The 72,089-nt window shown below is 43.7% G+C and overlaps 1 protein-coding gene across 1 annotated transcript; it reads right to left on the reverse strand.

The window, feature by feature from the left end:
- Window positions 1-23,150: 23,150 nt before the first annotated feature.
- Window positions 23,151-40,403, reverse strand: tacr3a (tachykinin receptor 3a; the record flags this gene model as incomplete). Its single annotated transcript, XM_080836501.1, has 5 exons — window positions 23,151-23,445; window positions 24,399-24,595; window positions 35,097-35,247; window positions 35,494-35,679; window positions 40,036-40,403. 5 exons carry the CDS (start codon window positions 40,401-40,403, stop codon window positions 23,151-23,153), a joined length of 1,197 nt encoding a protein of 398 aa, XP_080692627.1.
- Window positions 40,404-72,089: the final 31,686 nt, after the last annotated feature.

The following is a 72,089-nucleotide window of genomic DNA, read 5'->3' on the forward strand; positions in this document are numbered from 1 at the left end:
ATGCGCACTGTTGAGGAAGTGGCTGCCCAGATGGCAGGTGCAACTGTGTTTTCAGTGCTTGATGCTAAGAGTTCATTTTGGCAAATCAAACTGGACAAAGATTCCTCTTTTCTCACAACTTTTGCCAGCCCTTTTGGGCGTTTTCGCTACCTTAGGATGCCATATGGTATCAATGCTGCCTCTGAAGTGTTTCAGAGATCAATGGAGCAGATATTTGCAGGTCTCCCATGCGCCATCATCGTCGATGACATCATTGTTGGTGGAAGAGACCTCAATGAGCATGATGAAAATCTGCGAAAAGTGCTAGACAGGGCGCGCAAAGTCCGGCTGAGGCTGAACCAGCAAAAATGCAAGTTCCAGTTGAAGGAGGTCAGCTATGTTGGACACATCTTCACTGAACATGGCCTTAGGCCTGACCCTGCAAAGATCCAAGCGATCGTGGATATCCCGCCACCAGAGGATAAAGTGGCACTGCAACGTTTCCTTGGGATGATAAACTACCTGGGGAAATTCATTCCCAACCACAGCAACACTGCAGCACCTCTCCATCAGCTCCTACACAAGGACACAGCATGGACATGGTCAGAGCAACAAAAGAATGCATTTGCCACACTAAAGCAATGTGTGACATCACCACCGGTACTGACGTACTATGATGTGCACAAGCCAGTCACTCTCACATGTGATGCTTCACAATACGGCCTCGGCAGTGCGTGCCTCCAGGATGGTAGTCCTGTGGCCTATGCCTCTCGCACCCTCACAGAAACAGAACAAAGGTATGCCCAAATTGAAAAAGAACTGCTGGCTGTGGTGTTTGCCTGTTTCAAATTCTATGATTACATATATGGCAAGCCCGTGATCATTGAGACAGATCATCAACCCCTGGTCTCAATCCTGAAGAAGCCCCTTCTCTCAGCACCGGCACGCCTACAACGAATGATGCTTAAACTCCACAAATTCAATCTGACATTGGTCTACAAAAAAGGAAAAGAACTGTACCTGGCAGACACGCTGTCACGTGCACCAAGGGAGTCCACAGCACAACACCTCACAGAGCAGGAAGACTTTGAGGTGATGTCAGTACAACATGTCTCATCCTCGCGCCAAGAGGAGCTACGCGTCCACACGATGGAGGACACAACTTTACAAACCTTGACTAACATCATCAGACATGGGTGGCCAGAACGACTGAGCAGTGTCCCAACTCAAGTGAAACAGTTCTTTCCCTTCCGAGACGAGCTCTCTGTGGAGAATGGGATAATAATGAAAGGCACAAGAATGGTCATTCCACAAAATCTTCACAAAGAATACCTGATGCTGCTTCACAAGGGCCATCCAGGCGCAGAGGCCACCAAGCGACGAGCGCGCAATGTGGTTTTTTGGACGACAATGACAAGAGACATAGATGGCTGTGTACAATCATGCAGCATCTGCAACGCATTGAGACCACATCAGCAAAAGGAGCCGTTGCAACTACATGCAGTCCCAGAACTTCCCTGGTCGACAGTGGCAACAGATCTGTTTGAATGGAATGGCCAACAATACCTAGTTCTTGTCGACTCCTATTCAGGATGGTATGAGATAGATAAACTCAAGAAAACCTCATCACAGTGTGTCATTAACAAGCTGAAACGGCATTTCTCTGTCTATGGAATTCCCCACAAGCTGATCTCTGATAGTGGCACACAGTTCACAAGTCTAACTTTTCGTGACTTTGCCAAAGATTGGGACTTCATCCACATCACCAGCAGTCCAGAATACCATCAAGCAAATGGACTGGCAGAGCGAGCAGTGCGAAGCGCAAAGCGCCTTCTAGAAACATCTAAAAGAGATGGAACAGACTTCTTCCTCAATTTGCTGAGTGTCAGGAATGTGCCACGAGATGCCACGCTAGGCTCCCCTGCACAAAGATTGATGTCCAGAGAAACACGCACAAACATGCCTGTCAGCAAACACCAGCTAACACCAAAGCCAATGAACTCTGGGACAGTTCACAATCACCTGACAAAGAAAAGAGATGGACAGAAAAGATTCTACAATCATGGCAGCCAGCCTCTCGCTCCACTCCACAACTCCCAGGTAGTTCGGCTGCAAACAAAAAAAGGACATGACAAAGTCGGTGTCGTCAAAAGGGCTGCTGATGAACCGAGATCTTACCTGGTCGAGTCAGGCGGCAGAGAGTACCGCAGGAATAGGCGACATCTGTTGCCTGTGGCAGAACCACATCCTCTGGACGTAGAGAATGATCCATTGTTGGCAGATTCAGCAATCAACAATGAAGTCATCCAGAGTCTTCCCAGTGTTCCAGTGTCTCCAGAGAGGCAGCACCCCCCACACAATGAACACTCACCTGGCCATCCCAGTGAGAACCCTGTCCAAACACCTACTGAATCTTCAACCCCCCGTTCCAGATACGGCAGGCCTTTGAAGCCTAACCCCAAATACAACATCTAATCTAATCTTACAGCGGTAGAACCGCTACTTTTGTCTGTTAAAAAAAAAAAAAAAGCAAAAAGCATGTTGTCATATATGTTGTGAATTGTAAAAGGTCAATGCCGTTTTTTTCTAACACATATTCAGAATGGTTATCTCTGATGTATTACTGGAGGTCATGTTAATCCTAAAGATGGTTTTAAATAGCTGTTATCCTGCAGACAGTATTGCAGGACATGTTCTTGTTATTAGTAGTGTTAAACTAAAGAAGGGGGATGTAGAATGTTACATGTTATGTTAATGAGCTGGTACTACGTGAACGTGATGCCCCCCGGTGGATTGTGGGATTACGGAATAGCATGGTAGATGGTTTAACTGAGTAGCACATGCTGGTTAATAAAAGTACATAAATAGAGCCTCTGTTTGATACTTGCTACAAAGAGTGTCTGTAGTATTATGCTGTTATTAAAAGAGAGAGCTTCTAAAGACGAAACCCCCTTAGGTCCCTGAATTAGTCTTCAAAGATTACATTCAGTGGATCAGCAGCATATGCTCTACACTACGGAATAAAATAGTACACATGGAGCTAAATTCACATTTCCCAGGGCCAGTTGATGATTTCAGTGCAGAGAAAACCTATTCCTGGAATACACACCTTGCCCAATAGGCCTACTGAGGGTTGCATGAGTACCTATTCTACCACAAACTGGCACTGGAAGACATGATCTTGGAGAATAATCACTCCAAGTCACACACCTCTCCAACTCTGCACACACAAAGTGCTCTGCTGTTACTTCATTTTCCCAGCTGAGAACAGCTGAGGCTTGGCAGAGCTGGCAATGAACTGGCTGGACAGAGAGAGGGAGAGACAAAAACAATTTAAACCGGCCCATTACATTCATCATTAATATGTTACTGAGACTGGAAATAAGTGTTTTATGCACAAGGCAGATAAATAGAACACTCCTGCTAGGCCTCCTCGCCTCATTAATAAACATGACAGTTTTGTCAGACGCATTTGTAATACAGCTGTGGCTAATGGTGAGTGTTTAATGAGAAACGTCATCAATGCACTGAGAGCCCTGTGGTTCTGACACGTCAGGGGGGCACAATGAGATTTTTTATGGTGATGGTGGTTTGAGTTCAATCAGACTGCATCCACCACATGCATTTTACAATCGATTCCCCTTAAGGGGTCATTCGGGGTCATAAAAGGTTCCTCCCTGGGGCTTAGAAAATACAAGTAAGTGTACTGTGTCAAATTCGCAGCAAAAACAAATACCCATCAGTGCATAATGACATTGCCATTATACCACCCTGGTAGCACATGCAGGTTTTGAATTTGTATTCTGTAGAGTAATTATAACAGGGAAACACACACGCAGACACACACGCACTCACAGGCGTCCGTCACACATCCCCCTACCATAGTTCTCCCATCCCAGAGTGCCCCATACGCTACCGTTTCATTAATCTCTGAGGTCACACAGAGATCAGCCTAGTCTTGGGGTCGCTCGTCAGTTCATACTGCGCATGCCTCCACGCCCCACAGCAAGCCATCCAACTTCTGACAAAATAAGTAGCAAAGTGAGACAGCAGTCTCCCCACCCGGCCTCGAACTCAGGCCTCCAAGGTAATCAAGGGGCAGCCAAAGATCCAGGCCGAGGGACTGCTTTCTCCCTTACCCACACGCGTCAATGTCATTCTCCTCATCACTGCACTGAAGCTCATCCTAACTTTCCTATGGTGGAAGAGCTAACACGCCCCATTTTCCATGCTCAAATTATATTTGCAAACTGGTAAACATTTACAATATCTTTTGAGTGTCCAACATTTCTGAAATTACTAATACAAGTATAAAGAATTTACTTCAAAATGTTATTAAAATTTGTAAATATATTCTTAGAATGTTCTAGTGCTGTGTAAGTCTAATACATTCCAAACAGCAGAATGGACACAAATCAATTACATATGGCCTATGGCAACACTTAATACTTTGTTTTAATTTTTTTTTTTACAAAAGACATCTAAACTTATTTTAATGGTGAACATGAAACTTGTTCTTAACACAAATGGTGTTTCATTTCTTTTCTTAAATACATTTTGCTTAAATAGTGAATAACACTTTAACAGCCATCAGGTGGTGGCCTGTACAGCGTCAATCCAAAGCCCAAGGAGGGGGTGAGGTTTAGCAAACTCAAGATGGGGGGGGGGGGGGGGGGGGGTGGAAGGTCCACTCCAAGACAAATGTTATTACATTACACAGACTTTACTTAAACACTCTAGTGACAGTAACAACACATTCAGCATGCAGAGCTTTGATTTCTACAAGAAATGTTTGTTTAATACAATGAATAAATGACATGATATAGTAATGTCTGACTAATGTGATATCTTAATATTGATATGTGTATCAGACAAAAATACGGGAACTAAATAATAGACTGGCCAAACAAACATCATGAATATAGTCTCTGAAAAGATGACTAATGGCAGCAGTCAAGGATATGAGAGTATAAGAGGTAACCCCTGAGGTACTGAAGAAGACTCAAAAGATCTAAGATTGACACAGTGAATGTTCATAATACCAACCATTATTCAAATGTGTATGTAGAAAACACAAACCTCAGAATACACTCCCCGGCATCTCACTTACACAAGAAATCAGTGGTATTTCATCCTGCAGTGCATGACCCCAGAAAGAGAAATGGCATGCATGTGTAGTACTGCGACCGTGAAACCCTGGCATTTCTCATTTCAACCTCTCCCCCACAGCGGCTTTCTGCCAGACAGTGTGGGAGTCTCAGAGCACGAGTGTGTCAGAAACACTGACCCGTCAGACAGAGACAGACACAGCCACTCGTCAGGGGCAGACTGCCAGTTAAATGGATTCCAGGTAATTTCTTTTAGGATTACCACACAAACCAAAACTAGGAACAAATCAATGGGCCTCAATCTCGATCATTTCCTGAAATTCTTCTGAAATGTTTCTTATAAGACTTCGTAAAAACAATATAAGGGAAACACTTCCGCCGCATTCCTGCACGCTTGAAAATGCGTTCATAAACAGCCGAAGTCTTCTCAGCTGTGTTCCTCCGGATAAGTTTCTTAAATTGATGCGAGTTCTAGTGAAAGTGGATTTGCATACATACACGCCCCGCCAGCTCCTTATTAGGGCACGCAACTGTAGAAATGTTTGCTGTCAGAATCTCCCGAATCCTAACGAAAGCACCTCGTAAGGCGAGTCATGTCTAAGCAGAAAGCGAGCAAAAAAACGCAGATTTAACTTAATTTCATTAATTCATGGAGGTACTGCAGGATGTGTCCATTCTAATCCACTATGGCTATTTTAACGGTATTGGGTTAAGTGTGTATTTATTTATTCACTTACATGTGCAGTGTTCGTGTACATTTACATTCACATTCAGTCATTTAGCAGGCGCCTTTGTCCAAAGCGACGTACAAGGGAGAGAACAGTCAAGCTACGAGCAATAGAGACCTAGTGTAACAATAAATACTACTTTACATAACAAAATAGAAAAACGAGGCAGTTCATTCCACCAACGTGGATCTACAATTAAGAATAGTCTGGATTAGCATTCTGGTGTAGTCCTTTTATTTATTTAATGACATCACGATGCCTCCTAGAATCATGACTATTAATGTGAAAAGTAATTGTTAATGATTTACAAATATTCTCGTATTTATTATTATTATAATTATTTTAATCCGAGGATGTCTGTAGAGTTGACGTGAACGCAATCACCAACGGTTTCTCACAAATTCAGCCATTAACCCAGTTTTTAAAAATGCGATTCTTCAAATAACCATAAGATGGCCACGTCGGCCATATTGTGGTTATTTGAGGAATCGCATTTGAGAAGATTCCGGCAGAGTTACGACTGCTATTTCGCGTTCTGAAAGTCTTCTGAAGTTCAGAAGAAATCCCAGATGAGAAAACTATGGAGAATGGCAAATGTTTTCCTAAATCCACCGAAGTGGAGATCAGAAGAAAGTCCTTCTCAAAGTCTTCTCAACTGCTGTCGAGAATGAGGCCCAATATCTTTATCTTTATCAAGATCTTTATCGTTAACCAACGCTCTGGTCTGAGCTCTGTAAATGTGACTCAGGTGTCATCTCATCATATACTTGAATCAACCAATTATTAGACAAACATAGCCATTTTTTACCATGTAATGGCAGATGCAGATTACTTTTAATAGTAGAACATGGTCATTTCATCATTATTATAAAATAGGGGATGATGTTGAATCCCCAGAAAGGACTGTATGCTGGTTACTGAAATGATGAGTGACAATCGCCACAGGTCTGTCCGGTCAGAACAAGAATGGATGATGCCAAAGTCCAATGATGATGAAGGTTTATTGCACACACACATGAAGTGAAGAGATAATGAAGTGAACAGTGAACTGAATGAGACAATGAATATAATTATCGTTGTAAGCGACTTATATCCAATGAAGTTGACCCGTGTACTGAGTGGGACAATGATCCGTGAACTGAACCGTGGTTTCTATGAAATGATAAATAACAAGACATACAGATATTTACAATTATGCACAACAAGAATGAATATATATACACGATGAAACCGACCAAGTAAATAACACCCATATACACAAACACTCACGTTCTCAATGACGCACGGCAAGTGAATGTCTCTGAATGATGAATGCTCCTTTCTCCAGCTCCTAAATGCTCCTCTCTCCAGCTCTGCTCCCACACAATGGCCAGAGAGGGGGTTGGGCTTATATAGGGGCGAGAGGGGCTGAGATGCATGTCCAGGCATGCCTCAGGGGGAGACTTGAAACAGTCCACAGAGGAATGTAGGTTTCATGAAACAGTCTCTGTGGTGGCCAATAGACAGTGGCATTCCACGGTTTACGACCCCCCACAGAACCTAGGGATCAGCTGATAGGCTGACCTCTGCCTGGACCCCAGGTACTGTGAGTGGCCTACACCGCAGGGTGCACTGCTGGATGCAGCTGGGTGAGAAGCCTTTTTCACAGCCGCCCCAACTTTGTGAAGCAAAGTTCCTTCCAGTGACTCCAGCCAGTTGCATCCTGTGGGGATGATGGGAGTCTGGCTGCAACGGGCCGCATGTAGGTTCGGTCCATGACCTGGATCTGCGCTGTCTGTATGCTGAGGGGGTATGGTTCGATTCAACCACACCTGATGAAGAAGAATGCGGCCGAGAAAGCTGCCGCCTGAAGTGTGAACAGTCAGCCATTCTGGGGATGACTGGGCTGCTGCGCCGTCTTCGGCACTCAGCACAGCCGTGCTGGTGTTTTCTGATGGCCTTTCTTCCCCCCAAGATCCAGAACCGTCGCCTTAGCTCAGCAAACACCCTCTCCGGGCCCAGATGCCTGAGCCGGCTGTCACCGTCCTGGATGATGAGTTTGGTGATGGGGTGATGAGGATCCAGCACTATGGGGTGCACTGCGTCTTCCTCCAGAGACTCACACCTGCGGAGCCGCCCCCCCACATGGATCAGCTGGGCCTTTGTGTCGAACTCTGGAGCCAACGTGTGCAGTCTGCTGGCTGCAGAGACAGGTTTCCCTGTGGACAGAAGAATGAATTCCTCCGGGAAGCAGTCTCTCTGGACTGTCCGGAGGAGAGCAAGCTCAGCTTGCCTGAAGTCCCCTGCTGTGGGGTCTGTGGGTGTGGCCGCCCCATGACATGCTCTGATAGAGGCCTCTAGCAGCTCTTGGTAGCTGCTGAAACCCCCTGCCCCTGGATGAGACTGAGCAGAGGTCACTGAGACGTTACCACAGAAGAATGACTTCTGCAGGTCAGCAGGCTTGTAGAGGAATGACTCGTCTCTACCTGCTGGCTTCTTCCTCCTCTTGCTGTGTGCCTTCGCACGGATGGACTCCTGACACAGCCGTGTCCTAGTGCCACCCCGGTGGACAAGGAAGGACTGCTGGAGTGCTTGATGTGGCAGGCAATCCACCTCCACTCTGACGGTTTCCTCCTCCTGTGACCTGACAGTGGCTGCGTCCTGCTTCAACCGTGTGATGTGCTTCACATTCGGGGGAGGCAGGACATCCATCTGCCAGGGCTGAGCCATGTGATGAAGCAGCTGAGCAGTTGGAGGATGAGTCCCAGTGAGTAGACACTGAGGGGTGGAGGACTGATGCAAAGGTACCTTGGCCGGGCCTTGCAGTGTCCAACCGAGGCGTGTCTTCAGTGCAGCCGGTCCACCTGGTGGGCCGAGTAGCACCCGCTCAACTGGGGTGATGAGATGAGGGTAGTCAGACCCAATGAGGAGCAGCGGTTGGGCCTGATGAAATGACTGCAGAGGCAGACCTCTGAGGTGGTGATAGGCCTTCTGCAGGGCTTTGAGCGGGTATGAATGGGTGGATAAGCCTAGCTCTGTTGAGGTGAAAGCTTGCTCTATCCTGAACCGCTTCTGAGGGTGACTGGCTGATGCCACGGAGAATGAGACTGACCTCCCTGGCACAGACTTGACGTCCTGACGGATTCTTCTTCATCAGGTGTGGTTGAATCGAACCATACCCCCTCAGCATACAGACAGCGCAGATCCAGGTCATGGACCGAACCTACATGCGGCCCGTTGCAGCCAGACTCCCATCATCCCCACAGGATGCAACTGGCTGGAGTCACTGGAAGGAACTTTGCTTCACAAAGTTGGGGCGGCTGTGAAAAAGGCTTCTCACCCAGCTGCATCCAGCAGTGCACCCTGTATGCTGGTTACTGAAATGATGAGTGACAATCGCCACAGGTCTGTCCGGTCAGAACAAGAATGGATGATGCCAAAGTCCAATGATGATGAAGGTTTATTGCACACACACATGAAGTGAAGAGATAATGAAGTGAACAGTGAACTGAATGAGACAATGAATATAATTATCGTTGTAAGCGACTTATATCCAATGAAGTTGACCCGTGTACTGAGTGGGACAATGATCCGTGAACTGAACCGTGGTTTCTATGAAATGATAAATAACAAGACATACAGATATTTACAATTATGCACAACAAGAATGAATATATATACACGATGAAACCGACCAAGTAAATAACACCCATATACACAAACACTCACGTTCTCAATGACGCACGGCAAGTGAATGTCTCTGAATGATGAATGCTCCTTTCTCCAGCTCCTAAATGCTCCTCTCTCCAGCTCTGCTCCCACACAATGGCCAGAGAGGGGGTCGGGCTTATATAGGGGCGAGAGGGGCTGAGATGCATGTCCAGGCATGCCTCAGGGGGAGACTTGAAACAGTCCACAGAGGAATGTAGGTTTCATGAAACAGTCTCTGTGGTGGCCAATAGACAGTGGCATTCCACGGTTTACGACCCCCCACAGAACCTAGGGATCAGCTGATAGGCTGACCTCTGCCTGGACCCCAGGTACTGTGAGTGGCCTACACCGCAGGGTGCACTGCTGGATGCAGCTGGGTGAGAAGCCTTTTTCACAGCCGCCCCAACTTTGTGAAGCAAAGTTCCTTCCAGTGACTCCAGCCAGTTGCATCCTGTGGGGATGATGGGAGTCTGGCTGCAACGGGCCGCATGTAGGTTCGGTCCATGACCTGGATCTGCGCTGTCTGTATGCTGAGGGGGTATGGTTCGATTCAACCACACCTGATGAAGAAGAATGCGGCCGAGAAAGCTGCCGCCTGAAGTGTGAACAGTCAGCCATTCTGGGGATGACTGGGCTGCTGCGCCGTCTTCGGCACTCAGCACAGCCGTGCTGGTGTTTTCTGATGGCCTTTCTTCCCCCCAAGATCCAGAACCGTCGCCTTAGCTCAGCAAACACCCTCTCCGGGCCCAGATGCCTGAGCCAGCTGTCACCGTCCTGGATGATGAGTTTGGTGATGGGGTGATGAGGATCCAGCACTATGGGGTGCACTGCGTCTTCCTCCAGAGACTCACACCTGCGGAGCCGCCCCCCCACATGGATCAGCTGGGCCTTTGTGTCGAACTCTGGAGCCAACGTGTGCAGTCTGCTGGCTGCAGAGACAGGTTTCCCTGTGGACAGAAGAATGAATTCCTCCGGGAAGCAGTCTCTCTGGACTGTCCGGAGGAGAGCAAGCTCAGCTTGCCTGAAGTCCCCTGCTGTGGGGTCTGTGGGTGTGGCCGCCCCATGACATGCTCTGATAGAGGCCTCTAGCAGCTCTTGGTAGCTGCTGAAACCCCCTGCCCCTGGATGAGACTGAGCAGAGGTCACTGAGACGTTACCACAGAAGAATGACTTCTGCAGGTCAGCAGGCTTGTAGAGGAATGACTCGTCTCTACCTGCTGGCTTCTTCCTCCTCTTGCTGTGTGCCTTCGCACGGATGGACTCCTGACACAGCCGTGTCCTAGTGCCACCCCGGTGGACAAGGAAGGACTGCTGGAGTGCTTGATGTGGCAGGCAATCCACCTCCACTCTGACGGTTTCCTCCTCCTGTGACCTGACAGTGGCTGCGTCCTGCTTCAACCGTGTGATGTGCTTCACATTCGGGGGAGGCAGGACATCCATCTGCCAGGGCTGAGCCATGTGATGAAGCAGCTGAGCAGTTGGAGGATGAGTCCCAGTGAGTAGACACTGAGGGGTGGAGGACTGATGCAAAGGTACCTTGGCCGGGCCTTGCAGTGTCCAACCGAGGCGTGTCTTCAGTGCAGCCGGTCCACCTGGTGGGCCGAGTAGCACCCGCTCAACTGGGGTGATGAGATGAGGGTAGTCAGACCCAATGAGGAGCAGCGGTTGGGCCTGATGAAATGACTGCAGAGGCAGACCTCTGAGGTGGTGATAGGCCTTCTGCAGGGCTTTGAGCGGGTATGAATGGGTGGATAAGCCTAGCTCTGTTGAGGTGAAAGCTTGCTCTATCCTGAACCGCTTCTGAGGGTGACTGGCTGATGCCACGGAGAATGAGACTGACCTCCCTGGCACAGACTTGACGTCCTGACGGATTCTTCTTCATCAGGTGTGGTTGAATCGAACCATACCCCCTCAGCATACAGACAGCGCAGATCCAGGTCATGGACCGAACCTACATGCGGCCCGTTGCAGCCAGACTCCCATCATCCCCACAGGATGCAACTGGCTGGAGTCACTGGAAGGAACTTTGCTTCACAAAGTTGGGGCGGCTGTGAAAAAGGCTTCTCACCCAGCTGCATCCAGCAGTGCACCCTGTATGCTGGTTACTGAAATGATGAGTGACAATCGCCACAGGTCTGTCCGGTCAGAACAAGAATGGATGATGCCAAAGTCCAATGATGATGAAGGTTTATTGCACACACACATGAAGTGAAGAGATAATGAAGTGAACAGTGAACTGAATGAGACAATGAATATAATTATCGTTGTAAGCGACTTATATCCAATGAAGTTGACCCGTGTACTGAGTGGGACAATGATCCGTGAACTGAACCGTGGTTTCTATGAAATGATAAATAACAAGACATACAGATATTTACAATTATGCACAACAAGAATGAATATATATACACGATGAAACCGACCAAGTAAATAACACCCATATACACAAACACTCACGTTCTCAATGACGCACGGCAAGTGAATGTCTCTGAATGATGAATGCTCCTTTCTCCAGCTCCTAAATGCTCCTCTCTCCAGCTCTGCTCCCACACAATGGCCAGAGAGGGGGTCGGGCTTATATAGGGGCGAGAGGGGCTGAGATGCATGTCCAGGCATGCCTCAGGGGGAGACTTGAAACAGTCCACAGAGGAATGTAGGTTTCATGAAACAGTCTCTGTGGTGGCCAATAGACAGTGGCATTCCACGGTTTACGACCCCCCACAGAACCTAGGGATCAGCTGATAGGCTGACCTCTGCCTGGACCCCAGGTACTGTGAGTGGCCTACACCGCAGGGTGCACTGCTGGATGCAGCTGGGTGAGAAGCCTTTTTCACAATTATCAGTAATCGTCATGGCGGCTCACCTAATGTTTGATGGTATAGCAGCAGGGACGTGCACAGGAGTGTGCTAAGGTTGCTTGGGCAACTGCCCGTTTGCCCTCCTCGAGTAAAAGTGCCCCTCCGAGGGGGAAAAAATCAAATAATAATAATACATACAGTACTGTGCAAAAGTTTTAGGCAGGTGTGAAAAAATGCTGTAAACTAAGAATGCTTTCAAAAATGGAAGTGTTAACAGTTTATTTTCATCAATTCTTCATAAATTAACAAAATGCAGTGAAGGAACAGAAGAAAATTCTTAATTAAATCAATATTTGGTGTGACCATGCTTTGCCTTCAAAATAGCATCAATTCTTCCAGATACACTTGCGCAGTTTTTGAAGGAACTCGGCTGGTAAATTGTTCCAAACATCTTGGAGAACTAACCACAGATCTTCTGTGGATGTAGGCTTCCTAAAATTCTTCTGTTTTTTCATGTAAACCCAGACAGACTCGATGATGTAGAGATTAGGGGTCTGTGGGGGTCATACCATCACTTGCAGGACTTTCTGTTCTTCTTTAAGCTGAAGATAGTTGTTAATGACATTGGCTGTATGTTTGGGGTTATGTTCCTGCAGCAGAATACATTTGGTGCCAATCATACGCCTCCCTGATGGTATTGCATGATGGATTAGTATCTGCCTGTATTTCTCAGCATTGAGGACACCATTCATCCTGACCAAATCTCCAACTCCACTTGCAGAAATGCAGCCCCAAACTGGAAAGGAACCTCTACCATGCTTCACTGTTGCCTGCAGACTCTCATTATTGTACCTCTCTCCAGCCTCCAGCGAACAAACTGCCTTCTTCTACAGCCAAATATTTTTAATTTTGACTCATCAGTCCAGAGCACCTTCTGCCATGTTTCTGCACCCTAGTTTCTATGTTTACGTGCTTAGTTCAGTCACTTGGCCTTGTTTCCTTGTCGGGGTAGAGCTTTTTGGCTGCAACTCTTCCATGAAGACCACTTCTGGCCAGACTTCCCCGGACAGTAAATGTCTGTACCTGGGTACCACTGGTTTCTGCCAGTTCTGAGCTGATGCCACTGCTTGAAATCTTCCGATTTCGAAGGTAAATAAGCTTGATGTTTTTTTCATCAGCTGCATTAAGTTTCCTTGGCTGACCACTGCGTCTACGATCCTCAACGTCTTCTTCAAAAGAGCTGGAACTGCACATTTTGAAACCCCTGTCTGCTTTGAAATCTTTGTCTGGGAGAGACCCTGCTGATGCAGTATAACTACGTTGTGTCTTGTTGCTGTGCTCAGTCTTACCATGTAAATGGATAAAAAATAAACATTTATTGTTTACATTTTTCAAAGCATTCTTAGTTCACTTTTGCACAGTACTGTATATATTTTTTTTTTCCCTCGGAGGGGCACTTTTACTCAAGGAGGGCAAACGAGCAGTTGCCCAATAATTTCATGTAGACCTAGTTTTAAAAATCGCCACCCAAAACATGTCATAAAGTAGCCTTCTTCACTTCCAATCGATAAGCCTATGGGCAATGAGAGTAAGAGTCAGTAGGGGGAGGGGGGCATGCGCATTTTGTTACTGCACGCGACCGGCACCTGAGCCTGCATTTTCGCCCTTCACGGTTGTTTTCTTCTGTGTCGAAGAAAACACTGCTTTAACGTTGTCAGAAAATGTGAGTTTTAAGTTGTAGAAATGTATAACAAACAAACAATCATCATCATGTTTTATGAAATTAATTAAAACCTTCATAAATCGAGGCTGAGTTTGCCATGTTTAGCCTAAATAATCAGATGGCTAGTTTGCCTACCAGACAACCAGCCTGTGTAACAGGTTAGAAAAGCTGTGTTAATAATTGCTCAAGATCTGTTAACTGTATTTCAGTTTCTTTTATTATTACTTTTATTTTGGTATCACACTGGTATTGGGGTCTCTGGTAGCCCCCCCTGTCTCCCCTTGTATTGTCCCTCTCTCCCCCCTTCCTCTTTCCTGTTTGTTTTATGCATGAATGAGGTAGGTGGTGAAGGATTAATGGGATGGATGAATCTGATAGATATTGCCTTTAAAACTAAGCATCTATCTTATTAAATAGCCTTTTAAAACATATTATTATTATATGTATTATATATATAAACTAGTTATAGGAAATATCATTCTTACATATGTTTAATGTGGTTTTCCTTTTGTTACATGTGGGGGGGCTAGCCTTTACAGTATAGGTGAAGCAAGCAGGCTGGAAACTATTTCTGTTGGTGTGTTTACAGGTGTGATACTGTTTTTAATTATCTTTCTTTACGTGTATATTTTTGATGTATATATTACATGTTTGTTTTTATTTTCCCTGTTTGTTTTATGCATGAATGAGCCTTTACAGTATAGGTGAAGCAAGCAGGCTGGAAACTATTTCTGTTGGTGTGTTTACAGGAATAAATGACCATCTTACAACAGTTGTCCACGAGACATTTTTTTATAACACAACGCAGAGATTTACACCGGTTACACCTGTTATCACATGCTAATGTTTTGGTAGAAAAACTAAGCTACATGTCTGCTGATGGTCAGTTTACAATATAACATTTAATTTTAACAATAAGAATAAATGATGGAAATTGACAAAGAAGAGGTCCTCAAGATTTGTATTGATATGGCCCCCAATAGGAGGCTTCTCAAAAATATACATATCAGTGACTTGGTAGGATATTGTTTTCAATTATGTTTGTGTTCACAACGTATTGTTCCTCTTTGTTATCATTAGTAGGCAGGCTAATCTCTTGTTTGTATCCAAGTCTATAGCATAGACATTAACAAAGTTCTTGTATTAGGGTATTGATAGCTGGATTTTTAATGTTTGATTTATTTATATTAATAAAGTTCCTGTTGTTTTCAGTTCTCCAAACAGTCTGTGTGCTTTTTCAGGCCAGAGCAACTGCCCCTCAAAATTCCAGCAGCATATTACCATTTGACTTGGCTGTTAAGTCATTTAATATAATGAAAGCTGTAATCATAAATACTGATATTGCTGACACGATGACTGAGGCCTTGTCATTATGAAGGTTTATATTTTCCACAGGAAGATGGTTGATTGAAGATCTGACACTACTGATAGCGTGAAAAAGCTGAGTACTGACTGCTACAAGTGGTTGATGTCTAGCGGTGAGCATGAAAAAGGAATGCCTTGGGTGAATGTGAAATAAGCAATGGCCTGACATGTCATATTTGTTTCATACTCTTACCAACCTTTACTTAATGCCAAAAATAGGACAAAATCATGGGAAGTTCAGCATGAGCAATTCAGTTTGGAAGTCACTTCATACCCTAGGGACACGCCATGGTTTAAAAAAAGTGTTTGTTAAAGAGTGTTTGTCTGAAGAGGAAGTGTTCTTCAAGCGGTGCTTTCAAGCTTCCGGATTAGTCACAACTGAGTTACACTGAATGAAATGTAAAACGTATGCTCATATTTAATGCTCAATTAATGATAACATTCACAATAGACTCTTTCAAAAGTGTGAGTTTGAAATGAACTGGTTGAGAGAACTGCATGAGAAAAAAAGATAACCCTTTCAAAAGGGGAAGTGAGTCTCTATGGTGGAAAAGGGTAGTGAGTCTCTATGGTGGTGGGCCTCTTGGGTCTCATACATGCTCTGCCTTAGGCTTTAAATAAATGAGATGGTGAATAACACAGAATGACACAGAATAACATAGATGATATTTATTAAATTGGATCAAAAGAATACACTTAAGGATAAACATAAATATACATTTTAATTAGTATATACATTATGGAATATATACTGGTAAGATGGATGCTAAACAAAACAGTTTTTGCCTGACTGATTTGGTCTGTATAACATATCTTAATTGCATTCATTGTCATGGATGAACATGAACATAATGAATAACGAATGAAAAAAACATTACCTATATGGTTATTAACAGAAATCTAATAACTGAGCACTCAGTTTAATAAATTAACTATTAAAGGAAAAACAAAAACCACAAAAAAATCATCATAACTAGTATTTTCCGGTATTGGTCTTCATCACAGAGTTAAAACAAAAGCAGGTTGTTGACATGAAGCTATGAAGCTATGAAACTGCACTGCGACTACACTATGATATCCATCACTGACTCATATATAATCAGCACACCACAGAAACACAGTTCTTTTTGGCAAATACATACAGACATCAAACGGAAACAAAGACAAACTTAATAACATGTAGTTTCACTTGCTTAATAGAAAATAATGACAAAATGATACCCCACAGTTAAATCCATATTACATTCACATTGGCAGTAAGACTTTTCTTTTTTAAACAAAAAAAGGTTGGTTCTGTTCTTTTGACCAAATACTAAAACATAGGTAATTCATTTTAAATAGTCTACATTCTTGGATGGTTATACTTTCATAATGTCTTAGAACATTCTATTTGTAACATACTCTAACATATCACATATATACATACTTATGTACACATATAAGGTATATACACATATAAGGATCACCTCTGAATCTCTCAGTGAGGGTCATATCCTAAATATATAACCAAAAGAGACAAAAGAGTGAACAAACAAGACTAAATTTCACACAAAAAAGGCTGTCCAGGAATGAAAAGAGCTAAAGGGTTATTCCTGATTTGTTTGTTTCTCTCTCTCTCTCTCTCTCTCTCTCTCTCTGTGTTTGTTTATGCAAATTATACAATCTATTTACCTTTCGTCTGCTTTGGTGTAACCCACTATCTTCCTCAAACATCAGCTTCATAACCCAAAGTCAAATCATCACGGGTTTCGATGGTGCGAGTGAGAATGTGTCTTTGTGTGTGTTTATGTGTGTGCTTTTATAACGTTTTTTATTGTTTTGTTTGTTTTTGAAAACCCAGAAAACCACTGTGGAGTTATTGTGCAGGTTTATATCTTTCCTGCCGAGACAGAGGATCACAGGTGGGCATCTCCCACCTGGAAGAAAATCCATTAATCTTAAAGCCTTTCTGTCTGCTGAGGCAAGACAGCAGTGTGGCAGTCAGACCTGTTTGCTATGCTGTAGGTCAGTCAGACCTCAGGGCCCTTGTAAGGATCAGAGGCTTAAATAATCAATAACCGTAGCTGTGAGGGTGAGAGATCCTGCCAGCTTTCAGCACCTCTGGCCGTAGGCATCTGTATGCACTGGGGCGATGATGCATGCAGAATGAATCAAACCAAGCAGTGGAAATTGGATGTTAAAATGATTATTTTTATAGGCCAACACATCTGGAAGGATGCAGACAATACAACGGTTCAGCTGTGTTACACCACTGAGCTTAACAGGGAAGGGAACAGAACATCGATGACTACATCAACAGCAACTAATATGATTGGGGCCAGCTCAACAAACCTGTCAATGTTCCACAACACCAAAAGCCAAAGCAACAGTGATTTTGGCATCTGCCATCCACAACATTAGGCTTTTGTTTATAATTTTTTTCTAACAATCTGCAAAAATACATTGAGACTCAACGTAATCCACCAACGACAAACAATTTTAATATTTAAACACATTCTGGCATATCAATGTATTGTTTTGTAGCTACATAAATATTTGAAAGAAAAACGTATAAATCAGCTTATTCTGATATAAATATCACATAATTCCATCCTTTACTCTGGAAAATGCATTACATACACAAAGAGTCATCTTTTACCATAACTAGTTCTCTGCCCTTTTTTGACTGCTAGGATTTAAAGTTGTACTGAGAAGATAAAACAACAATGAATTGGACCCTGTTATATAAGGGGCACGCTTCACCAAAATGTATAAGAAAGCAAATTCTTATCACCACGTGAATCCTAATGCTGTTTTTATGGCTTGACAATGTTGAACAATACCCATGCACCAGCAGACTTTGCAGAAAAAGCACATGCAAATGGCAAAGACCACTGACTTAAGGCTGATTCATGCTTCATTACGTAAGCGTAAGCGCAAGCGCAAGGGGCCCCTTGCGCGCCCCTTTCGCGACTTCTTACGTCTTGCGTGCGTCGGCCCCTTTTTCTAGACTTGCGTCATTTCTTACGTAAGCCCTTAAGCGAGCCTCGCAGCCTGCATTCTATCAACGAATGATACGAGATGAGGTTACTAAAATATTCTGCATGTCTACTCAGTTTTACAGTGCTTCCCAAGTAAAGGTTTGAAAAGAACTTCAAGCTTCAGACTTTCTGTTAGGGAACCTGTTATCTATCTGCAGAGCAAATGTCAGGCTCATACAAAAACATTAACGTGAATTACTTGATGCTAATACCTAGCGCGGTGTCTATAGGATTTTCCATATACGTTAGCATTAAGCTAACGTATTTTCTACCACAGTAAAACATGCAATACTATGTGATTGTTTTTAGAAAACAAATGTTACGTGATGAGATTACTCAAATGTAGTCTGCATGTCTGCTCAGTTTAACAGTGCTACCCAAGCAAAGGTTTGAAAAGAACTTCAAGCTTCAGACTTTCTGTTAGGGAAACAGCTTTCTATCTGCCAAGCAAATGGCAGGCTCATGACAACACGCGCAACCTTTGGGAGCATGAACTGCACTGAGTAAATTTTGCGCAACCGTTAACCCCCAACACTGTAGCAAGCAGCCGCCTTTATGCTGCTGTCACTTAACAAAGAACATGACATCCCATATGTTATCCTCACACATGTCCAAAATGGCCTTTACACCTCATCTCATTATACTTTTTCTAATCACATGGCAACTGATATCCATTGCTATTCTCGAAATCTACCACGACCATAGAAGGAACATTGCAGACTGTTTGTACCAATAGTCTGGGTGAGATAATCCCAAATGCTTACAACATTGAGAGACTAGGAGTAGATGGTTCATTCTCCTTTGACCTTGTCACCTCATGTGTTTTATGCTCTCACTCATTGTCTTTCATGTTTGCTGAAGTGTGAAATTAAGTCGGAACGATTCTTAAAGAGAACAAAACACTGTCACCACTGGTTAAGAGTGAACAAGCAGGATCAGCATGCTTTACCCCACGAATGACCAATGGCTGTTGATGCATTTAAGCCAAGCTCATTGATTTATCGGGTTCTGGCACACATCCAGATGATGCATCAGGCCCTCCCATTAACAGCAGTAGAAAGCAGTAGTGACAAGCTAACCAAGGCCACTGTTACCCAGGGCAGACCTTCTGTTATGAAAGCTGAAGGGCAGTCCATGACACCCAGAGCTGAATCTTGAGGTCTGTTCCCTAGGGGGCAACGGAGATTACTGGTCTGTTCACCAGGAGGTGGGGAAGCCATTTTAAGTGCTGCGAGAGATTCTTTTTACCCCTTGGTGTGTGCAGTGATCAGTGTGATGAATCGGAATAATTGCTGTTGTCAGCAGGTTGGTAAAAAGTCAATGTCTCCTATATTGGCCTAGAGAGAACCAGTGGAAAGTTCATCTGGGTGGTAGGCACAAATCTTTCGTTGGTACGTGTGATCTAATTAAAGCCTCCGCATAGACACACAGTGGTCACGGCCGGTTGTGTTCCTTATCAACAGTGGTGTTTATTTCAGAATACCCTTTTTGCCTGTAATAAAGCCAGTTACATACTTGGGTGCTTTGCCAGTCAGGCCCCATTCCAAATGACAAATATGTAACAGTAAGACCTCACTTTGCCTTTTTTTTAATCCTCAATGCGGTAACCCTCCACTGTCCCATGCATGCTTGGATAAGGAAAGGAAGGATGATGGTTACGCATGTGGTGTGTTAAGCATAAAACATGCAAAGCACAGATCATGCTTACCAGGAGTGGTAGAGGTAAGTAATCAAAGCAGTAGGCTGACTATTAATGGTGACGGCCTGCCTGTTACAAGGTCCAAGCAGGGAGACTCAGACACTCAGAAGGAGAAGGGCCAGTAGGACTGAGCTGGAGAGGAGATGTGGAGATGTGGGTCCATATACTACTGGATGAGTCAGCAATGCATACAATGGAGAAAAACAAATCAAATCAATTTCCCAAAACATCTGGAATGCATTGCTAGCAGAGACAAGGAAAGTCTACCACTCGATGGTCTGCATTTGCATTTGAAAGGTAAGAGGATAAATGGCAGTGTGAGTGGTTCGGAGCAACAAAACTGGCCAGTGTTCCTTTTCAAAGGACCCTTGGAAGTACTGAAACAAGCAAAGGAAAAAAAATACTTCTGGCAAAAACAGAATATGAAATGAATGCCAACGAGTTCCAAACTGGTGCCTTTTTCATATCTGAAGTCAGAAGCTATATTCGGAACATCCACTCACTCACTTGCTCACTCACCCACCACATAGAAAAATCTATTAAGTTCAATATGTAGGGAATCAGGCGTTAGAACAAAAGGACGTACAGACACTACATTCAAAAAAGGTTCCGTATTGGTAATTTACCAACATGTTAACGCTAATTTGGCAACAGGACTGCTTACCTTTGGTAAAATTAATAAAGTGCCATTACATGGCAACAATTGTGATATTTAGCTAAAATGCCATATATAGTTGCCATGCTATTCATAGCGTGTGTGGGTATTCCATATTGCACTATATAGTAAATATAATTTACAGTTCAGAATTCGATCAGCACTACAAAATGGCTGATTTACAGTATAGTGGACTGTAGAGGGAGTGGATGCTCCGGACGTAGCTAGAAAGTCATTTTAAGGTGCTATATGTAGTTCAAAACATTCAGAAATTAACTAAAAACAGCAACATAATGTGAGGCCCAGACTACTAAAGTTAGCATGCTAATCGGCTAGAGCCGCTCCTGCCTCTCTCATAAGACCACTTGGTACCTTAAGAGGCACTACTGAGTTATTATAGTGAAAACAGCTAGAAAAGGCAAGAGTGCCGTGACAGGCACAAGCCCACACTGTCAGAAAGGGTGTTTTTAATTGCTAAAATACCATTTCAGACTCTAAAATTATGACAGTCAAAGTGTTTATGAACTTGGAGAGAAATGGAGTGTTTAATTTTTTAAACTACAGTGCCTCAATCCATTTTCAGAGTACCGGATAAAATTACGCACGTACCTTAGCAAGAATGGCTATCATGTATCAACAAGTAGCTCAGTAGCAAGCTCATCGGCTTACATTAATGGTTACACTAACAGCTAGCTCAAAAGCTCAAATGCTTTAATGAAGACCAACAGGGGTCTGTTTGTCTTGATTAAGTTAATGTTATTCATAATAACATTAATGGTAACTTAGGTATCTTTCAGTCACATAAATGTTTTCATGATACATGTAGCTTTCAGCCTCCTCCACCTTGGCCAGACCTTTTGTTTACTCCTCCGAAGAGAGAGGAGGTAGGGGTACACAAACGTAGTTATACACTATCCCCAATCTGCTGGGGAGAATTTAGCTCACTAGCCGACAGATAGTCAATCTTACATATAGCCCCTCTAATGGTATGCCAGCTAAAGCAGTCAGCATTACAAAAGCAGTCTCCAGTCAACATCACTACAGATGGGAGTAGGCTACAGTGCAGGGGTATGTGTACATTATTTATCAAATGTGACAATCCTGGCCAGGGTACAAGGACAGGGATTGTTCAGACGACTGGGGCTATAGTTTGCTGAGAAAAAACACAATTTTTAATGTTTTTTTTTTTTTTTTTTATGGAAACATCTAATTAATGTAGCAATGGACAAGGCTTTCTAGTGCTCATCAGCAATGCCACTGAGAAAGACTGGGGAAAAATGTTCATTTTGAGAGATTATATTTTTTTCTGCCCAGACAATGTCAATTAAAACTGCATGCAAGAGGGCATCCTGCAGGGAGCTTGAAAGGAAATACGTAATTCCTCAGACTGTAAGCTTTTCAGAAGCACAGGGTTTCTGGTAGCTCTGATTGAAGGACACTCTGTAATCAACAAGGCCCATTTTTAGGTCATCTCTACAAATATTAACTAAAGGGTAATATTCACTGGTTAAATCCAGTTTAATGGTGCTGATTAATACCTTTTTGGTGGAGGACAGGCTAATGGAGTGTACGCCATTCAGAACTCCTTAAATGGTTTAAACCAAATGATAAATGTTTCTTGCTTGAAGTGAGTTACCATTAGGCCTTGATCCTGATTGGTGCAAATAAAACCCACTGTATTATTGTATTGGTCATAATTTGCACACTGCCAGTGATACTTCCTGTTTGCAAAGACAATATACAGAATGTTACAAGACTAAATCAGCACACAATGCACATAAACCTATACACCTCTCTATACATATACCTCTATATCTCGATATATATATTTAGGCCTCCTCTTTGGTACGTTAAGAAATTATTTTTGACAGGGGTAAATTAGCTTGTGTTGTTTATGGTTTGGTTTGCTGCAATAACTTGGTAAACAAACAACTTAGCTGACAACAGCTCGGTCACTAACCGGCTGCTGACTTGGTAGCTTAATGATAATAACATTGGACTAGGTCCTCAATGACATTGACATTGTATGTGGCTAATACTCAGGGCATAAAAAAGGAGCATTAAAAAATAAAAAACATAGACAAGAATTGGATGACCATGACAAGGTAGGTCATTCAAAATAGGCCACCTTAAGCTGTTATGAACACATTATACAGTGATATACACCAAACAACCTTTTATGATGATATACTCTGTCCATATCTGAAAATTGTGATATAATTATATAGCCATAGTGCCCAGTGCAACAATCATAGGAATGAACTTGGCTTGAACATCTGTAAGGAACAAACAATACTCTTGTGATACAAAGCTTTTTTCGGACACCCACCCTTATACGAATGACTAGTGGTGACCCAAGTGAAAGTGATCTGTGCACCACTCTCCTTACGAAAACTCCTCCTGTTGGGCAGTGTGAGCTGTGCAAGGCACTGCCCGTCCCACTGCGTTACCCCCAGTGCAGCCGTTGAGGTGACGAGAGGACGGGGCTCCCTTGCGTCCGGCCTGCTTCGCCTCGCCGGACTCGCACACCACCGACATGCTGGTCTCCATCCGGGAGAGCGTGTACATGCTGCTCTGGCGGGTGGGGTGCAGGCGGGTGGCCTGCAGCTCCAGCTCGTCATAGCTGGACACGCGCACAAACGGGCACCAGCTGAAGGCCCGCTTGAAGCCAGCGCGGAATCTGTGCGGTGAGAGAAGCAGATTATTCCATCTCACAAGGAGAGGCTAGAGGCTGTAAAAATATATATTCATTTACAGCAATTTATGTATGTAAATTCTCTCTATTTATCCTATTCAGTCACACACACACTGAACTAATCCCCAATGAAAAAGAGCTAAACTGAAAGAATCCCTGCTGGTCAGAAATAATGACCTTAAACCCTGTCACACTCTGGTGTTCACACATTACTTGTGTCAAGTGTGTACACATGGCCCTAGAAGCTGTACATGTTCCAGATCCAGTCCTATTTCTGTCTTTTTTAGAGCCTTCAGGTACACATAAAGTGAAATTGTCCTATTAACAACCCACAGGGGATTCTTTCGCTTTAGACACCACACTGACTGGTCTGGTTGCTACAACATTAACAACATTCTTGGATGATGCATGAGCGGTCCACTTTACTTTGAAAACATTGATGCATTTAAATGTATTTTTGAGAGATTGCAGAGAACCAGGTGATAACCTTGTTCTCGTATGAGTTGCGTGGATGTATATGTGTATAGGTGTGTTGTGTATACTGTAAGATAGGGAACCCAAATGAACTAGTCAAATGTTGGTAAAACAGACGTCTAACAATGGTTGTATTCTACCAAGGTTACAGCCATAATGTTTTGCATGAAACTCAAACATTGCATACCCGTCATACTGTAATCAAGCTAAGGTATTTTGCGACCTGAGGCTAGGCCGAGCGACATGTGAAAAAGCCTAGCTTTACTGGTGCACCAAGTAATATGTACTCAACACTGACTCAAGGCTGGGGAGACTTCTAAATACACTTCTGAAAGAGGCATCTGTGTCACATCTGGTCGAGTGCAGGAGTGCATGTCTACTGACTGATGGGATTCATCTGCCATCTAGGGATCATGTGCCACCCACAACACTTGAAACAAATAGTAGGTGCATTTGAGCCATACCTGCTGTTAAGGCAGCAGTATATGATGGGGTTGTACATGGTGGAACTCATAGCGAGCCACAAAACTGACAGGTAGACCTGTTGGATGTACTTCCACTGATTGATTGGCCTGTAGAGGCCAGAAACCAGGAAGTAGATGTGATACGGCAACCAGCAGATGGCAAATGTCACCACCACAATGATCATCATCTTCACCACCTGGATCCAGACAAGAGGGAAAAAAGATGGGAAGAAAGAGGTTAAATAAAGGTAAAAGGTTAGAGAGGGAGATAGATTCAGCCGAATCAGATGACACAGATTGAAAAGTAGCAACAGGTGGACCAAACTTCGGTCCAATGCAAACATGTGTACAGAACCAAAACTAGGTTTCACTGCAAACATGTGGACAGAACCTAAACTGGGCTTCAATGCAAACATTTGTACAGAGCCAAACTAGGTTTCACTCCAAACATGTGGAGACGTGCTCTGGTGCCGCTGTCTCTCACACAGAATCCAATCCACACCAAATCAATCCACAACCCACCCTTCCACACTCTGCTTCAGCTGTTTTTTACTCGAACACTTCAGATCTAATCACACACGGTTGTGTCTGTTACTCGAAGTAGCTTTGTCGCGGAACTTCTGAATGATCTCCACACTTCTGCCACTCTTCCACAGCACAGTAATGAAGATAACTGCGTGTACTTATCTTTCTCTCTATCCCTCTCTCTTTCTCTATCTACCTCTTTTGGTCCCCTCTATGAATGCCCATGAAGGTCAATTGTGTTCTGATGAGTCCTCTCTTTCTTAGTTTGAGTATCCTCAGAGATGATGGAAAACATAGAATTTAAACAAACATTGTGTGTACAACACATTTCTGTGCTTGGAAGCTTATAAGAATGAATGCTAAACGGACCAGATATAATGGTGTTGTTCAGCTTGTGAAAATGAATTCTTCTTTTCAGTAGCTATCACTAGGCAGTGTAGAAGACCAGATGTGATGAGTGCGTAACTATAGACAACCTGTTCAAATTGGAGCTGGTGAGCTCCACCTTCATAAGGTATTGAACAGGTTTAGAAATCCTAAATGAATGATACCTGCTAATTATTCTCATCCACATTTACATCAAGTTCCCCAGGGTGGTCCTTGGGCGGACATAAATGATATATGTCTATGTGTCTCAGGCCCTGTGAGGCCAATGGCTAAAAAGGTATTAATTACTGCCGAAGAGGGATGGGCAGAGCCTCACTAGTGACTGCATCATCTTCAGATTCCAGAAGATGCATGCAATTCACCTAAAAACATACTTACAGTATGTTGATCGTTATTGTAAATGCATATTTTAGCATGTCATTATACACCTATAGAACACCTATATTATGGTTCTGGTTCTGTTCTAATGCATTTGTTTAAAACACACCCTGTATCTACAGAAATTGAACTCTTCTTTGAGTTATTCATTCCATGCATTGCTCATCACATGTATGAATGCAGGTTCATGATGCTATGTGCTGAAGAGATTAGAGGGTAAGTCATGGAAATCACAGCAGATTTGCACTCTTATGTCTGTCAAAATAAAATGTCCTGTATAACCGATTCACAAAAAAAAAAACATGTTCTGTGTTACCATTGCAATGAAAACTGACACATAAAGGTGAGAAGGTAGGGCTAGACTGGCTCTATGCTTGCACGTCACGCTCAGCTCTACCCTACCACACTGGCATCTCTCTACCCTCCCCCCACTTCTGAGCTCACTGGGTAAATATGGAAGCTGACTGAATGGATGATTCCCTGCATACAGACAAGAAGGGGAAGAAGGAAAAGAGCAAGAAAAAGGGAGTGAGATAGAAAGATAGAGAGAATAGACCATAAAGCGAAAAACAGAAGGAGAAGATAGAAGTGGACTGAACAAAAAACCCTCTTTTATTTCCTCTTATCTCCCCAACTCCTCTTTTGTTATTGTAGTAGGAAAGGCTGTGCCTTGCAATGAAGGATATAGATCTTCTCTTTGTGGCAAGGGCTGTGTGGAGAGCAGGTGTGATGTCAACGAAAAAGTGAAAAGAAAACTGACAGCATTCAAAGCTTTCCCAGCTAAAACCTATTTCCCATTTCTTTTGTCCAAGGGGTTGTATGGGCAGATCCAAAGTAATTTGGCTCAAGAGCTTTGAGACAATAACTGCATGCAAATCCACAAAACCCACAAGGACACAGAAATATCAACACAACTAGAGAGCAAACCTCCTGGTAGACATGGTTCTCCATATTACCACATCTTATTATGATTTTTACATGTATAAAAAACATTGTTCTGCTTATACATTAATCATAGTGTAATGGACCATGCTAATGATCATGCCTTGTTTTTATTATTTTTACTCAATTATTTTCTTTAGGTTCATACACAAAACTAATTAATTATTAATTTCCTATAGATATGCAATGTCAAGTGGAGCCCCTTTCAGCTTGGTGAATGACATAGCAATACAAATTTTATAAAAATAAATAGTTTTTACATTTTGTAAATGAAAAAATGTAATTCAAATAACTGAGAATCATTTCTTGTTTTAAAAAAATATATATACAGTATATATGAACATTTTATAATTTCACAACACCTGATTCTGACCACATTTTAATCTTTAGCTCCAGTGATTAGTCTCTCATTAATGTGCTTTAATGAAATGGCTTCTGAGATCCAACACGGACAAAAGAATCTCTGCTTCTTCAACAGAAGGGGTGAGTGACAAAGGCCAGTCTAAAACAGACCACCTCTGTTTGCCTGGAAACAATTCACAGGAGGCCATTAATGTTGTCAAGGACAAAGAACACATCCTCTGCTGCCCAGAGCAGGAACGATGAAGGCAGTCTGGCCAAGTCTGTAAGTCTTCGCCACATGTTGAGAGGCATAGCATGTTGTTTACTTCTCTTTCTCTCTCTCTCTCTCTCTCTCTCTCTCTCTCTCTCTCTCTCTCTCTGCTGACCTGGTTTGTTTGATGGTTACATCAATAATGCAGAATATATTAATGGCATACAATCTGGATAAATTGTGGACAGCCTTTAGCAATGCTGTAAAAAGGATTTCCTAAGTTTGGCTTTGTTGACAGTTCAAAGGTAGTTGATTGAGGGCTGGTTGAGCGTTATTTGGGTATTTGTGCACAGTTTGATAAATATTTTTTAATCTATACTCCAAATAAAAAAAAACAGTTTAAGAAAAAACAGCATTGCTGTCACATGAATAAATATTTAGCCAAATGTTTGATTGTGACAAGACACAGGAGGGTGAAGCTTTCTGGTAGGTAACAGATTCCAGAGGGACTGAACTCCATATATAGTAGATCAGTGCTCACTCTCAAGGGTGGAAGTTCGTGTCCTTAAGTGAAGTAAACACAGTTGATCGTTCCTGACATCACACATTTGTGTGCCAGCCGTCAACTGCTCTTTGCCATGCAATGTGTGTGTCTGGGCCTCAGAGTGGAGTTGGCTCTGGGATACGCCTGATGCCATAACCCTTGATATTTACTGGCCGAGGGATGTGGCCAGACATGGCAAGTGTTGCATACATCAAATCCAATGGCTGAAATACAAACACCAAACTGAGTCATATAATGGGCCATCTTCCTGTAGACTATTATGATCCGCTGTTGAAATGCATTAACCACTTTATTATAAAAGAACACTGACTGACAATCAGATGGATCGTGAAAAAAGAAAGCCATTGATGAGAGAAAAGTTTTAAGGCTCACTGCCCCCTCCTGGATTAAAGAATATAAGAACATATTTACAGAGAATATAAATCTCTCTCTCTCTCTCTCTCTCTCTCTCTCTCTCTCTCTCTTTCTCTCTGTCTCTCTCTTTCTCAAGCTTTTCAATTTCAGTACCTTCTTTTTCCCTTTTCCAATCAGCACAGGGGCCATGATTGCCTTAGCTGTGCCCAAAGACCTGCCTGAGAGCGGGTGTGCTCTGATGATTGTGATATCCAGAGAGCTGTGAGCACAGCTAGCTAAAGGCAGAACACCTTGTTCCCTGGTACGCTTAGCTTTCAAAAGCGCCACTGAGTTATCTTCAAATGTTAGGGTCTGCTTTTCAAATGCTAAGAGAATAGCTGAAAAGAACAGAATGAAATTCCTTAGGACCCAGAGAGGTTTTTTCCATCATAGAAGCCAAACCTCTGTGGTTGGTTGTCTTCTCCTAGTAGGACAAAAGAATAGTTCCTTCAGACATTCAAAGGAGAAGCTGTTCTAAGGCTTAATGTTAACCCCTTTGGACCCGAGGCTGCAACTGTGTGGCCGATTGTGGTGTCGGGAATTGCATTTGAAATTCCTAAAATAACACCCCCAGACACTTTGAATCTTCTACTTTTGAAAAGTCCACAGTGCCCAGAGCTGACACACACACACACACACACACACACACACACACACACACACACACACACACACACACACACACACAAAGGAGGTTGAGGTTTTCATGTATCTTATTCCAATCCTTTCAACACCTAGGAAATCACCCCCCACACACACACCTTATTTCCTGCATTTCAAAGAAAGGAGGGGGAAAAAACCTCTCCATGTCCAATCTTCTCCTGAATCCTAAGGGTTTCAGATGAAGATGACACTCACAGTGAGGTAAGAGGTGTGAGATCTGGTCATTACGGCAGGGTCTCGGTGACTGGTCATCACACGCTCCTGGAACACCTCCAGAGGACACTCCAACCGCACCCGCAGCCCTCACATCGGTGCTTAACGTGGGTTTAAGTGGCAATAGTGGCTTAGGCTAGGTAATCTCTCAAAATGGCGTGTGGGTTTTGCAACCCTGTTAACATCATACACCCCGTGGTAACATGAACCTAGTAAGGGCTGTAGAGGTTATTTAAATTAAGGTGAACCTAAACTTTCAACGAGAGGCTTTAAGTGGTAAGGTGCTACAAAACTGCCAACCATATGCTCAAAAATAGTCAGTTTCAGATTCACTAAAAGGTTTCTAGGAAAGATGCTTTTCATCAAATCCACAAACCCATCATGTGTTCAAAGAATGGAGGCTTAATGGACACAGAGCTGGCTGTGAATACACTGACATTTCTCTCCCATGCATTTTTCCTCTATCTCTGTGACCTTTCAAAAGGCTTAGCACATGAGCAAATACATCCCCTAGAAAAATGGAAGTTTTCCGGGAAGGAGAAGACGACGCTCTTGCACTAATTACCCCCTGCTCATGCGAGCGCGTGACGTAGAGGCCTGGTCTGCCCCTGCAGGGTGAACAGGATCAGTCAAGGTGAATGAGGCAGGAAGGCCGGCCGGCTGATCGAGTCTGGCACTGCCATTCCCCCCCGACCTAATGAGGTACATTAGTTCTACTGCTTAGGCCTCCTGACAGGCTGGGAGCGTTGACTTTGAAGAGAGGCACGGCTGAGCAGAAGGCATATTGGTTCTGCGTGGGGATATTAAAGTGTAATGGGCATCACTGTGTTTACACTCACTCAGGAGGTGTGTTTTCAGGCGAGAGGTGACACACTTTGGATAAAATCTGTTTTTGTAACACCCCCTGATAGGAAAGGGCTAAATGCATATTCATTGTTTTAATTATCTGCGCTGTGCTCAGGCCTGCATTTGAACTGGGGTGTCATGAGAGCAATTTGTTCCAGAGACAGAGGCTGAGATCTGGCTGATTAGAGCTTTTCTGCTCTGATGCTTAAATAGGCTAATGGAAATACGCTCTCTAGCACTGGATGAATGAAATAGAGAGCGCATGAGACTATGGTGGCTATTTGGTTCTTTAAGGACTAGATAGTGTATTAAGTGCCCCTGCTGAAGGTAAGGAAATCAGTGGTCTGTCAAATGGGGCTAGGTTCATAGTTGTTGTTAATTTTGTAACAATTTAAACTGGTTTAATTGGCCCGTATCAGCTAAACAGTTACTAGTTTATTTAAGATATTAGCTGCCTTAGGTGTTTGAACCACTATGCACTTAGAACAACACTATATATATATATATTAGTGCTGTCAGTTTAACGCGTTATTACCGGCGTTAACGTTTACCTTTGAAAGTTGTGTTGTGCAAAAAAAGCGAGCTTCACTGTTGTCTGAAAATGTCAACAGGCAGCTGGCTGAAAGCACAGAAATAGTAGGCTTACCTTTTATTGGTAGCCTAACTGTTATGGTTCATTGTTTTTGAAATAAGAGGCCTGACTTCTATGTTCACAGCAAACTTGAAAAAAAGAAAATATTAAGCCATGGTTTAACTGCACTACAGGCTGAGTCCTTCTTTATCTGAAATGTGCATTTTCTAATTTTATTTTTTACCGCCCTGTTTGGCAATGTTGTTTTTCAATAAAATAAAACATTGCATAAAGCAAGCCAATCCACTTTTTCATGTTGATAAGAGCATTAAAAAAAAAAAAATTGAAGGGACATTTAGAATAGATAAAAATGTGCGATTAATACATTTGCAATTAATCGCGATTCATTTTGAGTTAACTATGACAAAAATGTGGCAGCTATTAATCGTGATTAAATATTTTAATAGTTTGACAGCACTAATATATATATATATTATGGCATGCCGTTCAGGAAATTAACATTTGAATATATATATACAAAAGTCTGAATATATATACAAAAGTCTGAATATATATAAAAAACTCTGAATATATATACAAAAGTCTGAATATATATACAAAAGTCTGAATATATATATAAAAGTCTGAATATATATACAAAAGTCTGAATATATATACAAAACCAAGTCTGAATATATATACAAAACCAAGTCTGAATATATATACAAAACTCTGAACTGTGAAGCGTTCAATCCGTCTGTGTCCGCCATATTGGATTGAGCGCTTCCAATCAATGGTACCAAAATGTTTGTAATTACATATTTTCTGCTTCATGAAATACTGTTTTTCTGTTATATTGTAAAATTTAGACATTGATTTCTCACTAGAAATGCAATAATAACACGTTTATTTTACACCGTTTGACTTCACGAAGGATATGTTTTAGAGGCAAGCTCCCCATTGACTTGACTGGGGTCTCGTCAAAATCTTCGTAATTCCTTGTTTTCTGCTTCATGAAATACTGTTTTTCTGTTATATGGAAGGGTGACCATACGTCCTCTTTTTCGGACATGTCCTCTTTTTGAGACCTTAAAAATGCGTCCGGCAGGGATTCCCAAATCGTCCAGGATTTTGCCTCGTCGGGTGTTTCTGTTTCTTTTCTCTAAATCTTTCACAAAATGATTAGCCTGGATACCAGCCTGAACTCCGCCCACAACATTTTTGGTCTGGGAGATTCAGTCTGGAGTCAAGCTAGTTGGGAGAGATTTAACATTTCAGAAAAGTTGAGAAAGCAATCTAAACCAATCAAATTGTAAGGGCGGGCTTTATACGTTGATAGACAGATGACCAACCAAGGCTTGAGTTGATGCATCGAACAAAGATGGCGCCGTCTCGGGAGCTTAGTGGGACATATTTTATATGATTTAAGCTATCTAAACGACTTTTTTTATGTCTAAATTGACTCGGTTAGTTGTGTATGTTCAACACGAATGTTGCCAAGGATTTTAGGTCTTAACTGAAGCACTCTAGACCATTATTGATAGGTTATGCTAACGCGTAGACAAAAAAAACATTGAAACAAATGGTAGCTTCTAGCCTTGAGTGCTAATTAAGTAACGTGAGCAGGCATATCTCAACAGATATTGACAGCGCATTCATTTTAAAAGAGGAACAGAGAAACGCGATCAAGGCATTTGTCGATTGAAAAGATGTTTTTGCCGTCCTTCCTACGGGATCAGGTAAAAGTTTAATCTATCAGATGGTAATAATACTACGTTGCTCTGATTGGTTCTAGGTATCCAATTCAGCGAAGAGGAATTTTCTTTCCTGGTTCGTTGAAACACGCCCCATAATCACAGCCCAATGGTTCGGTCTCAGACTCATATTCTGACTAGAATTATGAGTATGACATTGTCAGGCTACAAAATGATGTGTCTGCTAAGTAATTGAGTGTAAGGGTCTTTCTGGAAACATACCCGCGATCAATGACTACTTGTTTTGCAATCCAGGAGTACCTTATGCTATATACCCTCGGAATGGCCAACCTATCTCGGTCATGGTGAATATTATTTTGTAGAAGGGAAACAGTCAGTAGCAATCTATAACACAATGATATGCTTATCCTTCATAAACTATGGAAACTATTAAAAAACTATTCAATTAAATGAATAATTTCTTATTTTCATTGGTATTGTTGACATATACAGATATGCAATGAGGATTGCTGGGTAATATTTTGTTGTCCAATGTCAAGTCTCTATTTGATCATGTGACGAGACGATACGATGTATCTCATTTAGAGGCAAAATCTAAACGTAAAAATGTCTAAATGAACGTGTTATTATTGCATTTTTAGCGAGAAATCAATGTTTAATTTAAGCCATATAACAGAAAAACAGTATTTCATGAAGCACAAAACAAGGAATTACGAAGATTTTGACGAGACCCCAGACAAGTCAATGGGGAGCTTGCCTCTAAAAATAGCCTTCGTGAAGTCAAACGGTGTAAAATAATCGTGCTATTATTGCATTTCTAGTGAGAAATCAATGTCTCAATTTTACAATATAACAGAAAAACAGTATTTCATGAAGCAGAAAATATGTAATTTCAAACATTTTGGTATCATTGATTTAATAGGAAGCGCTCAATCCAATATGGTGGACACAGACGGATTGAGCGCTTCAGAGTTCAGAGTTTTGTATATACAGCCGCGGAAAAAATTAAGAGACCACTTCAAAATTATCAGTTTCTCTGGTTTTACTATTTATTGGTATGTGTTAAAGTAAAATGTACATTTTTGTTTTATTCTATAACCTACTGGCAACATTCCTACCAAATTTCAAATAAAAATATTGTCATTTAGATCATTTATTTGCAGAAAAATGACAATTGGTCAAAATAGCAAAAAAGATGCAGTATCTTCAGATCTCGAATAATGCAAAGAAAACAAGCTCATATTGGTGCATGGTTGTATTGGCAATGCTGTGAGCTGGTAAATCTTAATCAAAGGGTTCCAGTTAGTTAGGCTTTTTTTATGCTGTTGTGTTGCACCAAGACATAATGTTGTCTAGATGTATGTGCCAAGCCACAATAACCAATCAATCAATTGAATGCTGTTTATTTGCCTTCAACAAACTTGCTTTTACTGTAAGAACTTTGAAGAATCGCAACTAACTGTATTATAATAGACTGCCTGGTTAGAAATACATTTTCATCAGGAGTAATTTTTATCAATTTCTATTACGTAAGCAGAGAAGAGTTGAAAACATATACAGTGGATTTTTCATTACATTTTAGTAAAAGAGCAACATAACAATCTGACGAATGGACCAAAAATCATGTTAGATTTGTTGTTGGACCAGATTACATTGAAATAACTTAGTTGCTTATTGACCTCCAGGCAAACTAAACTTAAATTATCTTTAAAATCACAAGTAATTTAATAATAGTGTTAAGTTTACTTCATCTTTAAAGTAACCCTTAATTGCTCTTACCCATTGAACATAATCATTCCAATGACTTGTTTGTGACAGATGCTGTGCTTTTGCATGGCCACACAATCAATCCCCATAGATGGACCCGAAGGGCTGTTTAACAATTATCTGAAATCTAATAGATCTGAAGAGGCCTAAATAGGTTTTAAGTGATTGAACTGACATGCTTTGATGTATCTATCCTTTCCAGCAATCTGCTGAATTTGAATGATAATGTCAACTTAATTACCAGGGCTCTTAGCCAAAGCACCTCTAAATACACCTATGCATAATTCATTTGAATTCCATATTTCCATTAGAAATATTTAGATCCCATGACACTGCTCATATTCATGCTCTACTAATGTTACCTTGGCAGACATACTGGCCTTGTCGAAAACCCTGATTCTTTACAACATTATTACATAACACCTGTGGGTATATTTTATGCTATTTAAGGCTGATCACTATATTCTATCAATTCTTCTCTAGGACATTGTGAAGTGATTAAAAAGACAAGGTTTACAACAATAACATTATATAAGCAGGTTTTTCTACAATGAAAAATAGAAACATCAATATGCCCACACACTCACACAGACACACACCTGCGTGCCCTACAGTGCCTTGAAGGCTCCTTGGCCCATATTCCCCAGAGAGGTTCTGTTTAGTGCCTGTCCCTGGTTTGTCATGCGACTGGCCCACTTCCCCAGCCCACCCTTACTGAAGAGGTGGAGGTGCGCCCTCTCCATTTCCCAGACCAGACGTTAAAGTTTCTGGGTCACTGCAGTCACTGTCCTAGCCCGAGGCATTCACCAGCTACATGGCACTCACATAAACTACTGGAAAAGAGCACACCACGCACCATTGCAAGGGGCTGGTCTGTCTCTTATATATTTGTATTCCCCTCTAGAGAAAAAAAAACACTTCATTGTGTTGTCGCTAGAGACTGAGGCATCAGCAACATAAAATGCCACCTGACAGATTGATGTGTCTATCTGGTTAACTGGGTAATTTTCACTGACATCCAGAATGCCTTTTTTCTAGTGAGTATCAGCAATCAGTGCAAGGCAAAAACATCGCTCCAGGCATGATTGGAGTAAGAGACTGAATGAATACAGACAGAGATACACAGCTGATTATAAAGGTGAAATAGTAACCTTTCCTAGTAAAAGCCACTGGTTCTTACCTTCCTCTTGGCTCGGAGCTGGCCATGATAGTTGTCTGAGGTGTCCCCCGGAATCTCTCCCCCCCACAAGGTCACACCGACTACAGTGTAGGTGATTGCCATTACCCCCAGGGGCAAAATATACACCAGCACAGTGACAATGATATGGTACCTGTGACATAATAATAAGAAAAACACTCAAAACCTAGCAATTCAGTTGTGTAATAAAATTAGGAAATTATTAAATCTTTCTTTTTTTTCCAAATAGTAATTTCAAACCATTGGTGAATTATGAGGAAGCAGTTGGACTCAGCTAAAATTATCTACATTTTGGTAACAGCTAAATATTGGGTTCAGGTTAAACTCTAGTTTATTGGAAGCAGACAATAGAGAAAGTTTGACATAAAAGATGTCTGACATGACGGCATCAGAGCGACGAGGCCAGGCGGTGTAGCAGACGGTCCTCTTGGGCACCACCTTAATAGTAGAGTAGAAGCAGAGAGGGAAAGCCAGCACCACCGCCAGCACCCAGATGCAAACTATCACCCCTCTGGTGGCTTTGGCAGATAGCCGCGGCTTCAGAGGATGGATGATAGCCATGTATCTGCACAGCACCGGAAACAAGCATAGATACATCAAGGTCAGAGGTCAGAGCCAGCAGGCATGGGAAAACATGAGATGTCATCCTACATTGAGAAAGGCAAATGATACGCGGGTTATCTGTCAGTGCTGAGATGTGTTTCGAAGGCATTCAGAGGCACGGATTCCCACCCCTTTATGTTTTCAGGCATAAATGTTAATTTGGGTCTCTGTAGTCACTTTGTATGCATAATGCCGGTTGAATGTGGTTACATTTGACACTTTTTTTTTTTTTTTAACACAAGCCTAGGAGTGGCTCTTATGATCTGCTTTACCACAGGCGTAAACACAAAGAAAGTGCCTCAGTCAGCTTAGCCGATGCTTCCTCACAAACAATGCCACCTTAATGAGGGGCTTTTCTGAATGCACATCACAACTGCCACCATTCATCAACATAATTTATTACTGTGCGCACAGGCTGGCTGGCTGGCTGGCTGCACAACACACCAGTGCCTTCTCACTCAGAGTGCTGTAAGAGTGGCTTTACACGAGGCTTGGCTGCGGGGCATGATGTCTTATTTAGGTCCAGCGCCTCATTGGGGCGACCTCTTAGAAGAGGAATCTGAAGGAGGTGACAGACGGGGCAAACATTTGAACAAGGAGCCACATACTGGCACATGCATGCACACACACAGACACACACAAATGCAAATACATACATACACACACACACACACACACACAAACAGAGAGAGAGAGAGGGAGAGAGAGAGAGAGAGAGAGAGAGAAAGAAAGAAAGAGAGAGAGAGCTGTGTAAAATAAATGTAAATGCATGTTACGCAGCAGGACCAAGAAATGAAAAACACAGAGGGAAGTAATCAAGCAGGTTTCTCACAGAGCCTTTTATCTTTAGACCTTATGATGTATTGAGGCTGCTGATACTCAACATGAGAAGCGTCTGAAGACATTCACCCATCAAAATGTTGAGCTGCTGTTCGTACACTCATCAAAGACAGAGATATACACACACACATACTGGTTCAAAATCTCAATGCAAAACGAGGCAAATTCCTGTTATCTTATGTAATACCAATGTGTTTTTGTCACAGCCTTGCATTCATGGTGAGTTAGAAATAAGGTGATATTCACATTTGTTTCAAATGCATGTCATTTCATGTCATGTCTAAAATTCTAATTCAATACAAAATTCTGCTGCTATTGAATAAAATGAGAATGTGAATTTCTCATCTAGTTGGGTGGACATTTGTTCTGTCAATCTCATGGTTTAGGAGATCCTTACCATCATAATCTGATTTGATTCCACCCCAATACAATTGAACTAAATAGACGGTTCTACAGATTCAGTTGCAGAGGAGTAACATTGAGGAGGAAGCCACAGTGCAGTGGTAGCGTCTGCACCACCATCTTATGCGTTTGTATTAATAACAGCAGATGTCATATTTGAAATTGGTGGACTCCAAACAACACGAGCATGCATCAAAGAAAGAATATGTGCTGGTCTCTTTCTATGCATGTAAATACAATTTAATGTGAAATGTGTTGATGGCACTGATTTTCTCCTAAAAATAAACAAATATGCCAGTAATATAGTAAAACACGATAAAATCACGTGATTCAGGAAATAATTATCATGTTCATACAAGGACACAATGGTGAGCAGCCATTTGATGTGGTAGCCTAATGGCTGCTTTCAAGACAAACTCTGAGAGGTTATTGGGGTCCATTCAAATGCATTTTAAAATCCAGATCCAGGACTGTTTATTTGTGATATTTCCATAATAGTGTGTAGAGACTGTAGACCATCAATTTAAAGACAATGCTACCAAATCAGAACATTTCATTAAAAACACTAGAATAATTTTGCAAGGTGGCAAATCAATATGCATAGACTGAGCTACAGCCTTGAAGAAAGCAGTGGACCCCAGTGGCTAAAAAATATCTAACCGGTCGTTCTGGACTTTGACGTCATGCTACATAAATATGCAAGATTTGAATGCTAGGCAGGTCATAAAATGTTTTCCCTTCTTTTTTGAATTAGACCCCCATTAGCAAACATGTTACCCACACTACACTGCATAGGATAGTATGGCACAGGTTTTAGGCTAGGCAATACCTAGTCTTATGGCGTCAGATAGTATTTGTGCACTTCATAATGACAGTGCATGTGTAAAATGAACGCATCTAAGACCAAGACAAGACTGGTGTTTCTTTGGAATGTACAAGAGCAGAAGGTTTTACGCATTCCATTCTGTATGCAGTGCTACTCAAATACATTTCTAATATTTTCACCCAGAATATGAACCTGGATGTCACTGAACAAATTCAGAAAAGGACATGTTCTTCCCCACACTAAAGTGGCTTTACTCCATACAGCAGATAGGATGAATAACTAGGGGAGCAACCGTGAAGCGTGAATCGTTAACAAAAGTGACATCAAGCTCTCCCTGAGGTCAAATATTTAATCTACTCCAAATGCAAACAAAATGATTGCAAAAATGCTAATGTAAACATGTTAATTCAATTCCCTCTGCCCTGTTGTCATGGTTGTCGCTGCAACTTTGATCGGTCAGCTCATGTCACCTCACTTAATTGCCCATGGCTTACAATTTCAACTTAAAAGCCAAATGCAATACACCCTGACAAGATGACAAGGTGACCTGTTGGAGACTGTAGCCTATCATCTTTGATATTCACAGTGCTCACGGCTACAGGTGTCTAGTGTGCATCTCATTTACCCAAGGTAATAATTGAATTCTCTCTATGTGTCATTTGATGATGTTTCCTGGATATGGAGCATTTTTGTCCATGGAGCTGTAAGATATATCCGAGGCAACCAAACCTTACACTGAAGTAATCCCATATTTTCATATTGCTTTATGCTAATGTAGACCACTGTATGAAGCAACTGACTGGTAAATATTTTGAGCAACGTGGCATCTACATGAAGACCAACCTCAGGTCATAGATGTTAGGGATAAACCCATTCTAAGCTACGTAGATACTGCAAGTGGTTACTGCATCATTTTGCTTTTTCACTTGCACACACTGACAACTTCCCTCCCATTGTAACAAAGGACAGAAAACCAGGTTGCATGCAGTGAGTTATGCCGCTCTTAAGGACATTAAGGCTATTCTTGTCTCACTGCTGCAGAAAGGAGAGATTGGACCTGTTTATGGCTCTCTCTTTCTCTCTCTGTGTCTGAGAGAGAGAGAGAGAGATTACATTGAAGGACTGAGCAGTGTTACAGAGTAATAAACCTTCAATGAGCTTTGCACATCCTCATTTTAGTTGTCATCCATTGGGCAGCACTTCTACTATGGCAAAGTGACTCTGAACATGGTTTTATTAGGCTTATTACAATCACGCCTGTTTAGAGTGCCGTGATATGTTTCAAGGCCAAATCTGGGAATCTTTTACAATAAAATCAACATTTGTAGGCATGAATCTGAAATGAAACAGGCGTCGGTGGAAAGCTCCCCTGGGCATAAAGTAATTTCCTCATTACAATCAAATTTCTGTAAGCGGAGCATTTCAGAACAGCGCACCAGATAGGATGCAAGATGGCTGTTGAGATGTAAATGAGGGAGAATAGGCAGCACCGAGGGGTCTTGGGACCAGTCGAATCTGTGGGAGTAAGGCACTAGAACCCCTGGAGATTTTATAAATAACTTATTAGAGCTTGAAAAAAGGCAAAATGGTGCAGCCACTAAGCAAATACATTTGGTTAGGATTTAATTAGTGCTTCTGGCACAGTGGGACAGAATGATAAAGTGGCTATGTGAGCTAGTCCCCCCAACACACACACACACACACTCACAGCTCCCCTACCTCAGCACCACACTTGTTGTTCCTCTCCTATAAATGTGTCACAGGTGTCTGATTTTACTGGGAGTTTAACATTTTTTCAGGAGTTTACCTTAAACCTGCTTATGTATTCATACCACTTGACTAATTTTGTATACCCACGTCTATTTCAGTATGTAATGTATCCACATTCAGTAGCAATATAACGATGTTGGCTCTGAATATAACTGCTGAAACTATCCAATCACATAGGGGGAATACACATTAACACACTCTAACATACTCCAAAGGTGGTTAACACATGCAACTAAAATGTATATAATTGGACATTGTAGTATCAAAGCCTGTATTTCAAGGCACAGCACTGCGTCGAAAAACATTGTTTTTATTGTGCAATTACATCATTACCTCCCCGTCGTTAACTTCGATGAAAATAGCAATTACCAACCACTGGTTTATATAGTTCGTCTGACCTGATTTTTTTCTGATCTTGCAAGCATTCAATATAACGATAGCCGAACATAAAGGCGTGTGTGAACATTAACTGACTCATACCTGTCAACAGCTATTGCAGTCATAGAGTAGATGCTTGCGAAAACAGAGGTGACCGGGAAAAAGTTGTGGAATTTGCAGTATGATTCCCCAAAGTACCAATCATTATGCGTTGCGTATACAAAATTGATAAGAGTATTGAATCCTGCCATAGATGCGTCAGAAAATGCCAAATTGAGCAAAAAGTAATTTGTGACTGTGCGCATTCTCTTGTGGGCCAGTATTATCCAGATCACAATCAGGTTTCCAAAGACCGCCACAGCCAGAATGGTGCTGTATGCCACCGACCAGAGCGCGACGCGCCATGGTGGCTGGACAAATTTGTTCGTTAAGTTCCCGGTGAAGTTAGTTCCATTCGATGCCGTTGCCATTCCAAACTGAATTCCGAGGTATTCTAAAGGAAATATTTACAACTTGAGAGCGTTAAAATCACGCGCGCTTCAGTACGGTCACTGAGAAGAGATCCGCTTCACTGCGCACCGGACCGTTCCGATGCTTAAAAAAAAAAACCTCGATGAAAAAAAAACAGAGATCGGTCTGCTGAAATATACCTGCTTGATTACGTCATTACTTGTTGAATTCAATTCCTTAATGCAAAATTTCAAAATAGAGAACTTTCTGGATAACTAGTCTGTCTGTGTCTGCGACCCTCCTGTTGCACTCAGTCACAGTGCAGATTGATTCTGTGACAAATCCAGTGGTGACGTGCTTATCGTGAGTCAAGGAGCAGTCGATTGATTCACTTTATGAAAGGCTAAAACACCGTCAAGAAGAATTGGATTGTATCTGGCGCCCATGAATGTTGAACATTGGTGTTCATTTTTCAAAAGGTACAATTAAATGTGTTTGGGAATGATACGAGACAAAACACGAAGCAGCAGCACGCCACACACAGCTACTAACATTAATGATTACATGAATGTAAGGACTATGGCTCCTAAAGACTGTTCATATTTATAAATAAATGTAGAGTCTGCACTTGTATTCTTTTCACAGCTTGACAAGCCATGTCTAGATCATATATATCAGAAGTGAGCTGAGAGAGGCAGGTGTTCATCATAAGCTTCTCTAAGCACTTCATTACTATGGAGGTGAAAGCAAGGTGCTGGGAGGCAGTGGTTGAGGACAGAGGGATCTGGTCTTTTGGGTACTAGTATAACTGTGGCTGTTGCATTGACACTCACTCCATGGCACAGTTATTGGGCACCCTTGCAAAAATGGCAGCGATAGATAATTGTACTCTTGTGTTGTCAAATGTAGCAGTGCAGTGTACATCACCATGTGGGTACATACTGCTGTAGCACCCCTTCCCTTCCATGTGGCATGCAAAAGGACAGCAGGCAGCTTGTGGACCACACCACCATTAATGTAGTTTTCATCACGCCAGTGTTACACGATTTGTGGCTGTATGCCTAAGGGTGCCATGAAAAAAATCCATAGCAGACAACTATTTGCATATCTATAAAGACTGATTGCTTCCAAATGATTATTCAGATGTGATACACTGATGAAAATCACAATTCATTCAAGTGAAGATGCTCTGACACAAGGCTTCTAGCCAGTGGCGTGCACAGACATTTTGGGGGGCAGGTGCTCAGACCAAAAAAAAGGGCACCCATCGCCAAAATGATTTATAAAATTAAAAATAATAATACATAAATAAATAAATATATAAAAAACACAGAAGGATATTTCCTCCCTCATTTGCTTTACTAGTTGATGGCCTGATCCAAGATAAAAGGGAGCTGCTACCCTGAGCTGCTTGCTGCAGTTCCCTGTATTATTCTGTACTGTTTTCTGACAGAATTGAAGCATAAGTAGCATTACACTAATATTATACCACAACATACCTCAGCAGACTAGCTCAACTTAAGAACTACGATTATTATTATTTTAAATTAAACAAAACTAGCGAACTTGTCTATCTTGTAGAACAGTAAAACTGCCTTTAAATTCTCTGCCTGCCTGCCTCTCTCCCTCTTCCTCTTCATTAAACATGACTGTAATGAGCAGGTTTTGCTATGTAATGAGTGCGCATGCGTGAGTGTTCAGACTTGAAGTTATAGGCTACCTAGTAAATGGTCAACCTTATCCCTTGGTCTCTGGTCCATTCATTACTTATATAAGTACTATAAAGTTCAAGACAATGACAAACGTTGGTAAACAGCTGGACAAGGACTTTGTGAGTTTTTTGTTTGCTTGTTTTTTAGGAAACGTCGGACCAGTTGCAACATAATGTTTTCATCGGCGCTAATGTTGTGGTTAATTTATCACCAAACAACGTCGGGGGATTGCACAAACACCGTCATTACCTGTTTGTCTGATGCTGCGGGTCAGAGAAGAAGTTTAGGCCTGGCGGTCAACACTGCATGAGCACTAGAAGGAGGAGGGAGGGGCGCGGCGGGGCTTGTGAGCGCCGCCGAGCATGTCGGGGCGAAATTTTCACATGAACTCAAATACATGCCCCGTCAGATATCAAAACACATTCCGGTGGAATTGATGGCAGAAAGAGTAATTTTGATACTGAAATATTTAAAAAAAGAAAAAAATGGGCTCCAGCAGAAAGGGCACTTTTCTCATCCAGGGCAAAAGGGCAGGTGCTTGAGCACCACTAGGGGTCTATCTGTGCACGTCCCTGCTTCTAGCAGCCTGAGCATCCTGATTCACATGGTCACTGTCTGCATGTCAACAAGTCTGCAGCGCATACCACACTGGACTGAGTATTAATCTACCTTTGTTGTATGCACAGATAAAAAGAGAGTTGCCCAGGAGGGAAACTGAAATTGTGAGTCCTGCATCTTATTCACAGATCCTCCTGTTTCAAGAGGCATTAAGAGGCTCATATAAAGTCTATTCTGGGTATTCTTGCAACAATACATACTCCCCAGAATGTATATTCTTCATTAAAGGGGACCTATTACACTCACCCAGTTTTCCCCTTTCCTTTAGTGAGATATATTGCTTCATGGGCATGTAAACACTCTGCAATGGTACAAATCCCAAACATGCCAGAGGAAGTAACTCGCACGGAAACCACTTCTTGCAGCTGCCTGAAACACCTTGCTGGAATTCTAATACCTTGTAGGTATCTGAGTTACACAACCCTTATTTTCTGCCTAGCTGACCAGTCAGAGTACACAGGAAGCGGGGGGATGCTATAATTTGCATTATAGGGATCTCTTTAAGTTACATGTTTAGAATTTCCATCTATATAAATTCACGGCATCTGTGCATTGGAGCATGAAACATCAAAGATCATTACGCATGAAGGCATACTACACATAAAAGGCCTTGTTCATATTATGCTCGTTGAGAGTATCACGCTTTATAATCATACATTTTATCATATAATTTTTAATCCTTAGCTGAATGCTTTAATTTGCAGGTTGAGTGATTGCTTTGTCTTTAAATGAATTGCTATTGAATAAATTAAATCGAACCAGTTATCAAGCCTTGCAGCTGCTATTCCGCATGAAACTGCTGCATTCCAGAAACACAGGAAAATGGAGGAAATCATCCATACATGGGTTTGAACCACAATATATATTTCCTATTTAATATTGATAGTGAATGCTACAGAAAGCACAGTGTACCTAGTCTACAATGTGTACTATGCCTTTGTGTCCACAAAAAAGGGGCCAAAAACAATTTGGGTTCATGCTATTGACGCTTTTTGGTCAATTCATTACAACAATGTTTGGTCTAAGTGATGAGAAAAGTGTGTTTCAAAGGAAGCCCAGACATGTTCTAGTTCAACTCTCCCCAAATCAATAACCATGGGCCTGTGTGCTAGTGAGGGGCAAGGCCACAGTTCGGTGAAAATGCTTTCACACATGACATGCACATGCTGTCCTTTTGCGCACTCAGGAAAAGACGTGAAAAAAATAAAAAAAGTGATTGAATGCAGATATGCAGACCTCCACAGCTATCTATCTGAAACACAAAACAAGCACAACATATATGCTATGTGTACACTAGGTGTCCTCAAATGAGAATGTTTTTTGGGCAAAAGACCTTCAGCTGTGCACTAAAGTGTTTTTCCACTCTATATACTGTGATGACAGACAGGCGTACAGAATACAATACAGAATCAGAAACTATGTTACGATGAATATTGTTCTGTGTATTGAAATAGGTAGATGATCAAATCAAACACGAAACATCAGAAAACAGTGGCAAGTCCATTTTGTAGATTTGATCATGTTGAGCGTGTAATTCTGTCCTACAGAACCCAACTAGCTATCAAGCAGAAGATGTGGCCTTGGCTAGATGCTCACCTTAGATAACATGACACACCATATTCTTACCATGGTTCTCTAACGGTCCACTTCTCCTCTGTATATACACATTTAAAATATTAACATATATAACATATATAACATAAACACATATAGTGTTTTATAACTCTCCACTGTCTATCACTGTTCATACTGTAATATATAGCATCACTTACAATTTACTTTTCCTGCACTTCTGTTTAGATGCTTACTGAATTTAATTGACTTTATACCTTTACTCTGCACATTGACGATAAAGTTAAAACTGATCAAATCTAGTCTAAAAACATGGCATTGATTATATAATCTTGTCTGTGACCTTGCTCGATGTAGTGGAGTGAACTGGTAATATTTTCTTTAGCTGCTCACATGTACTCTTAATTCTTTAATTAGGACACTTGTGCCAAAATAGTGTAAGCTATTGTTAGAAATGGCCCACCAACTTGCAAAGTTCAGCTAAACCGTGTACAGTGGCTTACAAAAGTATTCAACTCCCCTGAAAGTTATACTACTACTAATAATAATAATTATAACAATAATACATTTTATTGAATCGTGCCTTTTAGAAAGTAACAAATCACCCAGTAACACATCAGTACAAACAACAGTAAAGGCCGTTATATGCTCAGTTTCAGACGCAACGCGTAAGCACGTAAGCGCAAGCAATTCACCACCAGAACAATAGGCTTGCGTAAAATGGCGCAAGTGTAGAAAAAGGGGCAGACGCACGCAAGACGTGAAAGACGCGCAAAGGGCGCGCAAGGGCCTCTTGCTCCTGCGCTTGTGTCTCTGAGCATAAATCAGGCTTAAGACATGCAATAAGCAACAGAGCACCGCTTGGGAAGGAGTTCAAATCAATGTGGCAGCATAAAATAAGTTGCAGTTGATGCAGTTAAGGTGTGTAACATAGTTTTAAACAGTGGTGGTCCGTCAGGGCCTTCAAGGTCTTCTCTGCTGGCCTAAACATCATCAGAAAATAAATTTAATAAAATACATTTAATTTTAATATTTTCTTTTCATAAATATGTATTAAATTATTCCCCATAGTCCATTATCTTCATTTCATAGCTTCCAGCGTTGTTAATTACAGTGCATGAAATGCCCTGTATTGTTATTCCTAGGCTTCTTCTTCTTCTTCTTATTCTTGTTACCTTTTTCTGCGATTAATTCAGCCCGAACCGCTTAACGTAGAAGCTTCATTCAAACTTTGTCGCGTAGGTCTTGTAAACGACACTTATGCTATGTATTTTTCACTTTTCTAAACTTTATACTTTTTAAGATATTAAAGAAAAACGAATATAAATTTCTCCCATTGACTTACATTCGGGCCATTATGACATCATAATAGGGTCTTTAAACTGGCTTGCACCTGTGCTTTACTGACACCTGTGCCAAATCAAAGGAACCTCTTCTCTCTCTGTCCCTCTCAATTTAACTGTAACTAGGAACATTAAGACACCATCCATTCTCTATTTTTTTTCTCTCCATCTCTCCATCTTTCTCTCTCAGTCAACTTTCTCTCACACAGTGTTGTTTTCGTCAGGCAAGACGAAAACGAAAATGACGTCGTCAGACCCCTTTTTTCCATGACGAAAATGAGACTAAGACGAACGTCACCAAAGCCATATAAAGACTAAAATGTGACGAAAAATGTAGACATTTTCGTCAGACGAGAACTAGACGAGACTAAATTGTTAGTGAGTGGACTAACAAAGTTTCAAAACATGTGCCGGGTGCGGGTGGTCGTAAAAAGAGTGTTCTGACTTGATATTTGTTAATATGTTTGTTAACATAATTTGTTGTCCGAAAAGGACACCTACTGGTGCATTCCGGTATTGCACCTTGAGTGCATTTGTTACGTCTCCCCCGCGAGAATTCAGATCTATTTCGACCTCACTCAGACCGTCACCACGGTCTACACCATGAATGATACCTCTTCTCGTTACCTATCTCGAGACCATAATACCAAAAGGGTCATGTGAGTGACCGGGGCTGACCCCGCAGCATAAAGCACGTCCGGGGACACGCCCCCTTTCTCTTGCCTTTCTCGCCTCATCTCGGACCGGTAAGTGTGTTAAGGAAATTTCCCTTGGCTGTTTGGACTCCACGATAGATCAATCCGTTCCTTCGCGGCAGGCGCCTAGTGTCCCTGTGGATTGTGTGGTAAGTCCGTATCTTATTGTATTGTCAGAGTTGGGCAGTGGGAATTGTTTGTTGACTTCCCTCGTGCGGTAAGTAGTGTATTCGTGCACAGTAAAACTTTGTTTGCTAGGCCGTAGTTGTGCTCAACACTTCTTAAGAGCCTGCGTTTTTCGTTTGTTTAAGCGGTGCGTTCGCGCACAGTAAGCCTTGCTGTTTGCTAGCGTATTATCGTGCCCACTCGGTGAGCCTGTTTCTTTGTTAATTAGGCAGTGCGTTCGCGCACAGTAAGCCTTGCTGTTTGCTAGCGTATTATCGTGCCCACTCGGTGAGCCTGTTTCTTTGTTAATTAAGCAGTGCGTTCGCGCACAGTAAACCTTGCTGTTTGCTAACGTATTATCGTGCCCACTCGGTGAGCCTGTTTCTTTTGTTTGATTAAGCAGTGCGTCCGCGCATGGTCAGCCTTCACTGTCGCCAGTCTACTGCTGGGTAAAGAAGCTTTATTTTTCATTTTAAGCTGATTTTGTTTATATGTAGTAGTCTCTGGGAGACGGTAGTTGCTTTCTTCTAACTGAGCAGTGTGTCCGCACACAGCTAGATTGTATTGTTTTTCCAGCAGTTAGCCATTCTCCTGTCAGTCAGTTGCGGTAAGTATACAGGTTGTTAGTCTCAACAGGAATATTATTATTATTATTCACAGTAGGCCTTTTTTGTTGTCTTCATAGGCAGTGTGTTCTGTTCTCAGCCCTAAACAGTGCTTCACAAAGCAGTGCATCCGTGCACAGTTAGTCTTGTTTTCTACCCATTTGGGCGTGGTGTGTCGTGTCTAGGCTGTGTGTCCGCACACAATAAGTCCTCCTGTTTTGGTGGCCCAAACAGTGCGTCCGCGTGCAGTGGGTGTTTAGTGGGGTTCTGTTGCATTAGCAGGGTGTTCGCACTCGGTAAGTCTACCTACTTGCTTACCTTGATAAGGCACTTGCTTGCAGTGTGCTCTTAGCATAGCCTTGAGATGGCTTCCCATGCCTGCTGGTCCTGCTCGGCACCTATGGACCCTCGTGATGGCCATAGAGAATGCCCCATCTGCCTGGGGATAGCACATGTGACTGAGGATGTTGAGAACCCATGCGTGGCCGCTCTGGATCTCCCTTTGGACGAGCGGGCGCTGAGAGCAGAGAGGTTAGGGCAGGCTAAAACCCAGAGAGCGTCTTCCCCATCTCCCTCAGTCAGAGGGGGCAGGAAGGGTACTAGAACGCAAAAGAGGCGCACAAGCGCACGTTCTGCTGGGGGTGAACTGGCACGCAGCGCGGCTAAGTCTTCCAAGAGGCAACGCGTAAGTGACCCCGTAACCCAGGAGCAAGCTCATCTTGAGATCTTGGCTGCCATAAAGGGCCTCTCAGAGAGGCTGGGTAAGGTGGAAGCGCACGTTACCACAGGTAGTGGCTCCGTCGCTCTGTGTGAACCCTCTCACGAGGAGTTGCCCTCATATCAGGGTGAGAGTGCTGAGCAAGAGGACATTTTGTCTTTGTATGCACAGGAATCTCTGCTTGACACTAGTGTAGTGACTGAGCAGGAGAGGCACACGTCTTCGCTGGCGGGTGCGGGCTCTACTCATGAGAGCACAGGAGAGGGCGAGTTTTCAGCCACAGATGTCCTGTCAAGGGTCCTCTCTGCGGCAAGGGTTGTGGGTCTGAGTGCGCCGGTTGAAGCCCAGGCTCCAGCCCAGGGGGTCTGGGCTGGCATTTCCAAGTCCCAGCCTTTCATCTCTGTCCCGGCGGCGCCGGATTACTTGCAGATGCTTAAGAGGTCATGGAATAATCCAACGGCCCCACCGCAGTTTAACCCTGGGTGTCGCAGGTTGACTAAAGACCAGCTTGAGGTAGGCTCAGGCCTGACGGACATGCCACCAGTCGAGCGGGAGATAGCGGCCCTGACATCTCTTGGCCCAGCTCGGGTGACTGCTGACCCCAGGTGCCCAGTCAGGGAGTGCCATAAGACGGACACACTTGTGTGCCGTTCCTACAATGCGACTGCACGGGCGGCACGCTCTGGTAATGCGCTGGCCATCTTGTTGGCAGCGATCAGGAAGACTGTTAATCCAGAGGATCAGGACACCATGTCGCTGGTGGATTCTGCGCTCATCACCCACTCCCAGCTCACCAGGGACATTGGCGCTGCCATGTCCTCAGCGGTGTTGGCACGCAGGCAGATCTGGCTGGCACAGACCTCCCTTCCAGAGAGTGTGAGGAAGGACCTGATCAAGATGGCAGTGATGCCGGGGAAAGTGTTCCATCCCGACTCTCAGGGTGTCTTCGACTCGGCTGAGCAGTCACGACAAACGAGAGAGTCAGTTCGCCTGACCTTTGGCAGGGCGGCCGCTACGTCATACCGGCACAGAGGCCCTTACCCTACACCTTTTCAGTCCCGTGCTAGCGGCACTGGCAGGGGACAGTTTGTGGAGCCTGCCGTCCCTAGGGGCGGAAGACCCCCACAGCGGCAGCCGGCACACCAGCGGCGTTTTTTCCCCAGGGCATCACCCCAGAAGCAGCAACCCACCAAGGCTGCAGGCTCTCGGGGTAGAGCCTCCTAGCGGTGTGAAGCCGCCTGCCTTAGCCGTTTCCCAGCTATGCCTGAGCAGCTGGGTAGAGAGCGTGTCAGACCAATGGGTGCTGGCTACAGTGGCGAACGGCTACAGGATTCAATTTCGGCGGCGCCCCCCTCCCTTCTCTGGGGTTCTGATGACCGTGGTCAAAGACCCAGTTCAGGCAGAAGTTTTAAATGGAGAGATTTTAACCCTTCTGGAGAAGGAAGCTGTCGAGAGGGTAAACTCCGACAGACAGCGCGCTGGGTTTTATTCCAAGTATTTTATAGTTCCGAAAAAGGACGGAGGTCTGCGCCCGATCCTAGACCTAAGGCGTCTAAACAGGTTCGTAAAAGCGCTGCCATTCAAAATGCTGACCACACAGCAAATTTTAATGTCCGTCGAAGACGGGGAGTGGTTCACGTCCCTCGACTTGAAGGACGCGTACTTTCACGTGCCGATTTGCCCACTCCACAGACCTTTCCTAAGGTTTGCTTTCCGTGGACAGGCTTACCAGTTCAGGGTTCTGCCCTTCGGCCTGTCTCTCTCGCCAAGAGTTTTTACAAGGGTGGTGGCAGCAGCCTTGTCCCCCCTCCAGGCATCAGGCGTGAAGATCCTGCCTTACTTGGACGATTGGTTAATCTGCGCCCCAGATCGCGCCCAAGTCCTGAAAGACACAGACAGTGTCATCCAGCATGTACAGAGCCTAGGGTTCAGGGTGAACCTGGAGAAAAGCAACCTCCGTCCCACACAGAACATAACGTTTGTGGGACTGCAACTAAACTCTGTCACAATGCGGGCCTCGCTAACCCCACAGAGGGTGTCCAAGCTCCTAGCGCTGGTGAGCCGGTTCCGTCTTGGCAGACGTCTGGAGCTGGTGGAGTATCAGAGGTTGCTGGGTACTATGTCGGCGGCAGCTGCAGTGGTCCCACTAGGCCTCCTCAGAGCTCGGCCGTTGCAGAGGTGGTTGAATGCGTTCAACCTTCATCCCCTGCGAGACCGGCGGGTGAAACTCAAGGTCACAAGGCCATTCAGGCACGCACTACGTCCTTGGAGAGACATGGCCCTCCTAGGTCATGGGGCCCCACTGGGGAACATCCCATCCCGCAGGGCGGTTGTGACGACAGACGCTTCCCAAACCGGTTGGGGTGCAGTTTGGGAAGGCAGGACAGTGCGGGGTACATGGGATTCCCGCTGGAGTGGCGAGCACATAAACGTGCTGGAGCTGAGGGCAGCCCATCTTGCCCTCATGGAACTTCTCCCCCTTATCCGGGGCAGACATGTCCTAGTGAGATCGGACAACTCCTCCACGGTGTACCACATAAATCACCAAGGGGGCACCAGGTCCCTGCGCAGCCTCCAGGTAGCCTGGAAACTTCTGGTGTGGGCCTTTGCCCGTCTGGCATCCCTGAGAGCAGTGTACATTCCGGGGGTGCAGAACCGAGCGGCAGACCTCCTGTCCAGGACTGGCCCTCTCCCGGGCGAGTGGAGACTGCACCCGAGTGTGGTAGCGCAACTGTGGTCTCAGTTCAGCAGAGCTCGGGTCGACCTGTTTGCGTCGTCAGAGACGACTCACTGCGACAGGTGGTTCTCCATGAGGGACCAATGGGCACCTCTGGGCCAGGATGCTCTGTCCCAAGACTGGCCGCTGTGCCAGCTTTATGCTTTCCCTCCTCTTCCCCTGATCCCCTATGTCCTCCACAAGGTCCTCACAGGCCATTACAAGGTCCTGCTGATAGCTCCCAAGTGGCCAGGGAGATGGTGGTTCCCCGCTCTCCTCCGTCTGGTTCAGGGGCAGCCATGGCCCCTTCCAGTCAGGGCAGACCTCCTGTCTCAGGCAGGTGGTCAGATCTGGCACCCCAATCCAGCACCTCTCCAGCTGTGGGCGTGGCCACTCCTCAGCCCCTCCCGCAGGGGCTAGGGGAGGCAGTTATGCACACCCTAAGGAGTGCCAGGGCTCCCTCTACGCAGGTTTGCTACAGCCAGAAGTGGGGCGCATTCTTGGACTGGTGTAACATCAAACAGGTAGACCCAGTGACGTGTTCCGTGCACAGCATTTTGGGCTTCCTTCAGTCACTTCTGGACTTGGGAAGAGCGTCCAGTACTGTTAAAGTTTATGCAGCAGCCATTTCTTCCGGTCACCAGCCGGTCGATGGACAGACGGTTGGGAAACATCCCCTGGTCTCTCAATTTATCAAGGGGGCACGCCGCCTGCGGCCAGGCAGGGCGTTGAGAGCTCCATCATGGGACCTGGCCACTGTGCTGCACTCACTGGCTCTGGCCCCCTACGAGCCACTAGACCAGGCTGACCTTAAGTTTCTTACACAAAAAACAGTGTTTCTCCTTGCGATTTGTTCCGCTAAGAGGGTCAGCGAGCTTCATGCTCTGTCCGTCAGTGAGCCGTGTCTTCGGTGGAAGGCCGACTTCACTGGGGTGTCACTGTGGCCGAACCCATCCTTTCTCCCTAAAGTCGTGAACTCGCAGACGGTGAATCAGGTGATTGAGGTCAGCTCTTTCCACCCAGAACCCGCCCTACCTGGGGAGAACTTGGGGAGTCTGTGCCCGATAAGGGCGCTAAGAACCTATGTGGCACGTACGCAGTCTCTGAGGCACACCCATTCACAGCTGTTTGTCTGTTATGGCGGCGCCAAACGGGGCAATCCTGTGTCCAAGCAGCGCCTGTCACACTGGGTGGTTGACACCATCGCACAGGCCTATGGCAGTCTTAGTCTGCCTGTTCCTGGTAACTTGGTGGCACACTCGACGAGAAGTATGGCCACCTCTTGGGCTGCTCTTAGAGGGGTTTCCGTAGCGGAAATCTGCGCAGCTGCCTCATGGAGTGCACCTTGCACTTTTGCGCGTTTTTATAGGGTCAATGTGGCAGCACCAGCTCCACTGAGCGAAGCGGTGCTTTCTGTGGCGAGGAGGTTGTAGAGGCGTAGTTCCTTGTCCCTCGCGACCTTGATGGTATGAGTCATCCATGGTGTAGACCGTGGTGACGGTCTGAGTGAGGTCGAAATAGATCGTAAGTTATGTCCATAACTATGGATCTATGAGACCGAACGATGACCGTCACCATCTCTTGTCGCTCGGGGCAGGCTGAGGCGTTCCAGGCAAGAGAAAGGGGGCGTGTCCCCGGACGTGCTTTATGCTGCGGGGTCAGCCCCGGTCACTCACATGACCCTTTTGGTATTATGGTCTCGAGATAGGTAACGAGAAGAGGTATCATTCATGGTGTAGACCGTGGTGACGGTCATCGTTCGGTCTCATAGATCCATAGTTATGGACATAACTTACGTTATAGTCAGTTATTTTAACGTGTTCAAAGAGCTGCATGGAAGCTGTCAAATCGTCCGACCTTTGGAGTGGAACGTCCGTAAGTTGAAATGTAATGTTTGTGGGATGTGTTATGTGCGGTGTGCAGTAATTAATAAGAGGGTTAATTTAATTAAATCAATTCATAATTAGCGTAGTTTGCCTTTGGTTGGGAGGGATAGCTATTTTCAACTGTTAAGCTAACTAACGTGTCTGGTGACTAGCTTCTTATTCACGAAACATGTTGAACGGGATAAATTGGACATATGGTAATTTGCTGTGTTTGTGTTTGTTTTATAGTTTTACAATAAATACATTGGGAATGAGAGCATCAGAAAGTAAAGACCTGAACGTCATACACCCTCTGGATTGTTGTCTATCTGTCTACGCCTTACATGCACGTAATTGCTAGGGCAGAATAATTACTGTTCCCCAACCCCTCATATTTTAGTAGAATTGCACTAGGAGCCACATTGTGTTCCCCTCCTTTTGAAAGTTAGATCAGTATCAGTGTGCTTTATTATGATAAATGTATTGGCCTATTAAATAAATACACGCATCTTATGTATATTTGATTTTTGACTAAAACCTTTTGAGTTTTCGTCGGACTAAAACTAGACTAAAACCTTTGGAGTTTTCGTCGGACTAAAACTAGACTAAAACTTTCAAAGATAGAAATGACTAAAATGGGACTAAAACTAAGAAGCATTTCGTCAAAAAGACTAAGACTAAAACTAAATCTAAAATGCCTGCCAAAAACAACACTGCTCTCACACTCAATCTCTCTTCTTCACTCCATTTTTATCTCCTTTTTTCAATATTTTCACTCTCTCTTTATCTCTTCATCCAGAGCCACTCTTGTTCACTCTTCTTTCCTTCTTCCACTCTTCTTTCCTTTCTTATTTTCTTCTTTCACTCTTCTTTCCTTTGTTCTTTCCTTCTTTCACTCTTCTTTCTTTTCTTATTTCCTTCTTCCACTCTTCTTTCCTTTCTTCACTCTTCTTTCTTTTCTTCTTTCCTTCTTTCACTCCTCTTTCCTTCTTCCGCTCTTCTCTCCTTTCCTCACTCTTCTTTCCTTTTGTCTTTCCTTCTTCCACCCTTCTTTCCTTTCTTCTGTCCTTCTTTCACTCTTCTTTCTTTTCTTCTTCCTTTCTTAACCTTTGCATTTCATGCACTGGTATTTCCTTCAGGAAATGCATTTTCTAGTTATATTTAGTCTTACCAATTGAAACAACTAGCATAACTAGAAAATGCATTTCCTGAAGGAAATACCACTGAGAGAGAAAGATGGAGAGATGGAGAGAATTAAAAGTAGAGAATGGATGGTGTCTTAATGTTCCTAGTTACAGTTAAATTGAGAGGGACAGAGAGAGTAGAGGTTCCTTTGATTTGGTGCAGCTGTCAGTGAAGCACAGGTGCAAGCCAGTTTAAAGACCCTATTATGATGTCATAATGGCCCAATGTAAGTCAATGGGAGAAATTTATATTTGTTTTTCTTTAATATCTTAAAAAGTATAAAGTTTAGAAAAGTGAAAAATACATAGCATAAGTGTCGTTTACAAGACCTACGCGTCAAAGTTTGAATGAAGTTTCTACGTTAAGCGGTTCGGGCTGAATTAATCGCAGAAAAAGGTAACAAGAATAAGAAGAAGAAGAAGAAGAAGAAGAAGCCTAGGAATAACAATACAGGGCATTTCATGCACTGTAATTACATTAACCAACTCAAATAAACTAGTTTACACCAACTTGATAATTCCAGTTTTTGATACAATTACAACGCCATTTTCAAGACGGAACTTTCAAGAAAAACTGGATATCGTGAGGATGGGAAGTTTAATGAAACTGCTTTGCAGGTGGGACAATGCGATGTTTAGTGGACAAACTTGTTAAAGCTCACATAGGCTACTTTCGGTGGACTTAATAAAACTTTGTAGACTAATCCCTGAAAATCGCCTTTTATTTTTAAGTTGTGACAGTAATATCCAAGTGATCATATAACTGAGAGTTTACTACTCTTAATGTATTGTTAATACGGGTGTATTGATTTTAAATGCTCCGGAAATATGAATAAAGTCTGTTGTACTCGACTATGTTAAGGTGATGCAATACTCACTTATACTGCCTTTCTGTATAAATATAATGGTTCGAGAGCCATGGCGTCGTAATGATGGTATTAGGAGGTGGATTCACTCAGTTTAACCTCGTGTAGGACATCGCTGAAGGCCTAGTCGTGAAATGCACGGACCGCCACTGGTTTTAAAAGATGGGTTTTAAGCGCAACTTTGAATTCTGTGATGGAGTCCAGCACGTACATGTGAGAGAGGAAGTGAATTCCAAACTTTGGGTGCAGCAGAGAGGGGTCTGGCATCCATTGTGCTGAGGTCGATAGTGCCAGTAGACCTGCTGATGAAGACATATGCATAATAAAAATGAGGGGGAATGTAAGTCTGAAGGAGGTTTGTGAGACACAGGGGAAAGGTTATGGACAGCTATAAATGTTAAGATACTATTCTAAAGTTGATCCGTTGGGCCACGGGGAGCCTGTGTAATTGAATCAGCTGGGGTTATGACAAGTTCGGTGGAATTAAGTCAATCACATATGACCAGGGGTTTAACAAGATGAAAACGTTATATTCTACTTGGTGAACAGCTACCAGACGCCATTGAAACATGGATTACTCTTTGTGTAATGAGATGTATGCATCATGTTATGGTGTAGTAGTCCACATAACTGGACACTGCACAGACGGAATGCAGTGTGGTCACATTCAGTCATGCCCCCGGTTTATATTGATGTGATTGGCTAAAAGTCAGTATATGTGCAATTATTAAAACTCCATATCACTTCCTTGCTGTACACTTATTAATCATATAGAAAGTCAGTGTACCGGATGACAAACTTTAAATTCCTTTCTGCTGTTTCATTTTAGGGTGTAAGTCATCTTCCAATTACCAATTAAAACACAAAATGTAAATGTAAAACACAAAACGATTTGAGGATCTGTCTGTCTCTTCTTTTTCTTCAATCTCCAGTAAATGTCAAATGTATGTAGCATGTAGCTGCAAAGCTGTTTGTGTGACGACACCTAGATATCAAATGGGGTTTCCCACACCACAAAACGGATAATATGACCTACAGAGCTGGGATGATGGAAAAGATCTGACATACACGCAAACAATTCTAGTGTAGACAGAAATTGCTTGTCTTTCATTCTTTGGGTTTCTCTTTTGTCATTTGATGCAATCTTCTCAGAATTGTATCTAGTGCTTCTAGTGCCCTGGTTAAAGCATTCCATTCACAAAGGCATTCCATCCACCAAACCAGATTCCCTGTTCAGTGCTTTGAAAGCATCATTTCACGAAAAGGAAATGAATATGTAACGTTGTACAGTTCAATCACTCCAAAGTTTGTGCACTCGCCCAAAGGTCTCAGTAGCCAAATAAGATAAGAGGATTACTCCCAGCATGACATTAGACAACATTTTCTACCCAGTGAGTGTGATTCTAGGGAATTAACAAATGGTGCAGAAAGAGAGAGAGAGAGAGCTGGCAATTTAAAAAGTTCAAACAGAACTACTTTGGAGCACCTGCTACTTAATACTCACAGACTTAAAAACTTAATCCTGGTGCACTGTCTTGAACATGGAACAGCGGTAGAAATAATTCAGCCCTTCATATTTGGATTGGCATCCCACATGGAAAAAAGTCTGTAAAATTCATAGATGTTCATTTCTATATAATATTTATGATAACAGTGTATTAACACACATAATAATGGCCCCTTGAAGTGGTATAGATATTAATTTATATCTGACCTACCTTGGTTATTGAAGGGCAATATGCCATTTTAGTAAGAAATGTAGCTATAAGCTCTTTATCACAGTTGTATCATGCAAGTACATACTGTTCTATTTGCACAAAACTATTTAGAGGTGCAGTCTGCGATTCTAAATAACTTTGTCAAATGCAGCAAATTCCTCCTTATGGTCCTCTTACTGTACGTATTGTGTGTATACTTAAAAACTTTGGTGTTCACAATCCTGGCTCTGTAAACTCTGGTGCTCATACACAATCCTGGCTCTGTAAATGGGAAAAAAACATTTGCTCAGGCCGAGCCATAAACAAATCCAACCAATCAACGTGTTACTTCAGGAGCCCGGAAGAGAGAGGTGTAAGTAGCTGTTGAGTTGAAATATAAACAACCTTTCGCCAGAATCACTCTTTTATGATACAAACTACTATGTAGTATATATATACTGCTTTTGGGAGGTATATGTTATCTGTAATCAAACTTGACATCATAAAGTTCTAAAATAGCAGAGATGGTGTGTTTAAGATGGCGTTTGCCATCCCAGGGTTGCAGGTGCAATGGATAACAATTTGTTATAGTGCCACCTTTTGACCTGTGATTTTCAAATTTGGCAGATTGCCTCTGTATAATGGTATGAATGCTTACATCATGATAATGATCCAGTTGTATTTGAGTGAACTAATCGTCATTTGATAAAACCACTGCATTTTTGAAGTTGTCATGTGCCTCCTAGTAATGATATTATAGAAATAATGTTTGACATTTTATTAGTTTAATGTTTAATGATTTTAGTTTTATTTTGTTTTGGTCGCTGATATAGGACCTTCTTTTGAATAATGTCTCTCTGTGGTGAGCGCAAAATTATCAATAACATTTATTAAATGTTCGAATTCTATTAGCAAATAGAATGGCGTCAACTTCCCATTTGTGGGGCACACAGTGCAATTGAACTGTCACACACGCTCCACAAAGCTCTGATGGAGATAATTTTGAAACATTGTAAATGACTTCAGAATATATTTATCAAGTGCCTTGTATTAATATATACCTTGTATGAATCATGTGCTTATGTAAGCAGGAAGACAGCTTTTCTGTGTTTCTGTGTGTGTGTAACTTAGATTATTAGGTGCCAATTAGTCTGCATATGTACAAGAGCATGTTTAGACCAGAGGTGATAAGAAGGGTCGAACTGTGCTTCTTTCGACCTTGTGCAAAACTGCCATCCTTGTAGGAGTGGGGGCCTCGGACGTCAGAGATCCACCAGGTGGTTATCCCTGCTGAACGCTAAACTTCTGTCTATATACCTTATGCGATATGTTTGATATTGCTTCACTTTCATCCTTGTGCTGTGAGTGAGCCCGATTGCAATAGTTGTTTGGGAGTCCTGAGGTAACCACAATGCATTTTCACCTATCAAGCTCTACCCTGTGCTTATGGTGAGACAAACCTGTGGTTACTTTACTCATTGCCATGGCGACCTGAAAGCATAATCTTGTCTGGTGTCCTCTTCACAGGGTGATTTTCCCCTCCTCTTCCCAAGACAGTAGCTGTTGCAGATTCTAGATGGTTGTGTTGTTTTTCTTTAAACTGCTATTCTGTGTAGTATGTGTTGTAAGTGTTCTCTTTGTAGTCTGTAAACACTTGTGAGTGTGTCCCGATCGGCAAATCAAAATGACTCACACTCACGGGAAAGGACTGGAAGAGGTGGGCCGCCCATTTGATGACGTAGATGACTTCCTAACAGCTCACTACATGTCAGCATCGGTCTCGCAAGGTTCAGGATGATCAACAATGGATAATGTGCTGAGCTGTTTTCAACCCATACATTTGTACACAAATAGTAATTTTGTCCAAATTAACATGAGAATGATATGTTTAATCACAGTTCAGTCATATCATTTTGTTTACAGCTCACCTTAGGTTACAGTGTCGTGCCGTGGGGTTAGTTCCCAGACTAGCACAAACCAGATCCACCAATACACAGGCAACACACAGATAGACTAGAGGTTTACAAAGGTTTATTTTAACAGTTCACAAAATAAATACAGGACTGTAGACAGTAGGCAGATGTAATGGGGTGCCACGGCAGTTACTTCCCCCACTAACAGGCAAAGGCTAAAGCACCCAATTCTGCCCCTACGTATAAATATCAGTGCATATAAATATCATGCAACCCACAGCAGTTCAGGTGACACAACACAGCATCAAATGGCACATCACACGGTGGAGGTAAAGTACATAAAATCCACTTCAATTCATCAATGCAACAAGGTGATTAGAACTCATTCCACACCAGAGGGGGGCAGGAAGGCAAACAACCTAAGGTCAGTGGGTGGCAATAAACTGTTCTTGATGTCCCCCAGCCCAACCCAACAGTCCTGCACAATATAAAATAAGTCCGTACTGGTCGGTGACCTCTACCGACCAGTAATTAAAACAATACAAATATAGCACACACAAAGACACAAACCCACTGGCCAATCGCCGATTTGTATATGCAGTCCCATGTGGTTTGGACCGGTGACGTCACGTTCTTGCGGAGATGGAATCGCGCATCTGGATCACCGTGAACGCACCCGAGTCGTCGCAGCAGCTCGTGGCTTGAGGATCCGCCTCCAAACTGCAACTCATAAAGGAAGTACACAACGACTCAGCACAGCGCCAGGCTATAGCAAGCTGGTCAAATTAACAGTAACACGAAGGGAGTAAGCAGGCTGGAACTGTTACTTCCCTTTCCCAGAGGAGTGGAGAGCGTAGTCAAACAATTCGTCCGTTGCTAGTCCTCACGCTCCACTTCCTGGTTGTAGCTCTTGACAGATGCCGGTCTCCCAGTCGGCGCTGCACAGCTCTAGAACAACACGGGAAATCAGGGCACAATCCGACAACACAAGCGATGACAATGGCAGGGAATGATAGTGCGGACGTTCCTTAATCAACACTTAGCTTGCGTTGTATTGATCCTCCGACGTTCGTTAATCCACTGCTGGCTCCAGCCGCTTCCCGGACGTGGCTTCTCACTCGCCTCCCAGCCCCCGTCCATCTGTCAATTGCCCCTTTTTATGAAGAGCAACAACCTATCCCCATCCCGTGTTCGCTCTGGCATCAATCGGTTCATTAGAGTCAATTGCCATTTAATTAATCACACGTGAGTCTCTTTACTCACGTTAAAGAGACACGTAAAGAATCTCCTCCCCAGTCCAAAACACGTACACACCAAGCACCGTGATGAATCAGTCTCTTAAGTGACAGCACTTTTAGGCACATAAATGAACGCATAGAAACCCAAACACATTCATATATATATATATATATAAACATATTCATTCACAGGCACTTGACATTCCTCCCCCCTTTAACAATGGTCGTCCCGACCATCGTCATGCTAATGTCCAAACCTTGTAGGAGGCACCCCGCGGCTGGGTCTTTCGGAGCGCCTGAGCACCGGCACAAGACCCTCAGCCTCTGCTAGATCACCTCTGCTACCTTCACCCCCTTGATCCACTGGATCAGCTAGCTGTACTTCAACCCCGGTCTGGTCGTGGTTTTGGGAAGGACCTGGTTGCCTTGTGCTATAATGGAGACTAATAGGCCAAAACGCTACCTCATTCTGCAGAGCCGCTCGGGGTTGGTCCTCCTCCCTGCCCATTGTCCAGCCCCCAGGACAGGGGCGCAGGTTGTTGCGATGGATGGTGCGTGTGGGTCCGTCTTTGCCTTCTGGCCTAATCACATAAACAGGGTGTTCTGGGTTAAGTTGGGTGACTACTACAAAAGGCGTTGGAACCCAGAAAGGCCCCAACTTCCCTCTGGCCCTCCGCCTAAAGTTCTTGCAGAGCACCCGTTCTCCAGGTAGTAGGGGGAGGGCCTTGGCCCTCCGGTTGTAGCGACGCTGGTCCCAGCCTTGCCGGCGTTGGGCATGCCCTTGCACTTGCTGATAAGCTGCCACCAACTGCTTCCGGTGCTGTACCACCCAACTGTCCATACTACCCTGTAGTTGCGGTAGGGAGATACCCTGGGCCATGTCTACTGGTAGCCGAGCATGCCTTCCATAGAGGACATAGAAGGGTGCGAGACCTGTAGAGCTGTGCGGTGTGTTGTTATAGGCCTGCAGCAGGTATGGCAGGCGATCGACCCAGTGTGCTTGGCCCTCCTGGTCTAAAGTGTTTAACAAGCCCAAGAGGGTCTGGTTAAACCGCTCACAAGCCCCGTTGCCTTGGTACGGGGTCGTCCGGCTCTTAGTGCAGCCATACACCTGGCAGAGCTCTCTCACTAGCTCGGACTCAAACGCACCCCCCCGATCCGTTAGAATGCGCTCGGGGCAACCAAAAAGTTGGATGACGTGCCGCCAGAGAGCCTTCACGGTGGTCCGGGCCGTCTGGTCTTTCGTGGGGACCGCCACTGCGTATCTGGAAAACAGGTCAGTAATCACAAGTATGTAGGGGAATGCATCATTGGGTCGCCCTAGTGACAAGTAATCCAAGGCCAGGACCTCGAATGGGTACTGACTCACCACTGAGTGTAAGGGAGCTCTCACCTCTGGACCTGCATGGCCAAGCACGCACTGTTGACATTCAGCTGCCCACTTCCCCAAGTCTCGAGCCATGCCATCCCAATAGACTCGGCCTTTGAGGGCCTGCACCATTCTCTGGCCTCGTGCATGGCCAAGAGCCTGATGGTAGGCACCCCAAGTCTCCCGCTGGGCTGCCGTCGGCACCACGGCTGGGGTCAGAAGGTGTCCCGTATTTGGGTCCTGGCTTGTCCGAACTAGGATCCCTTTGCGTAGTTGCAGGCGTTCCCACTCCCGAAGTAGTCTTTGACCAGTGGCTGAAAGGGACTGAGCGCTCACCTGCTGCCGTGTTCTACCTTCTATCTTCCACTGGCGGATCAATCCTAGATCAGCGTCTGCTTCCTGCAGGGCGGGCCAATCGGCCTCAGGCTTGTTACCTTCCAAGGTTATGCTAGGGTCTGCCTCTATTGCATTTTGGGACGGGGCTTGTGCATTGACGAGGTGGCTACTAACCTCTACAGGCACTCGGGACAGGGCATCTGCGTTCTGGTTGGAGGACCCAGGCCTGTAGCAGATGTCAAAATCGAAATTGGCCAACTGGGCCGCCCAACGTTGCTCGGTTGCTCCCAAGTTCGCTGTCTGGAGGTGAGTCAAGGGGCGATTATCTGTGAAGACTTTAAACTTTGCCCCCCACAGGTAATCCTTAAATTTATCTGTGATTGCCCACTTTAGGCCAAGCAACTCCAGTTTAAAGGAGCTATAGTTCCTATCGTTTCGCTCCGCCGGTTGGAGGCTGCGACTTGCGTAGGCGATCACCCTTTCCTTCCCCTCCTGCACCTGAGAGAGCACCGCCCCTAGGCCTTGGAAGCTTGCATCTGTATAAAGACGGAAGGGGGCCTTGAAATCTGCATATGCCAGGACCGGGGCCTGGAGGAGAACCCCCTTGAGTTTCTCAAATGCTGCTTGACAGTCTGGTGTCCAAGTTACGGCTGCCGTCTTCTTTCCTCCCGTACCCTGAAGCAAATTATTCAGTGGCAGTGCAATCTTGGAGAATCCTGGAACAAACCGTCTGTAGTATCCAGTGAATCCCAAGAAGGAGCGGACATCTTTGACTGTGGTGGGGATGGGCCACTCCCGCACGGCCGTGGTCTTCTCCGGATCAACCACCACTCCCTCTTTACTCACAATATGGCCAAGGTAGGTCACCTCCCGCCGGAAGAGACGGCACTTCAGGGGTTGCAGTTTAAGGCCATGATGGTGAAGCCGCTCAAAGACTTGCTCTAGGTGGGCCAAATGACTATCGAAGTCCAGGGAATAGAGGATGACATCGTCAAGGTATATTAACAGGAAGTCATGGACCCGGTCCCCCAGACACCTTTGCATGAGGCGCTGGAAGGTAGCTGGTGCATTACATAAACCAAACGGCATCCTCTCCCACTGGTACAGGCCCATAGGTGTTACAAAGGCAGTCTTCTCCTTGTCCTTTGGGTCGACTTCGACCTGCCAGTAGCCACTGGCCAGGTCAAGGGTTGAGTACCACGCAGCTTTCTTCAGGCTAGTCAGTGATTCCTCGATCCGAGGCAGGGGGAATGCATCTTTATGAGTCACCGTGTTGAGTTTCCTGTAGTCAACGCAGAACCGCCAGGTGCCATCCTTCTTTTTGACTAGGACGACCGGTGCGGCCCAGGGACTGGAACTCTCTGTGACTATCCCGCTAGCCAACATCCCCTGGAGCAGGGTGCGCAGCTCGTTGTACAACCTGGGGGGGGACAGGCCTGTAGCGTTCCCGTATTGGGGGCGCATCAGCTGTTGGGATGTGATGCATCACCACTTTGGTCTGTCCGTAGTCGTCCTCGTGGGCGGCAAAGACACAGGACCATCTTTGGAGCAGGTCTGTCAGTCTTCCTTGCTGGCCTGCGGTCAACCCATCCCCCTGTAGGGAAACAGCAGGGTGGTTGCTGTCGTTCTCTGCACACACAGGACGTACGTCAACCTCAATTTCTGAGCCACCTTTGGGACGCAGTACCAATTGCTTTTGGTCTTGGATATCGCTTGGGCTCACCTGTGTGACTAGGGCCAATGGCTTGCGGGAGGGTAGTTCCACGGGATAGGGGTGTGGATTACATATCCGGAGGGGCACCTTGCCGGCCTTCATCTGCACTACGGCCCGACCCACCCTCCATTCTTTTGTCTCACCCCCCAAGTCCTCCACCACCACACAGCAATTGGAGTGGCCAGTGGCTTGTGGCACAGATGCCCACAGAATCATCTCCGTCTCAGGGGGTAGCATGATGGGTTCTAGGGAATGCACTCGCGCAGTGCTCTGGAACTCAGTCATGGGGCTCAGAGCTTGCACACGTCGGCACACCAGGAAGGCCTTCTCCCACGCTTGGCCGGCACGTTGCGGGATGGTTGATTTGAAGGCGGACAGGCCGGGGTAGCCATCTTGAAAAAGGGCTTCCCAGCAGTGATTTATCACATTCATCCCTAGGATGCCATATTCTGCCTGCAGGCAGTCGTCTGCCACTACAAGGACCCCCTTTTCGGGCACTACAACACCCCCTATCTGGAAGTCCAAAATGGCATAGCCAATGTATGGTAGCTTCAGTCCATTTGCAGCTTTTAGGGTCAGCCAGGGTATCCCCCCAGCTTCATGGATGGGCTCCTGTTGCACATACTTCTTAAACAACGATTGGCTAAATAAAGTCACTTGTGAGCCAGTGTCAAGGATGCAGGGGATCTTTTTACCTTGCACGTCACCTCCACCTCAGGGCACTGTCCAATTAATGCGGGCTTGAGGGGGGATTCCGTCTGGGTTCCCTCCTCGGCCACCCGCCCGACGGCGGCCGAGGCAGTCAAAAACCCTGAGATGGGGCTTGCCGTTGTGAGCACTCTCACTGCATATGTCCCGGCTGGTTGCAGCGCAGGCATATCGGCTGTCCTCGTTCGTCCCACCTTGGAGCTCTGTTTCGCTGCCGTTGTGGAGGTGGGTCCCTGGCTTCCCAACGACCACGATTTCTGGAACCCCGCTGGTCTGCCTGCGGTGTGGGGGCCTGGCATTCCCGAAACTGTTGACGGATCTCTCCCAAGATACCCTCTTTGAGTGTGGACATCTGATCCTTCATCTCTGCTAGCACCTCTGCCTTCAGGGTCTGCCGCATCTGTTGCCATTCGTCAGGGGTCTTAGGTTCTTTAAGGGCAGGGGCAGGCACATAGGCTCGTCTTGTGCTGGCCTCTTCAGCATGTTGGTGCTGCTCCTGCTCCACAGCTTTCGCCTCCTTGCACACATCTGAGAAGGTCAGGGCGGTGTTCCTTCGAAACAGCTTTTGGAGCTCGGTCTGCAGGTTTCCTGGCCGAAGCCCTGCTATCAGCTGAGACCGCAACATCTCGTCATCGTCCTCGCCTACCTCCATTCTCCGCCACCTAGCAAGACACTCACGAAGTCGCAAGATAAATGCCCCTACCTCCTCCCCAGCTTGTTGCTTGCAGGTAAAGAAACGGGCCCGCAGCTGGACCACTGTGACTTCTTCCCCATACACATTTTCTAAGGCCTTAAATATCTTTGTTGGGCTGTCCCTGTCTCCAGCAGCAAGTAACAGGATCTCCCGTCTTGCCTCTCCTTCGAGGGCACTAAATACAAAATCTACTTGCTGGGGTTGATTAAGATTTTGTGCCCTGATCAACGTTTCAATTTGGTTTTGCCAATCTTTTAGACTTGCTGGTTTATCTTTATCTCCATATTTAGGCACCCAAGGCCCACCCAAGAACCATGGAATCATTAACACGTTGTGAGTTTCTCTAGCACCTGCCTCAACCTGTGGCTCCTCCTCATGCATGTTGTCTGTGTTAAGGTGGATCCTGCCCGACTACGCCAAAATGTCGTGCCGTGGGGTTAGTTCCCAGACTAGCACAAACCAGATCCACCAATACACAGGCAACACACAGATAGACTAGAGGTTTACAAAGGTTTATTTTAACAGTTCACAAAATAAATACAGGACTGTAGACAGTAGGCAGATGTAATGGGGTGCCACGGCAGTTACTTCCCCCACTAACAGGCAAAGGCTAAAGCACCCAATTCTGCCCCTACGTATAAATATCAGTGCATATAAATATCATGCAACCCACAGCAGTTCAGGTGACACAACACAGCATCAAATGGCACATCACACGGTGGAGGTAAAGTACATAAAATCCACTTCAATTCATCAATGCAACAAGGTGATTAGAACTCATTCCACACCAGAGGGGGGCAGGAAGGCAAACAACCTAAGGTCAGTGGGTGGCAATAAACTGTTCTTGATGTCCCCCAGCCCAACCCAACAGTCCTGCACAATATAAAATAAGTCCGTACTGGTCGGTGACCTCTACCGACCAGTAATTAAAACAATACAAATATAGCACACACAAAGACACAAACCCACTGGCCAATCGCCGATTTGTATATGCAGTCCCATGTGGTTTGGACCGGTGACGTCACGTTCTTGCGGAGATGGAATCGCGCATCTGGATCACCGTGAACGCACCCGAGTCGTCGCAGCAGCTCGTGGCTTGAGGATCCGCCTCCAAACTGCAACTCATAAAGGAAGTACACAACGACTCAGCACAGCGCCAGGCTATAGCAAGCTGGTCAAATTAACAGTAACACGAAGGGAGTAAGCAGGCTGGAACTGTTACTTCCCTTTCCCAGAGGAGTGGAGAGCGTAGTCAGACAATTCGTCCGTTGCTAGTCTTCACGCTCCACTTCCTGGTTGTAGCTCTTGACAGATGCCGGTCTCCCAGTCGGCGCTGCACAGCTCTAGAACAACACGGGAAATCAGGGCACAATCCGACAACACAAGCGATGACAATGGCAGGGAATGATAGTGCGGACGTTCCTTAATCAACACTTAGCTTGCGTTGTATTGATCCTCCGACGTTCGTTAATCCACTGCTGGCTCCAGCCGCTTCCCGGACGTGGCTTCTCACTCGCCTCCCAGCCCCCGTCCATCTGTCAATTGCCCCTTTTTATGAAGAGCAACAACCTATCCCCATCCCGTGTTCGCTCTGGCATCAATCGGTTCATTAGAGTCAATTGCCATTTAATTAATCACACGTGAGTCTCTTTACTCACGTTAAAGAGACACGTAAAGAATCTCCTCCCCAGTCCAAAACACGTACACACCAAGCACCGTGATGAATCAGTCTCTTAAGTGACAGCACTTTTAGGCACATAAATGAACGCATAGAAACCCAAACACATTCATATATATATATATAAACATATTCATTCACAGGCACTTGACAACAGTAGCACTTTAAGCAGGGGCAAATTCGCCCCTTTAAGAGTCAGCAAAATGTGCCACTCAAAACAGACATCAGTAGGAAGTGAAGGTGCAGCTGTTTCACTGTTCTCCTGAAACATTCATTGAGAAATACACATTCAGAGCACACTGCACATACTAACATTTCAACAATACAAGATGTAATTTCAACAGCATAAATAAAGAACAGGCAATGCAAAGTGCTTTCATCCAAAGTGCCTATTCTCATTTCAACCTCATGCCCACAGATAACATACTCACGGGTTGGCCTTTGGTCTGTGATGGGGCAATCTGTGTGGCTCTTATGTTCTGATAATAGGCCTTTGCTTCACGGAATAGTAAAATCAGATTTCAATGCATTCAACCTTTACTATGTGAATCCATTAAGTGAAGGAGGTGTGATGACGCTGGTCTCCTCTTGGGAAATTACCTCTCACTGTTTCAATGCCCCCCCCCCCCCCTTTCTCTGTCTCTCACACACACTTAAGTACACACAATTGACAATTGTTTCTGGCCTCCTCCATCACAAGCTGATATAGTCATAGCTTCCATCCAGATTTGAGGCGAACTCACAGACACACACAGAAACACAGACATACAAAACAAAGCTAAATACACAATCTAATGCATATATATCACAACCAATATTTAGTGTGACTGCGCAGCGTGATGTTATCACAGTACGGTTCTTCTTAAATGTCATTACCGAGGTATTTTTCTCTATTCAACCTGTTATTTGGTGCCACTATTTGGTGTCAAGATATTGACACTACTCCAGCTCTGACACGTTTGTCCCTAAGCCCATGCAGCGCTTGTTTGAAAAATGTTTTGCAATCCCCTTAGTCGTTTTTCTTTTTTTCTCATATTTCTTCGTTTTTTCCCATTGAGATGAATGGGGAAACACTTTGATAAGCTGGAATCACTTGGCTTAAACTAGCATGGGGGCCATGACGGTCCAATATCGCAGGGAAACAAAGGAGAGAAAACTCACAGACAGACATCCTCAGGGTGGACGAGTCTAGACAACACAGAACAAAAAGCAGCAGGCTTTTATACACGGATTGCTTCAAATTAGAATGAATTGTTTCAGGGGAAGTGGAAATGGCAGCAGAAGACCAAACACATATCTGTACATTTCGTATTTAACTTTTTTTGTACTCACCTCCTCACTCAGCAAACACAAACTACTTCCACCATAACTAAAAACTCCCACAATCACTTCCTGCCATTACCCCTTAATAGGCACATTCTGTATGCATACTTTTCATTAATATTTTAATTAAGCATTTTTTTTTTTTTACTATATTATGTTATTATACGACTGCTCAGAATGTTCCCAAAAGTTCAGTTGATTTGAATGGGCCATCCCAACGTTCGTAGGTCTGATATTTCTTTTCATTATACAGCTCCTCAGAATGTTCCAAAACGTTCCTTTGATTTGAATGGGCCACTGCAAAAAGTAAATGACGGTAGACGATGGGTGAAAAGCCAGAAGATAAAGGTCAATACTTGTTTTTACAGTTTTTTCAGTCGCTTTGGTAAAATTCTCAAAATTGTTTGTTAAACCTCCACATCATCTGGTCACTTGTGCATATCATATCAATTTCTAATTGTTTTGCACAGTTTGAAAATGCTTCATCAGTTCCGGTGACATTATGTTTTTGGTGTGGTACAAATGTTTTTTTAAATGTTTAATTTATTGTGTGTTTCTGTTCTCATTTAGGTTGACCTAAAGAGAGGCACACCTGGGAATCATAGCAACATCCAGAGACAGTCTGTAGCCCACACCTGTCTCAGCAATAGCAAGGTTTATGATTGATAGATCTATGTAGGTAGGAGAAGAAATTACTTATTTATTTAATTATATTTATTGATGCTTGAACATGAAACATGACCTGTTGTACTTCATTTGAAAGCTATATAAATTTTCATTGTCTATGTTTTTAGAGCTCCCCTTCTGATGTTATCTAAGTACTAGACCATAAGGATTGAACCAAAGCGGACTGGAGGGTCTCCTAGTTCGTCTTCTCTGATGAGTCCAATTTCACAGTAGGTGCAAGACTCTGTGGCTTGTAGGCCTCTCCAGGTCTCCGTCTAACTATCAGACGACCATGTGTTGGGCAAAGCTGAAAATTGGACTCATCAGAGAAGACGAACTAGGAGACCCTCCAGTCCGCTTTGGTTCAATCCTTATGGTCTTTTACAAACCTCAGCCAGGCAAAGTACAACGTTGTCCCGGAAGAAAAACTTGCTTCCTTTTGCTCTGACAATGTTCCCCAACTCTGAGAAGTGTTTTTTTCAGCAGGGCAATGCTCCATGCCACACAGCCAGGCCAGTAAAGGTGTGGATGGAGTATCACCAGATCAGGGCCCTGTCATGGCCAGCCCAATTTCGAGACCTGAATCCCATAAAAAAACCTCTGAAATGTGATCAAGAGGAAGATGGATGGTCACAAGCCATGAAAAGAAGCCGAGCTGCTTGAATTCTTGCGCCAGGAGTAGCATAAAGTCATCCAACGGCAATGTGAAAGACTGGTGGAGAGCATGCCAAGACACATGAAAGTTGTGATTTTAAATCAAGGTTATTCCACCAAATATTGATTTCTGAACTCTTCCTAAGTTAAAGCATTAGTATTGTGTAGTTTAAAAATGAATATGAGCTTGTTTTCTTTGCATTATTCGAGATCTGAAGACACTGCATCTTTTTTGCTATTTTGACCAATTGTCATTTTTCTGCAAATAAATGATCTAAATGACAATATTTTTATTTGAAATTTGGTAGGAATGTTGCCAGTAGGTTATAGAATAAAACAAAAATGTACATTTTACTTTAACACATACCCATAAATAGTAAAACCAGAGAAACTGATAATTTTGAAGTGGTCTCTTAATTTTTTCCGCGGCTGTATGTCTGCTCCAAATTAAATGAAACTGATTGCAGTTAGCTAGCTATCTATCTAGCGAACTGCGCTTTCGCTAGTTATGATGACTAACTATCTAGTTGAGAGAACATCCATGGTGCCATGGGCTCAGCTACTGCGCGCTGCGCTTTATACTTGCTGGTCTTAACTGGGGCATTGTGGTTCTCTCTCCATTTTCCTCTTTGAAAGCAAGCAACACCTGTGAATCAATGTGAAATGTATTTATTGATAGCTCTACGGAGGGCTGTAATGTGTAAGTACTCGGCTGGTTTTCTATTCCTCTGAAAAACATTTTGTAGTTATATTTTTGTATTTGGTGGACATGAATAAACTCATGGAAGTATGAATGGCCTCATTCAAACAGGCTGATTGCTGGGAAGTGGACAGCCAGGTTGTAACCTAGATGAATGGAAATTGCGAGGAAGGTTGGTCTCTTCTTCGCAACAATTTCTTAAATAAAGGAATTTCAACATGAGAATCAGTTGTTTACTTCTTGTAAAAAAAATAAATATGACATTTTCGGGAACTAATTTCAATATCATGTAGCATGATGCATATGGGGAAGTGTGCAAGGGGCTTAGCATTTCTAAGCTACTGCATCGGTGTGCTCTATACTGTTTTGTTTATTTTTGCATTGCCCATATGTTATGTTCCAGAGGGAGATAATTAGAATTATTTCCGGGTGTCGGGTGAAGCGGATTGTCTGGCTTCCACCCATTGTCTACCCAAAAGAAGCTGACATTGGCAACAGGTTTTGTGCTTCTTAGCAGAAATCATAAAGGGGGCAAACAAAATCATTAAAAAGAGGTATTTTGGAGGAATGTAATTCTATCGTCTTGGCAAATAACCTTATAATTAAACCGGCTGTCATTTTCATACATCCCTTGAGGACAAAACAAGACGCCAGACTATACATCATTCCTTACTTATTTTGCAATTATTATCAATATAGAGATGATAGAGAAGATAAAGGTGAAAATGCAGGGTAGAATACAAAGCTAAGCTGAACTCCCCTGTCCCAATTGCAGATTGAGCGTACTACATCCTCCCGCCCTTCGAGAATGAGACCGCAGTGAATAACTTTTACCCATGGGTCCATCCAGTTTCTGCATTCCCCCCTTAATGTTATAACAGTTCATCCTGTTTTATTAAAAATAATCCTGCCTTAACCAAGCCAATACTCTCCCACCAAACCAACCCCAACTTTGATTAAGGCAAATTCCCTTTAGTTTCTGTCTGAAACATCACTAGTGCAAAACATGCATCTTCCACTCCCCCATTTAGCCAGGGGAAAATATGACAGAGGCATAGCCAAGGGTAATTGGTTCATTCAAAGTAGGGAGGCACAGATTTGATACCGAGTGAGAATGTGGTTGAGCTGTTCTTCAAAAGTACACTGTCAGTAATTACATCCATTTCAAGAGGTCTTTTTTCTTTGTGCTCAGGTGAGTAAACCTGACAATGGCCAGGGGGGAAATTATATTCCTCACAGACGCACGTCAGCTCCTTGGTGGAAGCTGTTGTGACAGTCTGACCAATTCCACACAGATTGAAATGGTTTGCTTCAATCGAGCTGTTTTTAGACACTTGTCAGGCATTGAATGATGAACATAGGACTCAGTTATTAAGTCCTGAGTCTACCCCATCTGTGATGATGGGAAAGTAGGATAGTAAATGACATTGCTATTTTCTATTCCTATTTGCCACTCAACAGTCAGACTGTCACGGGTCAATTATTGCCAACTATCATCTCCATCTTCTGTCTCGTTTGTGTGGTAGCTCTGGTGCAGTCAATGGGGTGTTACAGCTTTCATAAGAGATGCCTTGGATTTCTGCTCAACTTCAATCCCAGGGTAATCTTTCTTGGTCTTTGAAAATCCTCTCTTCAAGCACTTCTGTTTCACCATGATCACACTTTCCTCAAGTAGCCATGCTGGGATTTCTCTCATTATCATTCCATGTACTTTGGACGGATAGATTCGGAATAAAGGAAAACTGTGCATAATTTATCTGAAGACAGTGTGAATAAAAAACAAAACAAAAACAAAAAACATATTGCAATGTATGCATATGTGCAGTATAAACTTGAGGAAAATCTAAAGAGTAAATGTGTATATAGATGTAGATATGAAGTAGGAAATGTAGGACATCTATAGTCTGTTCAAATGCTAAAAGGATAATTGATAATTGAGATTCAGTACCCCTTTTACTGAGATGGTTCCATTTTGTCCGTCCTTGTATGATTGATGGACATCAATCATAATTCATTCACTTCCTGTGTGAAAGTACTGGGGAAATCTTTTGTTTCTATGAAGGTGACCCTCTGGGGTATGGATGTTCAAATTAGATTAGGTTTCACTGGAACTCACATTCTTGTGTTGTAATTCCTTATAGTAAGGAAGTGCATAGAAAAGAGTACATTTGTAATTATATTAGGTTTTTTTTAAAGAAGACTAAACGTGTTTTTACTCTTTACACGCCCTTAACAATGCATGGCTCCATGGCTGATGGCATGGACTGACAAAAGTCCAAATAGCTGATTACATAGTCAAGGAGGATAGTGCATTTGTGAGACGGGGACCGAAGGGGATGTCATGATACAAGCTACCACTGCCATCAACCTCTTCAGCTCTTAAAGTGCAGTGTAGCTATCAGTATACTCACTTAGCGTTTTTTTGTTGGACTGATGAGTAGAACAGTCAGCAGAGAGGTGTTTAAAATTAAGTGAGAGGTGCCAGATAAAGTTGATGTAAAGCTAAATCATATCAACTGGGAAGCCTCACAAAAAACTGCGAATTATGGTTGGATATCAAATGCTCAGAAACCACCACCATCGCTAAAAATCAGCAAGGTGAAGACAAGTAAAATGCACAAGTCAGATCAGGTGCAGACAGGTGAAGGTGAGACAAAGTGAGAGCCTATTTGCAGAATAGCTAAGAGTAAGTTGTTCACACGGATGGGGGAGTGTGTATTTTAATAAACTTGAAACTGGTCTATAAGGAAAAGCCGTGAGCTCATACCATGTTCAGAGATTCCTCAGAGAATTACTGGGTTCCCGCAAACATGACAGGCTGACTGAAGATGAACTACATACTTAATTAATATGGTTCATAGGGAAACAGTGAAGAAATAATGCATGAACCAACTCACTACATTAGCTGGCCTCACGATTTCGGTTGACATACTGTATTTCTCTCTTCTTGTCTATTT

Source organism: Sprattus sprattus (genome assembly GCF_963457725.1).
Source record: "Sprattus sprattus genome assembly, chromosome: 4".
In the NCBI taxonomy this organism is placed as follows: domain Eukaryota; kingdom Metazoa; phylum Chordata; class Actinopteri; order Clupeiformes; family Clupeidae; genus Sprattus; species Sprattus sprattus.